At 36.1% G+C, this 58372-nt stretch overlaps 7 protein-coding genes and 1 non-coding gene across 12 annotated transcripts; 6 read left to right on the top strand and 2 right to left on the bottom strand.

Moving 5' to 3' along the window:
- The first annotated feature begins 6840 nt into the window (after positions 1–6840).
- On the top strand, positions 6841–6912 carry TRNAH-GUG (transfer RNA histidin (anticodon GUG)). Its single transcript has one exon. It is a non-coding gene; the product is annotated as a tRNA-His (tRNA).
- Positions 6913–6982: 70 nt separating this feature from the next.
- LOC114737561 (uncharacterized) lies at positions 6983–11322 on the top strand. 3 transcript variants are annotated; one of them, XR_003739443.1, is made up of 5 exons: positions 6983–7456; positions 8071–8152; positions 8357–9187; positions 9334–9476; positions 9997–10073. XR_003739443.1 is itself a non-coding variant. In XM_028925517.1 (5 exons), exons 1-5 carry the CDS (start codon positions 7057–7059, stop codon positions 11022–11024), a joined length of 1728 nt encoding a protein of 575 aa, XP_028781350.1. In that variant the 5' UTR covers positions 6988–7056; the 3' UTR covers positions 11025–11322. The 3 variants fall into 3 exon arrangements, 1 of the variants encoding a protein (XP_028781350.1); XR_003739445.1 differs by lacking the exon at positions 9997–10073 and adding an exon at positions 9562–9938; XM_028925517.1 differs by lacking the exon at positions 9334–9476 and adding an exon at positions 10865–11322 and having other exon boundaries at positions 6988–7456; positions 9997–10251.
- Positions 11323–12656: 1334 nt separating this feature from the next.
- On the top strand, positions 12657–18799 carry LOC114737579 (uncharacterized). 2 transcript variants are annotated; one of them, XM_028925528.1, is made up of 17 exons: positions 12657–12860; positions 12961–13052; positions 13241–13285; positions 13410–13463; positions 14125–14199; positions 14928–14993; positions 15234–15276; positions 15610–15655; positions 16317–16410; positions 16517–16569; positions 16723–16807; positions 16932–17034; positions 17120–17212; positions 17428–17494; positions 17647–17713; positions 17828–17881; positions 18450–18799. In XM_028925528.1, exons 1-17 carry the CDS (start codon positions 12824–12826, stop codon positions 18585–18587), a joined length of 1212 nt encoding a protein of 403 aa, XP_028781361.1. In that variant the 5' UTR covers positions 12657–12823; the 3' UTR covers positions 18588–18799. The 2 variants fall into 2 exon arrangements, with proteins under 2 accessions (XP_028781361.1, XP_028781364.1); XM_028925531.1 differs by lacking the exon at positions 18450–18799 and adding an exon at positions 18068–18271.
- A 3737-nt stretch (positions 18800–22536) lies between these two features.
- Positions 22537–24369, top strand: LOC114737605 (peroxidase 72-like). Its single transcript, XM_028925558.1, has 4 exons — positions 22537–22824; positions 22933–23124; positions 23224–23389; positions 23774–24369. The coding sequence occupies exons 1-4, from the start codon at positions 22600–22602 to the stop codon at positions 24187–24189; spliced, it is 999 nt and encodes a 332-aa protein (XP_028781391.1). The 5' UTR covers positions 22537–22599; the 3' UTR covers positions 24190–24369.
- A 1046-nt stretch (positions 24370–25415) lies between these two features.
- Positions 25416–30480, bottom strand: LOC114737592 (putative disease resistance RPP13-like protein 3). 2 transcript variants are annotated; one of them, XM_028925541.1, is made up of 4 exons: positions 30476–30480; positions 29543–29545; positions 25926–28685; positions 25416–25835 (listed from the first exon to the last, which is right to left on the bottom strand). In XM_028925541.1, exons 3-4 carry the CDS (start codon positions 28666–28668, stop codon positions 25804–25806), a joined length of 2775 nt encoding a protein of 924 aa, XP_028781374.1. In that variant the 5' UTR covers positions 28669–28685; positions 29543–29545; positions 30476–30480; the 3' UTR covers positions 25416–25803. The 2 variants fall into 2 exon arrangements, with proteins under 2 accessions (XP_028781374.1, XP_028781380.1); XM_028925547.1 differs by lacking the exons at positions 29543–29545; positions 30476–30480 and having other exon boundaries at positions 25926–28727.
- Positions 30481–31962: 1482 nt separating this feature from the next.
- LOC114737612 (glutaredoxin-C3) lies at positions 31963–34320 on the top strand. The gene is made up of 4 exons (XM_028925567.1): positions 31963–32248; positions 33364–33437; positions 33526–33624; positions 33750–34320. Exons 1-4 carry the CDS (start codon positions 32076–32078, stop codon positions 33803–33805), a joined length of 402 nt encoding a protein of 133 aa, XP_028781400.1. The 5' UTR covers positions 31963–32075; the 3' UTR covers positions 33806–34320.
- Positions 34321–35634: 1314 nt separating this feature from the next.
- On the bottom strand, positions 35635–39250 carry LOC114737632 (probable methyltransferase PMT27). The gene is made up of 7 exons (XM_028925586.1): positions 37975–39250; positions 37736–37885; positions 37346–37616; positions 37123–37233; positions 36586–37027; positions 36139–36333; positions 35635–36046 (listed from the first exon to the last, which is right to left on the bottom strand). Exons 1-7 carry the CDS (start codon positions 39193–39195, stop codon positions 35857–35859), a joined length of 2580 nt encoding a protein of 859 aa, XP_028781419.1. The 5' UTR covers positions 39196–39250; the 3' UTR covers positions 35635–35856.
- Positions 39251–55772: 16522 nt separating this feature from the next.
- Positions 55773–57001, top strand: LOC114737621 (protein SHI RELATED SEQUENCE 1-like; the record flags this gene model as incomplete). The annotated part of the gene is made up of 2 exons (XM_028925577.1): positions 55773–56213; positions 56663–57001. Coding segments are annotated over exons 1-2 (658 nt in total), but the record flags the coding sequence as incomplete, so codon positions are not given.
- Positions 57002–58372: the final 1371 nt, after the last annotated feature.

The following is a 58372-nucleotide window of genomic DNA, read 5'->3' on the forward strand; positions in this document are numbered from 1 at the left end:
GGAAAAAACAGAAATTCCAGATAAGCATGCTTTTGTGGCTTATAGCAACCTCACATCTGTCTCTTGCCTTGCTATTTGTTATCTGAAGCTGGAATAGAAACATTCATCAACATGGCTGATACTTACAAGCTCCACGAGAAATTCAACTACCAGCTTTTCACTGGTGTCATGGCCTTTGTTATGGGAATCCTGACCATGGTCAAAATGACACGAAACATGCCCAAGAAGATCAACGATGGCAACTTCTACTCCAATCCTACTTTCTCTGCTGACCCGACGTATACAGGGCAGGTCCCTGCTAACGACCCCTTGCCCACCATCTCTGCTGAAGAATTTATGACAGTTCTTAAACGCATGGCTGAGTTGGAAGAGAAAATGGTCACCATGAACATACCTGCTTACATGCCACCCGAGAAGGAGGAAATGCTGATCGCTGCTATGAACAGAGCTGATGTGTTGGAGAAAGAACTTATGGCTACCAAGAAGGTAAATGATATACTTCATTCCAGTACCATATGAGGCATCTTAAACCAAGCATCATGACGCTCTTCTTTGCATTATACATCGGTCCACTGCTATTTTGTAATAGTTTTGCTCCTTGATGCATTTAAGAGCAGGTTTTTTTTTTTTTTTTTTAATGTTCTTCAGGCCTTGGAGGATTCACTTGCGCAACAAGAGGAGCTTTAGCTTACATTGACAAGAAGAAGAAGAAGAAATGGGTACACCCACCAAAACCATAACGTTGCTCACAGTTTTTGTTTACTGAAGGATCTCTGGGTTTTTAATTTTTATCGTTCCCCTATAATGCAGTTTGGATGACGGAAATATCTGAAGACGTCTCTGACCTGCGATATGCCATAACTAGCGGTGGATTGATTTGTTCTTTGTGGAGTCGTCCGCGATGCCCTCTTTGTCCATCAATTTTCAGGAAATGTAAATTAGTTTTTGCTTAGTGGCGTATTATGTCTCTATCATCGATCATTATAGATATATGATGCAGATTTTTAGGATTTTTGTTATTTTCAATTTTTATTTTTATTATTCAGTTTATTCTAATTAATTATTTATTTTGTAGTTAGTGACTTAGTGGGCAATTATCTTAACCTCACTCTCCTGCTACTTTTTTTTTGATATTTTATTAATTTTTTTATTTATCATTAGTTTAGGTTATAAAACATTATTAGGATTTCATTTAGACAGTAGATTGTATTATACGATTGAATTTTACAGATTTTACTCTCTCAAGCTTATCTGCTTTCTCCTCTTTCCTCCTATTCTTTCCTAATTTCCTCCTCTCTTTTTTTTTCCCTTCTTGTTTTACATCAATTTTGACATCAGAGTTTGTTTTTGTGCTTCTCGAGTGTCTAAAATTCTCTTTTCTGACCTATCAAACACACCTTTAACCCTAAACATTCTATATCCGCGGAGTTTTCCCCTCTGTTCACCTAATTTCTAGCGTTTTTTCACCACTTTTTCACCATAATCAAATTCGCCATTAAATTCTTGACCAGACCCCTCAAGTTTCACTTCCATTGGCTCTCACACGTGCTGCCAATGTTCTCTTTGTCTAGTTCTTGCATCACCGTCACTTTCAAGGTCTATTCACAAAGATCCAGATGTTCGATCAATGTAAAACTACTCTCATTGCGTGTGCCTTCAAAAATGCTGTCTGCCTTCAAAATTTCACCGTCAAACAACACCAGACGTGCCGTCACATGCCAGTGGAATTCTGCGAGATGCCACGGCATAAGTTTTCACAAAAATTGCATATTGTACCCACATTGTTAGAAAGAATTACAATTATGACCCAAATTTTCCACAAAAATTTCACTATCTAGCCTAGATTTCACCATTCCATTTTTTTTCCCCCAATTACGGCCTCCTGAAATCCAAGGAGAATTATAAGAGCATTATTGAGGTAAATTTTCTTTCTGGGTCTAGTTATGTCAGTAAAGCCCAATTGATCCTCTATTTAGATTACAGCACTATTTGGCATACTCTGGATGTTATTGTTCTTAATTATTATTATTCTTGCTTTATTGTTGTTAATTATTGTTATTGTTACTTTATTGTTTGCTGCAATTTATTAGGGCAATTAGTTGGAAAAAAAAGAGGAAAAAAAAAGAAAAAATTTATAAAAGATTAGAAAAAGAAGTAGTGAGAGAGTGGGGTTAAGGTAACTGTCCACTAAGTCACTAACTACAAAATAAATAATTAATTAAGATAAACTGACTAATAAAAATGAAAATTAAAAATAACAAAAAGTCTTAAATATCTGCATAAATTCCCCCTCGATTGGAAGAACTCGCTACCGGAGATTTAGAAAGTTGGTAATAGTTAAAAAGGTGGGGTCCACATGATGAAACTCATCCTCGGTAATCCATGTAGCATCGGAGACAACACAACCTTTCCAATGAATTAGAAAGGAGAGGATAGGTCCTGCTGGAATCAAAAGTATCTACTTATCCATCACAATATCAATGGTCTCAATAATTAGTGAAACACCTGGCAGTGGTGGAGTCAGGACAAGGTGGAGCTGGGTACCTGCAAAGTTATCAGAACACAAAGAAGGAAGCTCAAAAGTACCTCGATAAGGAGCAAGATCCTCAATATTAAAAACTAGACAAATAGACATGTTTGGAGGTAACTCTAACAAATAGGCATTGTGCCTTAATTTTTCTTTTTTAATGCAAAATGGGCCAGAGCAAACTAGGGTTAAGCAAATAACCCATAACCCGTTACTCCCCTGCAATCCATTTATTTTTTTGCCCCCTTCAGCCCACCCAATTAGTCCAAATAAGAGCCCAAAAATGGATAGACTTAAATGGGTGGACTAGCCCATTAAATGGGACGAGTTATGGGCAAAGCATTATGCTGCCTGTACTTGCCTACTTAACTTCCCCCCCTAAATATTCCAGATTTTCTCCAATACACATTTTTCTTTTATTTTAATCATTTTTCATTTTTCCTCTCTAATTTCTGCAAATGAAAATCTAACGTACTAAAACTCAAATAGTTTTCTATAAAATGTTTCAGGTTTAAAAATGCGAAAATGGATGCAAGTTATTACGTAATCAGTAGTAAATTATGGAATATAAATCTAATATATAATAGGGAGAGCTATTCATGTACCTATATGTATTAATTAAGCATTTTTTTCCAAGTTTTTGAAATTTGATGGACTTTTGAATTAGTTGGCAAAAAATATATATACCCCTCCTAAATATTAAAAAATATCGTTTTGATTTTTTTTTTTTGGGTAAGAGAGAAGGCCTAAAGTCTAAAAAGAATTACATCAAAAGGAACTAAATCCCAAACAATCCTATTGAGAAATCTCCTTCAGTTCACTACTCGAATTGTTACTTTAGCTTGTAATTTTCAGCCTAACTACCAGTTAATTACCGGTGGATCAGGTTTTTGAGATTTTTGGAACATTTTTTTTTTCAAGAAATGGACTACATTTCACAATGTTGTGTACGTGTGCGTATAAAATTTTACAGTATGATTCTCTTTAAGTTTTCTTTTAATTATTATTACAATTAGCTTATTAGAGTCGCCTTTCTATTAAATTTTACCAGATGAGTTTTAGTTCATTAGATTTTTTTTACGCTTTTTTATCATTTGCAGAAATTATACTAAGGTAATGTTATTTCATATTTGGTGTCATTTAGTATGCAAAGGCAGCTTTGCTTCATATGATAGCATCACAAGACAACTATACTGAAAAAAAATAATAATAATAAATGGCTTATTCCGTAATGGTAAGCTCAAATGGGTTGTCTTGTAATCCGTCTAATACAGGCTTAAATGGGTTGGGACTACGTTACAGGCTACCCTTCAGGGTAGGCCATCTCACCCATTGCTCAACCCTAGAGCAAATGTGTGCAGCTCTTTATAAGGTCTTTTTAGGAAGCACTCCGGGTGTATGCATGCCATAACATAGCTGTCTACCTCGAACTTATAGTACACTAGGAATTACCTCCAAACTTGCCTTTGGCCCATTCCGTATTGAAAAAAAGTTAGTGTCTAATGCTTTTTTACTAGAATTACCTCCAGACATGTCTATCAATCCATTTTTTAATATTGAGGATCTTATTCCTTACCAGGGTACTTTTGAGCTGCCCTCTTTGTGTTTCGATAGCTCTGTAGGTACCTAGCTTCACCTTGCCCCAAGTCTACCACAGGTGCTCGCTTGATTATTGAGACCATTGACATTGTGATAGATGAGCAGACACTTTTGACTATAGTAGGTCCTATCCGCCCCTTTTTGGTTCGTTGGAAAAGTTGTGCTGACTCAAATGCTACATAGATTATAGAGAATGAGTTTCATCGTGTGGACCCTATCATTTTTAACTATTACCAACTTTCTAACTCTCTGATGATGAGTTCTTCTAACTGAGGGAAATTGATGCATATATTTAGGACTTTCTCTTATTTCTAATTTTTATTTTTATTATTTAATTTATCTTAATTAATTATTTATTTTGTAGTTAGTGACTTAGAAGGCAATTATCTTAACCCCACTCTTCCACTACTAATTTTCTAATCTTTTATTAATTTTTTTATTAATCTTTAGTTTAGGTTATAAAACATCATTGGGGTTTTATTTAGACGGTAAACTACATTATACGATTAAATTTTATAGACTTTTCTCTCTCAATTTTCTCTGCTATTTTTTTCTAATTTTTTTTCCCTCTTTTCTTCTTAATTTCTCGATTTTCCTTCTCGTTTCCCATCATCTTGTCTGCGTGTCTTTGATAGATTCTCCATCTTTTATTTCGAACAATTCATACTTCCCCACCGATTTGCTGAAGCCTGTTTTTCCTTTACTCCCTTGGATCCTTCCTTCATGTGCCAATTTCAAGATATTACACATCTCGTTGTCTATGTTGTCAATAATGTGTTTAGATGTGTCAAAAAAAGAATTCTATATTGCTTGGAATCATGGAGGTTTAAGTAATAAGTGATCTTAGATTACTAAATACGTTAGGAGGAGGAGTGGGCTTGCACGCATGGGCCATTGAAGGCAAACACATTTGAAATTTGACAATTTCCCCTCACCTCTTGTACACAAGTCAAACACGGTATTAGGCACTATTATAGAAAATATCCATATAATTATTAACAGACAGGTTAATTACTATTAAACATGCTTAAATGTTCCTAATGGTATTATGACCTGTGACCTATAAAAAAGGCATGAGACTAAACTTTATAGGACTTGAGCTTTGAGCTTTTCAGTAACTTCACTTCCCTCCTTTAATATTTTGTCTTGTTAAGTTCTTTTATTTTTTGTTATTCTGCTCATGCTATTCTTATAGGAAGAATTTGTTTAACACTCATAGAGTTGCATCTTGCTTTTCTGGTAGTTTCGAAATAACACTTAAGATAGTGTCCTTGGATGCGACTCAGATTAATTAGTTATTTTAAGATATTACCACCAATAGGATTTGCATAGCATTAGAGGGTAGTTGGAAGATCGACTAAATCTATTGAAAATTTAGGTGCTATTGCCAACATGCAATAGCATAGCATAGTTACAAGCTTTGGGATATTCTTCTTAGCTTAGTGTATTGGTGATCAGCAGTTGTGGTTGAGTCAAGCATTGCCTTCTTCTTTACCCTATCTCACTATCCATATGTAGGCACAATGAAGCCCACAGTTGTGTTGTTAGTCATGTTAAATTTTGTTTCATGTACTTCTCAATTAGGACTACCTTTCATTCTCAAATTATTTTGTCACATGTAAACGTCAGTTTTTCAAAATATGAACTGTATTTTGACATGATAGTTATTTGATATTAAAGAAAGAATTACATTGATATTTTTCTAACCCCGCAATTTCATTTTACCTAATAACAAAAAAAAACCACAAGATTTTTTCGACGCGAGAGAATTTCTTAATTAAAATTCAAGTGTGCCAACAGACAACAGCATTCTTAGGGGTTTGAACTTTCAATTTTACAGTGAAAAGCAGCACGCTATAATAAATAAAACATTAAGATGAAACAGAAACTACATATGGAAAGACAAAAATAACGGAAACAGTATCCCTCACAATGTAATATCTGAAGACTTTTATGCTGCATTTGATATGATGAAAGTATAGAAGCAGAAGTGAAAATGGGAATTCAATTTTTGCATGTTTGGCATATCTTGATTCACAATGACGCTTTCTTCACAAGTCCACTTCCACCCAAATGGCTAAGGGCCTGTTTGGGTGCTCCAAAACCATAGTTTCAGAAGCACTTTTCCGCAAAATGAGATAACCTCCTCCACATATTTACTTCGTAATCCGTAAAAGCACTTCTGAAACCATGGTTTGATTTCTATCCAAACACTCCCTAAAACTCGTTTCTAATGTTGCAAATGGGGATTCCATGTAATTGGGTGTGAAAATACTATATTTCTAATTTTGATTAAGAACGTTGGCTGAGAAATTTATCTGAGCTTCAAAATTTATATTTGTAAATTTAGCAGAGTTTATATTCTTGCTGAGACTCATACTGGTGCGCAATGAGATTGCTTCCAATTCCAAACTAGTTTGGGTCAATTTTTTTCTTTCTTTTTCCTTTTTTTTTTCACGGCTGAATAAAGTATGACTCAGTCCAACTAACATCATCTTTGTCATCTTCAACTATTTTTCCTTGCTCTTCATCTTTACTGTGATCTAATTTAGAGTTCATCGTAAAGCTTGAGAGCCTCAACCCTCTGAATGTCTATTAACAGTCCAATGCTGTCAGAAAATCCACCCGCGATCCTGATTGGGCTTGATCATGAATGATTTTATTCCATCGGCAAATGTTATATATATAAAAAACGGAAGCCCCGGATTCCAACAGTGGCTGTAGTTTAGTGGTAAGAATTCCACGTTGTGGCCGTGGAGACCTGGGCTCGAATCCCAGCAGCCACATTCTCTGTTTTATGCTTTATTGAAGTGAATTTTCCCTTTTGTCGTCAAACCGAAATCCCAATCCAACCCGACTATTTCTTTTGGGACGAAAGAAATTCGTTAAAACTGATAGGCGCGCAATCTCCCTATTGGAGCAGACGAAGAATGGCGGCCGGCGATGAGAAACATTGTAGAAAATGGCGTTATACTTGGGAATCACAGTCCCACATCCCAACGCTTCGTCTCTTGCTTTTCGCCAAAAATGCTAATCCTTCTCTGCAATGTCTCAATTTGAAGGTTCAACTTTTTCCTTCTCAGTCTCTGGTGGCGGTGAGCTGGTTTGAACCCGCCCAAGTCTCACTTAGGGTTCCGATTCCTAGGGTTTTGGTTGACTTTGAATCGCCTGTCAGTTTTCGAGCTTTGGATGATCACATTGAAGTGAAGCTCCTACTGCTTTTGCCTGTCGATCATCCAGTTGTTTCAAGCTTCGATTCTGTGATGAATCTATCTGATGATCCCGTAAATGCATTGCCTGATGTATCAGAGCCACTAGTAATGGGATCTGGTAATCTGAATGTATTGGCTAAACTGTTCGTTAATAATCAAATTCGGGATTTTAAAGTTATTTCTCGATTAAAATTGAATATTTTGTCGCATTCATTTATCCTTTTCATGTTCATTATCACAATACTAACGTGAAAACCCGAGGAACAGAGATGTTCTTGGTGTTGTGCTCTTATTTGAAAGCAAACTAGACACGTTTTTGGGTGGGTGGTACGTGGTGAACTTCATCACTTATGAATGATGGAACTTATATTTTATAGAGTCAAGCCCTTTCATGACTGTGGTTGTTTGTGTTCTATCTGTTTCCTTTCCGGTGCGGATAGATTGCAATTTTGAGTCCTGCGTCTAATATCTTCCTTTTGACGGATATCTTGGTGGACACCAAAGCTACTGTGGGCATGTTGAAAAAATAGATAATGAAAATTAGCTATATATTCAGACACAATAATGTTGCAAACCCTGCCGTTTATATTCTAACCAGGCATGGATTGAACATTAACCATTTCGATAAAGCTCGCTCTTGCATTTTGGGTTTAGCATGGCTTTGCGATTAGTTGTATATTATTTTACTTGCTTTATTTGTAATTTGGTGTTCTACTTCTTTATTTGGTTCAGATGTAAAAAATTTATCTTCCAGAGCAGCAGTTCATTTTTACTGTGGAAGTTGCTCTTTCAAGTTGACTAGAAATCCTCTCAGGTAGTGTGTGTGTGTGTGTGTGTGTGTGTGTGTGTGTGTGTTTTGGGGGTAACTGGTTGGGTTTATATTTAATAGCAAATTGTTTGATGATTGCATTTCTTCCTAAAGTAATAGAGCCTTACTGGCGTAATAATTTATAGTTTTCATTTTTCCTGTGAAGCTTTTTTATTTTCTCTTTTTTTTTTTTTGGCACAACTCCTCTAGGAGTTTCGTTGAAATGCCATCAGTCAATTGGCGAGAGGTAGCTGACAACTGGTTTGGGGCTTGTTGTTGTTCATTTGGAGGCATAAGTGAGAAGTTGGTGATCAAATATGCAAATTCTTATACTTGTGCACCAGGGGTATGCCTATTAAGCTCTACGTCTATTACTCTTTGCAAGGATGATCTGATAGAATATAACTTCCCTGAACGTGGTGGAGAAGAGTGTAATTCTAAATCAGATAAATTTGAAGAAGGAATTAACAAAGCTGCAATAAATTCGGAGATATCTATGGAAAGATCTTCGACTTGTAGTGAGATTGGTAAAACCATATATAATTCTGACGAGAGTTCAAGGTTTGCAGATTCTCAGAATGAAAAACTTAATGTGAACTTGGGACATGAAGTTGGTGAAGAAAAATCTAATCATGATGACTTCTCTCGTTCATACCTGGATTCCCATGTCCCTGCGGATGTGGCCATGGCTTCCAGTTGTTGTGCTCATATGACAAGCAGCGTTCACATTCTTGAGAATGAGGATTGGCAACACCAATGCTGTGAAAATGCTAGAAAAGAACATAAAGATACAACAGCCATGGAAATTCTTGCAAGTCAGAAATCTTTCCTCAATGGGTTTCTTGAAGATGTTTTCATGGCTAGATCTTCCAATCTTTCAGAAGATATTGATTGGTGTGAATTCACGTGCCCTCAGTGCAAGTCTGTTCTTGGAGCCTATCCAAGCTGTAAGGGCGAAGCCCCTGTAGATGGAGGAGTACGATTGTTTAAGTGCAATATTTCAACTTGTTTGCCAGTTAGAGGATCTGGAGACTTGTTCAGGTTAGCAAAGATCTGTTTTTGTTTAGTATTTTATTGATATTTTTTTGTTAGGAAAAGGTTTAAAAATAAAGTGCCAATTTTGTTTTCTTGCTGATTCTACGGAATAGCTTGTATAGAGTATGAATAATTCTTGAACTCCTGCACAGGTAATTTGATTTGATTAGTCTGCTTACTGTTAGAGCAAGTGGAGGAAGGAAATTTTACGGAGAAATGATACTTTTTTCCTTCTTTCTAACCATTTATATGGACAAAAATGCTGCTGCAGTGACCATGTTTGGGTCCTTTAAATGTGCGTCTTCCTGCCAATCTCTTCCGTATGCCGATTTATTATTTGTTCGATATGTGATCTCAAAGATTGCCTATTTATCATGCAGTTATGTTCATTATGCACGGCTAATATAGCCGTGTTAAAATACCTAAATGCATTGGCAGTTGGAGAATAAGTTCTCAGCATACTTGAAAGTTCGTAGTTTTCATATGTCATTAAATTATTTAGGATGAAAATTTACTGGGCTTTGAGCCTCATTTGTGCACCCCAAAGGAAAAAAAAAAGATCTTAATGAAAGGCGAGCGATACTCGTTAGAAGCAGTAAGTTTCTCGATCCTGTGCATGAGTTCCCCCACTCTGTAGCTCCTTGCCTTTACTTTCATTTTCCTTCTTATTGACATATGCCTTGGAGAATTAGCAGAATATGATTAAAAAGAACACAAGATGAATTTTTATTTTAAGTTTTCTGTTAAATACTATTTTTTCAGGTTAATTTGTTATATATTATATTAAACAAATTTTCAATACATTTTGATACCAGGCAATATACAATGGGAAAAATGTTTGCAAACAAGCTAGTAGAGTGTGCAAATGATGAATCATCATTTCGGTTTGCGGTCATAGATCTGAAAGCAAAGTCCCCTGCCCTGCAAATCATTCTTATAAATCCAGATACATGGTCAATTTCTGGTGATTGTTTTATCACTGAGGATTCTGAGGTGCCTAAACTACAACTACAGCCCGTCATCAAGTTGCTTTTCTCTGAATGCAGTACTGCTACAGAACTTCAGTTAAGGTTAGCTATCAATTTATCTCTCTTGTTACAATAACTAAGTCTGTTTCAGAATATGGAGCTGTTGTCTGTTTTAGTTTCTTTTGAGGCTTTCCATAATGGACTTTGTTTCGCTAGATGTTTCTTGCTCCAGTTCCTCAACCCTTGAGTTTGTTCCCCAACCAAGTGAGTTCATTACTCTGTACTGAGATAGAAGTCATGATTTGTGGCCTTAAAGTTTTTTTAACATTACGTTGTGTATATTTTACGGGGAGTATTGCATCATGATTACCGATGTTTGACAATTTGACATACAAACTCATTTGACAACCGATAAAACATTCAGAAGAGGGTAAAATAGAATCCTTCTCCAAATATCAACTCAAGTGAGCATGAGTGGTAAAGGCTCTTGTCACTTGAGCAATGGTTGGAGTTTTGAATCCCAACCTTTATGCATGTAGCAATTTAGTTGGGAGGAGCCTACTTTTTGTCTTTAGTCGACGGGAACAAAAAAATCTTCTCTGAATTATTAATGCACCGGATTGTATATCTCTAGTGAGTTTTGCTTTCTGTGATAAACTCAAATACAGGATGGTGGTTATCTTGTCCTAGCGAGTAATGGCTACAATTTGTGCAGGATGACGGAGGAATGGATAACAAATAACTCAGCCGAAAGTATTTTTATGCTGACTTATCAAATAAAAGAGCTGGTGGCGTCAATGATGTCAGGAAGGGATGCGTATCCACCTTCATATGCGTCCATTCAGGGATTATGTTTGTCATCTATGCAACGGTAGTAATCTGCTCAAACTCAGCATTGGTGATCTAAATCGACTTATATGCCTGGGCGAAGAACACTGGAGTGTCTGAAATTAGAGTAAACCAATGTTGTATCGCTGGAACTGTACACCAACGTCAGTTAATAGCCTGTGTACAGTTCAATTTTATAAATATATATTTCTCAATTTATCGGGGGGGAAATGTTTCGTATGAAATCTACTATAGGCATGGCATTTATTTATTTCAAGTTCATTGTGCGTAAACTTTTTTAGCCATTTATTCATGGAGAAAATTGGATGCATTGAACCAGTTCCATCAAAAGTGGGTTCCATATAGACATGTGCTATAATTTTGAGAATACCACCGAGTCCCATATCTTTTTCAACGTATTAATTCAATTGAATTTGTAAAATGTTAAAGATGAGCTGAAGCATGAAGATTGCGCTCTGATATTCTCTTGCAACTGTTCGTCGTGTATTTTGTTTTAAAAATGTTTCTACATCCTATTTTGAATATAAGAGTCAAATGGAGATTGAATTTGGTGAAGTATAAGATGTTAATTTTTCCCCCCTAAATTTCTAATTTTTTTCCCCAAAGTATGGGTTTTTATCAGGGTGAGCATTCGGTTTTTCGGTTCGGTTATCGGTAATAACCGAATTACCGAATAACCGAATAGAGTAAGTTTTAAACACCGAACCGAAACCGAATAACCAAACTAACCGAAACCGAATTAACCGAAAATTTCGATTCGGTTAACCGATTAACCGAAATATATAAATATGAAAATAATTTTAAATTAAAAATAATGAAACACAATTATAACCATTAATTAATAAATATTTCATCATTCAATGTGATTTATTATAATAATATTTATTATAATCATATTTATTGAATATAAATATATTTAAAAAGTTCACATATACCCACATATATATTTATTATAATAATATTTATTAAATATAAATATATAATATATTTATTTCGGTTATTCGGTTATAACCGAATTTTTTTTCTACTAACCGAACCGAACACCGAAACCGAATTATTTAAAAATAAAAACCGAATATATAACCGAAAACCGAAATAACCGAACTGAAAAACCGAAATTAAATTCGGTTCGGTTCGGTTATCGGTTACGGTTCGGTTTTGCTCACCCCTAGTTTTTATTAAGAAGTAGTTTCAATACATATAATTAAAGATAATAATTTAACAAAGTAAATCTTATTTAGTATAAATAACAAATTTAACTGATTTGGTTAATATTTTCAAATTAATTATTTGCCTGCCTCGATTTCTACTCAGTAACATTGTAATCTGTCTGAATTTTGTCCATGATGGAATGTTCACTCATTAATTATCTCACCATCAAACTGGATTAAAACAGTGGAGTCATCGAGTGAATATTATGAAAACTCTATCAAATCTCACTTGTTTTTTTCCCCTCAAGATATCAAATCTCACTTGAATCGTTACTAATTACCACTAACGATCATTTTCAGAAACACCCCCCCCCCAAAAAAAAAAAAAACCATTGCCTCCCACGATGATTCTCGATGAGGTTCTAGGAAAATTCGTGGAATTTTCGGAGACGACTGCGTTTAAGGTGCGCATTAAACGACATGAGTTCAAGTCCTGCATTTGAAACTCGTTACGACCGCCGTTTGTTTTGGTGCCTGAATGAATCCTGAGTGTTTCTGGTATCCTGGACTGGAAGATGCAGCAACAGCAATATCGGTTGGCCGTTGGCGCAGTTTTATCTCGAGCGTACGCTTCAAAAATCTAAAGCGACGCTGACACTGAACCACTCCAAAAAATGCATCCCTCAGAAATTTTAGTAGTTTTGGCCGTTGGTCGGTTTGCCATCTTACCCTCTCGTGTAGTCTGTTATCTTTTGATTTGAATTGCTATTGGAGTAATTGTTTACTCACAGTGATTTTTAATTCGTTTCAGCTGTTCTTTCTCAGACGCTCTGGGTTGCTTCAGTTGTGCACCCGAGTTCCAATTGCTATGCTTTTAATAATTCGAGTCACATTGTTGATTTCGTATCCTACATTCTTATACCTTCAAAGTTACGTACTTTGAGTACGCTTTTTAGCATGCAATTTACAGCTCGAAAATCTATTGGGTTTGTGGCATTTGCTGTTAATATGTACTTATGTTTATGACGCTTGAAGGAATCTATAGTTTGACAATTTTGGATGGAGTTGCTATCGCTTAACCCGGTAATCAGAGCAGCTGGATCGGGCAGACTTTTGAGTACGACGGGAAGGGGATGGTAATGCTCTCAATCTGTTTGTGATATGTCCAGAGGTGTCTTAACGCCTGTATATGAATAATTTTCTTCACACTTTCAACGTCATTCTAGTTCTAGGTAAGTTAGTCTCCTTGCCTTGCTGCAGGACTCTGACTTGGCGGTTCGATTTTGCAAAGATGTAGAGACTAGATCACAAACGGTAGTCCATGTTGCCATGCCTTCGAGTACTTTGTTGTTTTCTTGCTCTGATTTATTTCTTTTTCCTGCCTTGTGCATTTATAGTAGCATTTCGCTTATTTGATGCATGGTATGTTCAGTAGTTCATTGTTTACTTTTACAATCAGCTTCTCTAAAACCTTAGGCATCATCTCTATAATATAAACCGCAAACGTCCTGGAAAATTATAAGTTAAGAAAAACCAATCATTTGTTTTTCATTCCTTCGTTTAAGAATACAAGGGCAGAATAGGGTAGCTTTTTTTTTTTTTTTTAATATACACATTATATCAGGTGGTCCCTGATACTTCAGTTCTGTTTTAAATTCCCTTTCGAGCAAGTCCTCTTTCAGGGGAAAAGGGAAATAAACTATGGACTCATTTTCACTGTTGTTAATGCAATCACAAAGTGCCCCCTCACTATTGGTGGATTTCATATCTTACCAAGATTTATTATCCCAACCAGGTCTCAAATTAAGACACCGTAGTACGAGCGCACTGAATAGTTCTTGTTGGATACTTCATTGCTTGGGTTTTCTTGCTTCCAATTTTTTGCTACCGAGGCACAAACTTCATATATTATTGCATGCATTTCTTTTCCATTATACGTTTGTTCATTTCATTAGCTGACACCAAAACCATTTAGGGATATGTTGATTTTGGCCGATATGATAAATTGAACTACTTTGCTGCTGGTTCAGGCCAATCTGATTTCATCCAAGTAAGTTCCTTTAGTCCTTTCTATCTTGTGAAGCATGAACAACAAAAGTGAGGAATGTTACTATGTATTAGTTTTCCTCCGTCTTTGTTCATTTATGCTAGAGGTGACTATCGATAAAAAGAGTGAGACACACCAAATGAGTGGTAGTAATATGTTATGGAAAATATAAGTAAATAAAAGTTAGTAATCTGACTATTGCTGTTTTGTTGTTGATGCCTGAGTATATTCATTCTCATTTATCTCTGTTTCCCTCTCCGAATCGCTCTTCCCCTCTTCTCTTTCTTTTTTTTCTCGTTCCTTCTCTTGCCTTCCCGTAAATACCACAGCATAGTAACGAAAAGAGGATTGAAAGTAAAAACGTTGGAAGGCATATGATGATCATTTGTTATTTATTAATCACTTATTTTTTTAATAATATATTTCTTTTGGGTAAAATTGTTAATAATAATATATTTTGAAACTGGAGAAAGGATCAAAATGAGGACCTCTAAAGAATTTGTTATCTCTTTTGTGGCTAACGCAATACTGCATGCACAGCAGCAAGACTGAAGTAGATGATAGTTCTATGTGAACATCTAAAGTCTCATGGTCCCACTTCAATTACAGAATACTGTATTTGTTTCATACTTGAGAAAATTTCACTTCCAACTCATCTCGTTCCTGTTTCTCCGTCTATTGTGCACACGCCTACTTTTCCCAAGTCTAATGCATTTTCCCAATATGTGCAGCGGTTTTACAATGGTGACCTGTCAGGTTGTGAACAAAGTTATGATAAAATGGGTCGAACAGCCCAGGTTGATATACTTTGGAATGATCTCTCTCCTTCTTTCATTCCTTCTTGATTAGTCAGAATGCATGAATTGTCAGTCCAAGTTGATAATGCGAAAATGCTTGATTTGTTCTTCCCTTCTTTTGTGGGTTGTGTTACAAAATTATTTGGTTTTTCATCTTTAAATAGTCAGTCTTATCTTGGAAGATTTACATGTCTTTTTCTTCTGGATGAACTTCTCTCACGGTGAACTCATGTTTTTCAGGTGAATATCATATGTGGGACTTGTCCAAATGGACAATGTAAAGGTGTGTATAGTGTATGCTATTCATTGGTTTGTTTATCCTGCAAGCATTTGTCTGCTTGTCTGCTTGGCATTTCTGTGATGTCTTAACTCCTACCTCATTCTTGATTGCTCTTTTTTGTGGTCCGTTACTTTAGGTTGCTTAGAAGTGAATGGAAACCACCCAGTAGCATTTTAGGTTACTAGATAGCCGAATTCAGTGATGTATGTAATACAGATTGCCTTTATGTTGTTGCTTTCTGATTGCCATAATGCCAGTTTGAAATGGTCATTTCTTTTAACAACGATTTTTAAATGCAAAATATTTCAAATGCTTCATTGTGTTTTCCACTTGCAGGTCGACTTGGATGCATATGCAATGTCACATACGAATCAAATTGCAGGTCTTCTATAATTTATGTTGTTTTCATCTATCACTTTCTAGGTCAAAGTTCAGATGTCGAAAAACTTCAGTCACTAAGTTAGCACTTTGCAGCTTCTGTAAGTCAAAGTAATAGAGTCAATAAGACTGTTTATTTGAAGTTAGACTGCAATAAAATTATTCATGGTCTTGGTATTAAAGTAGTTCATGACACGGCATAAGAGCCTCTATGATCAAGTGGTTTAGAGTTCAATACTTGCCACCCTGCTGCATTTCCTTTGCTGGGATTAAATTTGAGCACAAGGTATCGTGGGGATGCCCTTATTAATACTCTAACAAGGGCTTTCATACACAAGGGGGCTCTAAGAGTGTAGTAAAGTTCTTAATGAGCTTTAATTTAACAGTTTCGTCTTTTGATCTGGAGCAGGTTAATGAGCTTTAATTTAACAGTTTAGTCTTTTGAGCTGGAGGAGGCATAAACAGTTTTATTGTTTCTTTTTCCCCAGCACTTTCACCCTTAGGAAAAGATAAGAGGATTTCTTAGGTTTTTCTTAGCTACTAAATGTCTCAAACAATCTACATTGATGAAACCTTATGTTGACAGAAGGCTTTTTGAAAAGACATATCTTGATGAGGCTTGTGTATCTCAAACATCTTATATGTGGTCTTTGCTGTGTGCTCAGAGTTTTGGTGGAACTGGCTATTCCATGTGAGAAACCTGGTCCACGAGTATTTCAAGGCTGCACTGTTGGCTTTCATCCGCGATCATGGGAACTGGTGAGCAGCTCTGTCATTTCCATGTATGCATAATTCCTCGAGAATATGCCTAATTCCAGGAATTAAAATATAGCACTTGATAAATCTTCCTCTTATGAAATTTCAGGTTTATAATGGCATGACTCAATTTGGTTTTGAGAAGTCTCACAAAGAATTTAGGTACAGAATCTTTTCTGCTCATCTAGTCAACTATTAAAATTTTAATATTTTCTGATTAGTGAATTAGTGATTTTATGTTGTTGTGCTTCACATACCAAAAACTTTGTTTACTTATGTTATGATTAATATATGTATCACTTTTTCTTGTTACAGCTTTCAGACTGAGCAGTCTCAAGTTGCCCTTTATGTGACTGCAGTTGCTTCTCTCTCTTCCTTGGTTCAAAAACCTAGTTTCAAGGTACTTTTTGTTTTGTATTCACTCTGTGGAGAATGGTTACTATCTCATTACAAGGTACTTCATACGTGGCATTTTTTTTTAATTTGATAAATGATCATGACATTTTAAAATTGCTACTAATTAGGTCTCCCCAAATAAGGGCTTGGAATTAAAACTGTCTGGATCTGCAGCCAATGGGGAACCTCCTACAACTTTGTCACCCGCTGTGCTGATTTTGGATTGGAGATGTATGACCGCACTTACTTATTGAAGGATTATCAATGTCACATAAAATGTTTCTTTTTCTAACTTTGACCTATCAACTTTTTCCAGGTGAGGTGGCCCGTGATGTTCCCTATGAAGTTCATATCTCAATCCCTGTTGAGGGCTATGAACCAGTTCAATTTGTTCTTACAAAAATGTGTGGTAAGCTGAAATTCTTAAGCACTCTCTCTTTGCCTTTATATGCATTTAATTATTACGAAGAGTATGCAATCTATAGGCCTATATTGAGGGTGTCACATGTAGTTTTTGAGTAAATTAAAGATTTGGTCCTTGAAACATCACTCTCCTCTTAGTTTGGTCCTTCAACTTTCTCAGATCTCAGTCAAGCGAATGAGTATCCCTGATTATTTTTGCAGAATATAAGCAGAATCAAGGGGGAGGTGCTGCAAGAGGATGGGCAACATTTGGAGTGCTCTCTTGCATGTATAGCAAATTCAATAATTGGAACCTATAATTAGGGTTTCCGTCCCATATTTAGTTCATAATTTTTATTTGGCTCTGCGTTGGCTTGTCACAGACATGCATAAGTTTTTCCCTAATGAGTTTACATCTCGTAACAACTTGTTATTGTACAGTTTCGTTGTCTCTTCAACACTGTTTTGCTGTGGAGGTTTCATTTATAAGACAAGAGTGGAAAACCAGGTGAGACCTTTTTCTCTGGTTCTTTCACTTGCAAGCATAAGATGGCCACTGGTTCTTGGTTACGTCTTGTCTTCAAATACAACAGTGTCTAACGTCTTTTTCCCCCCCTGGCAGCGTGGAATTGATGCATTGCCTGGCATGACTATACTGTCTGCCTTTTTAGAGACTGTGAGTTCAGATCTCCTACTGATATTTATCTGTCCGCTAGAATTGTTGGCAGGAAAATATTAAATTTTGATTTAGTCAATTCTGAATTCTTTTATAGTTCAGGTCATTGTCGGTAACCAATAACAATTAGTCATATTAGCCTACTAGGAGTAACATGAAGAGAACTGTGTTTCATTTTTGATTCAGTATTGGGTGTGGCACTTGTACACATAGATTAAGTGATCCTGAAGATCAATATGTTCAATTTGAGGGTAAAACTACCAAAATGTTCACATAAATACAAAATTGTTTATACGGTACGTCTGTAATCATTTAAGTTTCCATTAATGCTGTGGTACATAACCCACCGATGGCATTGCTATAAATGGCTCGGTTTTCATTCAGGTGCATCAGGACCATATTTCATAACTTCGTACTTCTCTTATTCTGTGATCGAAAAGAAAAACAAGAAAGGAGAAGGAAATGAACTGCGAAAGCAATAGAATTGAAAGTTTGTTCTGTAGGAAATACGAGTCAACTTATTTGCCAACTTTTCTGACATCTCTTCTTGTGTGTGGAACAAAAATAGGTGAGTCACGCGGGGCAAGGCTACTCGCGGCCTGAAGACCAAAATAGTGCCTTTGCCAGTGAAGCCTCTTGGGAGCGCCCTCCTGGTTCTTCCCAAGGAGCATGGAGACCAACAGAAAGAAAGTATGGCTCTATATAAATGTGTGCAACCGATTAGTTTTTTTTTTTTTGGGAGAAGATATCAATGTTTCTTTTTTGGGTATTCGTCCCGCCAAAATTTTTATTTAGATCGACTCGGATTATGGGGGGATTCTGTAGCTTCAGTCTGATGTATTCTTTGTGAACATGTTCAACGCAAGTTTAAAATCTTAATAAGAAAAGGTATAGTGATAGCAATGCATTAGCCTGAAATTTGCGCTATGTGCTTTGCCGTGGGTTATGCTGCAGTAACCAGTAGAAACTCTGAATTCATTCGAATTTGTCAGTTGCTATGTTAGTGAAAACAATGCAGATCGCATAACTTATGGATCGCGCAATGCAAGTGAAACGGCTATATGGTGTTTTTTACTTCTCCGCAATTGTTATAGCTAAAACAAGTCAAGGCACTTGCCCAATGCCCATTCGCTTGATTGATGTTATAATTGGACTCTGCAGGACTGACATTGGATCCTCCTGAGGTGGGGAAGGCTCCCACGCAGAGTCCAATTATATCCTAATCCTATTGCTAGTTTCTCATATGCCCTTTAGGCCTCTAATATGATATTTATGGGAACCCTATCATGTGGACAGCGCAGTGGGGGGTAAAAAAAATAAAGAGCAGGTTAAGTATGAATTCATGAGAAGTAATAGTGGTGATTGATCCCCGATTTTGATTAATATTCAAAAATTAATAAGTATAGACCGTACAAGTTATCATTAGGATTTTTTTCTTTTTGGGAGCAAATCATTAGGCTTTTTGAAGTTGGTATTCATATTTTTTGTGTAAAATATCATATAATCTTTTTGATGTTATAAAGTTTTGTCCACAGATGATAAAAGAAATTAAAAAATATCTTTTCGATGTCAACAAGCTTCAGAGAAATTTGGTTAAAAAAAAAAAAGATTAAGAGAAATTTATAGGCTGTAGCCAGTGCAAGTGATAATCAATATTCATGATTATTTGAAATGTCATAGTGACATCTGGAAAGGCAACAAGTCTGGCGTTTTTGGACTATATTTTCCCTTTAATTTAAGAGCCACGAGTTAATCCAAATTTTAATGATTGAAGGTTTTTTTTTCTTTTTTGACCTTGAATGATTGAAGGTTAATGTCAAGTAAAAATCAGCTTTTTTCATGTGACAAAAAGGATTTGGACTATACTGCATGTGAGGATGTACTATGGAAACAAGAGCTCCAAGGGACAAAAGCCATGGTTGAAATTGCGTCCGTTTTCATGTGAAAGCATTATGTTTTTGTTTAATAGCCCTCGTGGGGTAAATCATGTCTTGCAGGAACAGGAACCTTCTTCAAAGTAGAGCAGATGTTACATAACGCGAAAAGGTCGGTTCCATTCCATTGGGCAACGTGACTCTCATCGATATAATAATACATCATTAAAAAATTTAAAGCGCTGTACATCCTTATAAGCACCGATTAACTTTGACGTATTCAAATTTCCTGTAACATATAAAAAAATGTGCCTAATTTTGTATATGTTGGGTGATATATAGAGTAAATATACAATTTGAAAATATGTTCAATCATATTTTTTGTGTCGTTTTTCATTCCAATACCATATACAATTGTAAATATGTCAGTTTGATAATACTCACGAGAGATACTTGATTTACATCTTTATGTTTAACACGAACACTTGTTACGTTGTGATCATGGTTATTTGAGAAACTAAAGAATTTATAGGTAATCAAAAGAAGAAAAGAAGCAAAGTCATTCCACTTATCCAAATCCATCACGCAAAGCACAAGTTAGCCACATTTCTTATCAGTTAAAGTTATTATTAATCGATCAAAGATTTCTAGCTTTCCCCAACAATTAGAGCTCCACACACACACACATATTGTATTGTATTCCCCACCAAAAAAAAGGGCAAGAAAAGCTAAACATGTACTGCTGGACGCCTAGACGGTGATAAGATATATAATATGCTATGATTGAAGAAAAGCTCATGTAAACATATGTAGCTGATTGGATGGATTAGGTATCCAACTCTTACCATTCCTGCATCACGTTGCACCATCGACACTTAACCTAACATTCTCTGTAATACTTTGTTTTGGCACTCTGCTGCACTTTATGCTAAACCTGGACGCGCAGGAACACATGCCCCACCTCATAATTTTCATTAAGATTCTTACACTTTTTGAGGTCAAAGATGTCGTTCCCATTTAGAGATTATTTATTCACACATCATCAGAGCCACGCCTCAACTAAAATAATGAACACCAAAATCATCATTATCTACCTTGATTATGTTAATTAAAGAGAGGTGATAAGGTCAAAAAGATATTCCGTCCTCTTTATATATATTCCTTTACGAGAGATTAAACATTGACCTTGTAGCTGGCTTTCTTAGCTTGGAGAACAATAGCTGCAGGTTGACCACCATGCTTTCTGGAAGCTCAAATGGCCTCTTGTTTTTGAGTGAGTGATTTAGATTAGGTAGTGTTGATATAAAGACAGATTCAACGTGAATTAGTCTCTCGAACAACTTTGCCTCCATGATCTTGCGCTATGATTCTAAGTCCTCATCACTCAAAAAAAAAAAAAAGGTTTAATTAATTATTCAAGAATACAGTTACACCAATTTGTGATCTCAAAGTCTGGAATCAAAATTAATATAATTCCATGATTATACTTGTAATGCATTTAAAAAAAAATTCTTAATGTATTTATTTCTAAAAGTTTTTTGTCACTCTTCAACTCCCATCATTGTAATAGTCAGAAAAGTACTATTCTAACACATTTTTTATCTGTTCAAATTTTAAATGTAACAACAGAAAACTTTATCCTATTGAACGAGGTAAACTCTATGAATCACATAATGCTATTGTATTATATCTCAAGCTAACTCTTGTAATAAGCCATTAACCAAGAAATCTCGATTAATGATATCCACAAGTGTCATTTTCAGTTTCCCTCTATGATCAAATTTTGCCCTTTTTTCTGGCCTAAGATTGCCCGTTTTCATTAGCATCTCTAATAACTTTCTTTGCACAACCAAATCACCAAATCATAAATGATTTTCTACCAGTTTCGAAGTTTTGAATATTTCAATTTAAACTTATCTATTTAAGAACCAGTCCGTTGGCAATTTGGATGCTAAATAGTGGTTGACTTTATTTGTTGAGATGCAGGTATAATCAAAATCTAACGCAAGCTTTATTGAGTTCTTTTGTTTTCAAATTTCTTGCATAACTTGACAAAAATATGGAGAAAAATATGCGCAGGGCATATGTAGGACTTACTACAACAGTCAGAACTATAATATTTAGCTTCATATTCCATCTTCCTCTCTTTGATTTTTCTTTTTTTTTAAAACCTATGAAACTATGGAGGACCTATTCTGGGTTTAATCATTTTATGTCCAATGGAAAGCGAAACATGGCGATTAAGAAATGAAAAAGAAAGGAATTGATACGAGTCTTAAAGAAGAGGCCAGTAAAAGATGTCCTAATAATAATTCCAGTAGGCATGCAGTTGATCACAATTGATACGACTATTAAAGTAGAGACCAGTAAAATATTTTCGTATGTTCATTACTTCAAATCCAAGAATAGGATGATGATGCTGGGGTGACCTGTGACCATGTTTTTTAGCTGCTTATTCTATGTTAAGCCTATCTGCTTTATGCTAGACTTCGACTTTGCTGCTCTATGTGCAGCTTAAACTTACAGCTTTCATCTATATTTCCTTTGAACTGTTCTTTAACTTAATTAATTAAGCATATTAAGATGAAATCATCAATACCAACTCCGAATTTTTCTTTATTGCAAATGAATTTCCAAGGCCAGTTAGCTACCAACTCCAACTTTTTTTGTTTCCATTCACCTTTTCCATTGTCCTCCTCTATCATGCGATACTTTTCATGACAGTTCTCCTCTATAAATACCATTCCCTGACCACAGTGCACATCCAATCCGGTCTGAAAACATTACTTCAATCAATATTTAGCGAAGTGCTGTTCTTCAAGGCAGCCTTTGGAAGATACAAAAATGGCCAATTCTGTCAACTTTCTTCTGCTTGTTTCTCTATTAGCCTTTGCTCCCTTTTGCCTCTGCAGCCAAAAAGTAGGGGGTTACCTCTACCCTCAGTTTTATGACTATTCATGTCCAAGAGCTCAAGAGATTGTCAAATCAGTCGTTGCTAAAGCTGTTCAAAAGGATCCTCGTATGGCTGCTTCACTTCTGAGGCTCCATTTCCATGATTGTTTTGTCAAGGTCTTCATTCTTTCCTTCCAGCAACGGAGTTTTCGTAATTCATTGGTCATCTAAGTGTTCTATAGGATCACTACTGTTTAAGTAAGTGACTTTAAGTTGATATTGCAGGGCTGTGATGCATCAGTGTTGCTAGATAGCAGTGGAACTATCATCAGTGAGAAGAGATCAAATCCCAACCGTAATTCAGCCAGAGGATTCGAAGTTATCGATGAAATCAAATCAGCACTAGAGAAAGAATGCCCTCACACGGTATCTTGTGCTGATATTTTGGCTTTAGCTGCCAGAGATTCAACTGTTCTCGTAAGTTTTTCCTTCTGTTTTGTACCCTTTCTTACTCTTTCGCCATTAGTACTTCTGTTAGCAACCCTGGTTGATTTGCTATGAATGTTTTAAGTGCAGACTGGTGGACCAAGCTGGAAGGTACCTTTGGGGAGAAGGGACTCTATTGGTGCAAGCTTGAGTGGCTCCAACAACAACATTCCTGCTCCAAACAACACATTTCAGACCATCCTAACCAAATTCAAGCTTCAGGGTCTTGACATAGTTGACCTAGTTGCTCTGTCGGGTAAATTCCTGCGACTCGTCTGTCATACGAATATGTCCTTCGTTTCTGTTTTTTTTTTTTTTTCCCTCCTCGTTATCTGGATTATAATCCCTGACATCTACTCAAAGACTATACTCAATCAGCTTCTGTAATGTTCGCAATTGGTTTCGTGGTGAACATATGATCTATGGAGCTTTTTTTTTTTTGGGGGGGGGGGGGAATAAAAACAAAAAACGCCGGTTATATCATGAAGAGGTGTAAACAAATATGCAATCATGATGTTTTTTCACTGGAGAATACCAAACACAAGAATTGTATGTAAATTTTGTCTTCTGCTCAATTCCTGAAACTTTCATGGCTATGTATGCGTTTTGGGTGAGTAAATTATCTCTGAAACTGTCGCAGGGAGCCACACAATTGGAAACTCCAGGTGCACCAGCTTCAGGCAGAGACTATACAACCAAACTGGGAATGGAAAGGCAGACTTCACACTTAACCAGTACTATGCTGCTCAATTGCGGAGCAGGTGCCCAAGATCTGGTGGTGACCAGATTTTGTTTTTCTTGGACTTCGTAAGTCCAATAAAATTTGACAACAGCTACTTCAAGCTCTTGTTGGCTTACAAGGGTCTGTTAAATTCCGATGAAGTACTCTTCACAGAGAATCAAGTATCCGCACAGTTAGTGAAGAAATATGCCGAAAATAATGATATTTTCTTCGAGCAATTCGCTAAGTCCATGGTCAAGATGGGAAACATTTCTCCTTTGACAGGTTCAAGAGGAGAGGTAAGGAAGATCTGCAGGAGGGTTAACAAATATTAAGTTATGTCATTACTGTGCCAGAAGTTTTTTCATTATGTCCATTGGTTTCCGATAGCAAATAAGTTGTTTTTCTCAAGAGTTGACGAAGCCATTTCCTGTGTGTCTGTGTGTATGGCAATGAATTTTATGTACTAATTAATTTCGCATGAATTCATTCATAAACAAATTTGTGCTTTTCCATTCTGTCTTAGCTGCGCTCCACCAAATCAGAATCAATATGTAACTGATCCACTGGCTATCACTGTCACTGAATATCTGAGGCGGCGACAAGCCATATAACCAAATAAATAGAACACAGTAGGTCTTCCCTGCTTTATGGCTGTGCTTGAAATGAACGGGAAGAGTATTTTGTTTGTGAGAAGCAAAGAAGATCCTGTTCTTTTTTTTTTTTTTTTTTTTTGCTACAGTATAGGTATCTTCTTATTAAAGACAATTCTATTCGAGGCACTGTCAGGCACTAAATGTGGACACTTCTCTCAACAGGGATTCGAACCTTGATTCACCACGTTGTGGGAGATTAGCCCCTTCCGCTAGACCCAATTCCTGTCGGTAAGAAGATCCTATAATTCAAGAAGATCCTGTTCTTGAATTATAGGAAGTGCATAATAATGAATGACAACTAAGCCCATTAACTGAATTTCTTTAATTGTGACAATGTCTATAAAATAATAACAACTACAAAAATGGGGCTGAAATGTAATTGGTTCGTTGGACAATATTGTGTTTGTATGTGTGAAAATTAACTAAACAAACTGACGAGGACCTTTAAATGCGGTGTCCAAGGACAATTTGAAGGAGTTCTAACTGTGTTGGTCGAATACACTAACCTGGTCCAAGCCACTGCAAGTCACATGTTATATAGGAAAGGAACTTATGATTGCGAATCTAAGAGCTACTTTCAGTTTCTACCTTTAACATCAAGTGTGATGCCAGTGGGATTTTGTCCTGGCAAGTTACGCGCAACATAAATTTCAAATTCCGAAATTGTTTCATTATCAAATGTTGAACTTGAAGGTTCTCTATTTAAGATTTTAAAAAGCAATAACATAAAAGACATAGATACTCGAACTTTTAACCTTGGTAAACACATAAAAGCTTCCGCAAACTCCCGATTGCATCATGATGACAGAGAGTCATGTATCACGTTTACTCTCCGCTAATCTCGTGGGTGAACCCTTTGGTGTGGTGTTGGGGGCTGGAGTTCAAAATGCAGATATAACAAGAAGTAAACCAGAATATACAGAATTGCAGTTAAGTAAATAGAATCTTGTTCAGCTTCATGTTGTAATCTATTTTTTCAAGTCACAGCCTTTACAGTGTGTATAGATAGAAATTTTTGTGAATGTTACAATAAACTCTGAGCTTTCGCTGTAAGATATTTTTCTGGCCAACTCCCTGTACCTTTGTGTTCGAGTCATGCGACCGTTGCCGGAAGTACTAAAAATTGGATTCAAGAGTCCAAAAAAATAGAAGAGACGAGGAAAACTTGCCAGCGAAACGATCAATCTCAGCAATTATGCAAATGGTCAACAAGAAAAATGAAGCACATGCTGTTCAATGAAAGAGAAAAAACCACAACTAGGACATGCTTCCTCTACCAAGGTGAAAGGTTTCTCAACGACCAACATTGTGCCCGCCGTTGAAATCTGCAGCACAATATGCAGTTGTTTATAACCTCCCTTTCTTTTCTGGAGTCAGTCTGAAATAAAAAAATCAGTGATGAATATTTAGCTTACCATTTGCCAAAATGTCTGTAGTTGATTCAATTGAAGGGATATTTTGGAATTCCAGCAAGTCTTTAGTTCGTAGTCTCTGTTCAAATTCTACTGGCATTCCTATAATCTTTATTTCCTTGAGAGAAGAGAGAGCCTTCAGTCCTTCTGGGATCTTCTTCAGCTTCTCACAGCGATTAATAATGACATGCTCGAGTCTTGGTATTGCCCTTTCCTCAACTGTCCACTCCTCCAATTCTTTCAGAACATTAAGCCTTAGAATTCGCAATTGTGAAAATCCATCGGCAGAGAAGATCAATTCCCTCCTGTTGTACGCCGCTTTCCCTAAAACAAGCATTTTCAGTTTTGGCAGCCTCTCAAGTTTGGCAATGGATTCCATCTGTAAATGGGAGTTATGCAGAGTTAGTTTGATAAGATTTGGCGGGAATTCATGAGGGTCAGGTAGCTTCTTGATCCTCCCATTCAAAGAGAGCTTGCGGAGATGAGTGCACTGAGAAAGCTGCATCAAAATTGGAAATTCATCTTCTTCTGATTGAAGTGATAGAGACAGTGAGTGAAGGTGAGGTAATCCTTGTGCAATAGAAAGCACTGACCTCACCACTTTTCCGGATAATTCATATATTCCCAATTGCCTGAGACTTTTCATGTTTTCTAGACCCCCATCTTCTATCCAGTTTCCAGCCTCAATGTACGGCAGGCTTTGTAAATTGGTTAATGTATCCAATCTTAGATGACGGCTATCTGGAGAATCAAATGGAGTGTACAGAAGCAAATGCCTCAAACTAATCATCTTCCAAATCACATTTGGTATCTTCTTCAGAAAACAACAGTACCTTAAATCAAGCGTCTGTAGGTTCAGCAAGTTTCCAATGGAAGGTGGAAGTTCCTCTTCCAAATTAGTCTTCCTCAGTCCAAGATACCTTAATTGAATAAGGTCCCCTATTGTATTCGGCAGACGAACAGCCCGAACACCGTCTAACTCTAAAACCCTGAGAAGCTTGAATTTGCTAAAAATTAAATTCAGTTTCTTTTCTAGCAGGAAATTCATATTGTACTGCTGGTCATAGAACCTGATTTTCTTCACTATATCTGCATTATATTCTCTATTGAAGAAGAGGAGGGAACGTGAATGACAAGCATCGTGTTTCAAGAAGTCATAACGGTCATAGCAAGAATGTATGGCATGGCGGCGGGATCTATTTAGCTGAGATGCCGATAAACTTTCCAGGCTCCCAAGATATATGCGGAGAAAATATTCCTCTTCCCCTTTGGAGACGGAAATATCTCTGAGAAGATCATGGATGCGAATTGTCTTAACTTTGCCTAACGAACTTACTGAGCCCACTTGAACCATGCACCTACCAATCAACTCGTTTAGGCAGTTCTCAGCAACATCTTCTGCTGTTTCTGCCCCTTCTTGCGGTAAAAAACCTTCTGCGACCCACAGGCGAATCAACCTTTTCGTCTGAATGTTCATGCCGACTGGGAAAAGACCTAGGTAGAGAAAGCATGATTTCAAGTGAGAAGGCAAGTCATTGTAGCTCAGGGCCAAAATATATCGGATTCTGTCTTGCTCATTTAGCAGATGCCAACTGATATTTTTGGCCACTCGCATCCATTCCTCGTTTGATTGAAGTTTTCTTGATAATAAACCGCCAACCACCACCACAGCCAGAGGCAAACCACCACATTTCACTACGACATCCCTTGCAAGATTCTCCAACTCCGGGGGGATGCTATTCATTCCGGGGAATGCTTTGTGGCACAGCAATCTCAAACTCTCATCTTCAGTCAGCGTTCGTAGTTTATGAGGGTTACCGCCGCCACCGGCGTGCTTACCTATTCTCATGTCTCTAGTTGTGAGCAAAATTTTACTACCCATCTTCCCTCTGGGAAATGCAGATTCTAGGCTATCCCAAACCTCCGTGCTCCAAATATCATCAAGAACTACCAAATACCTTTTCTCGTCCAAGATAGTATGCAGGCGGGTCACCATGTCTTCCTCCCGCCATCTCTCCCGTCCGTCAACCTCATTTCTACCGCGAGCATCTGCATCCTTGAGAATTCCTAGCAAAATGTCTCTTCTTCTGTATTCTTTGGACACATAAACCCAAGCTCTGCAATCAAAATGGTTATGAATTTTGCTGTGATTATACAGTTTCTTAGCTAAGGTGGTTTTGCCCAAACCCCCCATACCAACTATAGAAACCACCCGCCCAGCGTCCACTGTAAGCAGTTGATTGACCAGCAATTCCATGTCATCTTCAAGCTCAATTACACACTCCTCTTCAGTATAGGGCCATGGCTGTCTCCAGTACCTCAACCGGTCATTGGTAATAATTTTCCCCTGTGTTTCTCTGACAACGCCGTAGGTTTCCCGCTTTGTAGATACATCATGTATCCTAGTTCGAATTTTCTCGATTTTTCTGGAGACCTCGTAGAGATGTAAGGATCTGAAGACTCTGTACCATCTGCCTTGACACGCTACCTTCGAAACATAAATCTCTATTAGCTCCTCAGCTTCAAAAGCAATATCTCTAATATCGGAAACCCACAAGCGGACCAGCTGGTTTTCTTCTTGTTTAGCATCGGCATCCCTCAGAAAGCATTGCATCCATCGTAACTCATTCTTCAGCCTCTCTACGTCGTTGCGCAAACCATCAAGTACAGAAACTGCGCCCACTGCTTGTTCGACTAGAAGTTCTGAAAGCTTTTCAACAACTATTGATACAGCAACCTCAGCCATCTCGGCCGTCCCTCCTCCTGAGAGTACCGGCGGCTGAGGACAGCTGTTTCGAAAACGGAGGAGATTGATCTGATGATGTGAGCAGGGACCTTCCAGACTGGAAGCAAGAAGCTTCCTCCCTTCTCTTGTGGTCTTGCAATGCAATTGATCAGATTTCTTGTCCTCGTTGGTGTTTGACCAAATAAACAGCTTCAAGTAAACTGGCGTTTTGCGGAGAAAAACAAAAACAAAAGCCAGCTCTACCCACCTCCAAGCACAAGCCAGCCACCTCCGCGTGGGTCAATATGTACAGGGAAAATGGGAAATGAAGACTTTGAAAAATATAAAATTACAAATTGACTTTTTGAATTCAAAAAATTATTATTAGAAACTGGACAAGGTCCATTTTTATTTTAAAAAATTGTCACTAAAAAGTTGTGAGTAATTAGAAGTTTTATTTGGAATAATGTTGTCTTGGATTCTAAACATAACTCACCCAAAGTTAACTTTTAGTGTTAAAACTACGTGGCACTCCCCCCTGATACTCAGTATGCTACCTCATTGTCATCTCACAATCACACTCCATCATCTTCCCCTTCCTCTCCCCTCCTCACTCCCACGTTTGTCGTCGGCCTTCAAAATTCCGCCCACCATTGACAGACTCTTTTGAAGCTGCAACCAAGCACCCAGACACTCCAATCCCACCATCTCATCCATCCTCTCACTCTCCCAATCATTCTATTTTCACCCCATCACTCTCCCTTCTCCCTCGACATGGCATTAGCTCCATCATCGTCTTCCTTTCCTTCAGAAGTGTCAATGGTTATTGTCCCTTAACATCATCATTGTCAAGATCGTGGAGTTTCAAATCTGTCAGAGTATCACTAGCAGTGACCGTCTTCTTTAAACTCACTGCCAGCAGTGACGACCATCTCCTTCAAACTTACCACCAGCAGCAACGACGATCTCCTTCGAGCTTAACACTAGCGGCCAAGGCCATCCTGTTCGATCTCAAATCTTCTTCTCTAGATCGTCAAGTTTTCATCCATTTTTTTTAAGATTGGGTTAGCGTATTTTTCTTATCTTTCAAGGAACATGAAAGATTCTAAAAAAGGTTCGTCAAAATCAAAGAAAAGACATGGCAAGATCAAGATCGATCGGTCCTTATCTTCTCCACTCCTGCCAGTGACAACCTTCTTCTCCTCTCTCGCCGGTGAACCGGATTTGAGTCGAAATCCGTGGTTGAAATTATTGTTTGAAAGTCATACCTGGGTTGCGATTTGATCTGATTTTTTTGGTTATTTTTTGAACATGTTGAACTCAATTCATTAATCTCCATCTGAGTTAAATTTATTTGACCTGTTTTGTTGCTAGTGATGAATGATTTGAGAGGGGGAAGGGAAATCTTTCCTCAATGGATGTTGCCTTGCAAGAATGGAGAACAAAGAATGGCAAGCACGATGGAGTTTGGAATGCAAGTATAATGATGGACTTGGGGTTAAGAAGTTTGAGAGAAAATCAAGCCTCTCTTCCTTCCATCTCTCCCCTATTTTGTTAGCATGTTTTGCTTTGTTTCCTTTCTTTGTTCTTCAATAAAAATGGCGGAGGAAGATGGCCAAATAAAGAAGAAAGATGAGGTAGACAGAACCCAAGCATGAGTTGGACGGTGAGGCGGCATATTGAGTGCCATGTGGGAGTGCCACGTGACTTTATCAGTGAAAGTTAACTTTGAGTAACGGTGAGGAGAGTATCACTATGCTTTGATAACTTTTGGATCAATATTATTCCAAATAAAACTTTTAAATACTCACAACCCAGTAATGATAACTTCCGAAACAAAAATGAACCTTGTCTTTGTAAAAGGTCAAATTGCCCTCTCCATTTCCCTTCTGAGAAAACAAGCCCAGAAGTGGCAATAAAGAAGAGGGGAATTGATGACCTGAATTTCTTATCGTTAGGTGCTTTACCGTGCTGCCTCCTCCCGTTTTACTCGAATTCGGCGGTAATCTTTTAAACAGATACTTACAGGTAAATTTCTTTTCATTATTATACTTCCAGCTGTTTACAAAACATAAATCTCCAAAAAGTAATAAATAAAATGGTTTGTTGTCTAATATTCTCCAATCCTAAATATAATATCTTTATATTAGTGTGTATAAAAATTTTATATTTAGGATCGGAAAAGTATTTACTATTGACACTAATTTATGCGTTGATTATAAAACTTGGCTCCATTTTTGCTCTCATGTTTATAAATTTTTTTTTCCAAACCCTCTTCTTAATTGCATGTATTATGGGATTTTCATTAAGAATATTTTTAATATAAATAATTAAAAAATATTTTAGGAAGTTTAACCAATTACAAGCAAAGTGTATTATATATAGGGAGAGTTGATTGAATGAAAAAGCCCGAGCAACAGGGGCTCGCACTATCTAGTGTCCTTTGTTGATTGGATGCAAATTCTCTCATTGTCATTAAAAATTATATATTACAATAAATAAAAATTATTGCTAAATATGATGAATTGATAAAAAAAAATTATTTGTTTAGTTCCAAAAGAATTATTTGTTTAGTTTCCCTATTTCGTCTAATAATCATTTATTCTTAGCACTTATCACAATAATAAGCATGAAGTGATCATCGAAATTTAGAGCATTCAGATCAATTTTAGATGATTCAGATTTAATTTCAATTTTTTATATATTTTAATCAACTTTTTATTTTAATAGATAAAGGATTTAAAATCAATATAATATTATAACTAGCATATCTTTAAAAAAATAAATTTGTCATTAAAAAAATTGCATATTAAAATTTCTAAACCTAAACCATCCATATGAGTTTTGGATAGTTTAAATTGTATTACCAGCACTTTGCCCTTTACGTTAACACTATTAGGCCATGTCATTAGGAAGAAGACTGAAACAATTAAATTTTTACAACTTATCGACGTCAATATACTATTGAGATTGATTTGAAAAAATTTTTAAGTATGATAACCTATTAAAAATTAAAAGAATGTAAAGCATAGAAATAAATTGTTTTTCTCTGGAAAATATAAAGAAAAATTAGGGGGGGAAAGTTCCTATAAAAAAGGTTATGCTAAAATAGATAAAATCCTTATGAGTAAATATTTACAAAATGCCTGTGTTTTTTGTGTATAAATATTTGTTAGGTTGTTTTCATCAATAAAATATTTATTGGGGTTTTTTTTTCCTCATTCTTCCACATAATAATTAGTTTTTCCATATGACAATTAGGCTAAAATCCTACATAGAACCCTCCACAGTGCACAATTCATCATAGTGGCTGAGTACATTGTTCAGTTAGGCCTGATTGTTTAGCTCATAAGGGGCGAAGACCGGAAAGGTGGAAATCGGGGTTGTGGCTTCGCTTCGAGGGTTGGCATCCCTGATTGTAAGAAAGTATGGGGGGGACGATGACGATGAGGCTAGGGCTTCCCTTTGTGATAGTGGTGATTTTGTCGCTGTTGGTTGCCCAGCAACCTGTGGTAGTCGAATCCTCTAATTCTGTTCCTGCCTTCGTTCATAATGTCATCTACTCCAGCAAAATCGCCATCTTCTCCAAATCCTACTGTCCGTATGTCTATTTCCCTCTCTCTTCTTCTCAATTTCTGTTTTTTTGGTGTATGTGTAGGAAGAACGGGATTTTCCCTTTGGATTTTTCATTATCTGACATTCAATTTCAAAGTTGAAAGAGGAGGGCTTATGGTTTATGTGCACGATTAAGGTTGTTCTGGCATACTACACAAGTGCCCATGTAATTATACTTTGCTTGTTATAATGTTATGTGATCCTCTTTGGCTGTTTAGCACGGTGGCTCTTCGATTTGCCCATGAGTTGTGTTCATCTCGACAATCACCGTCATAATCATGTATCCAGTTAAGGAAATCTTTTGTATCAATTTTGACTTTTACCCTTGACCGCTTTTGTATCCTTTAGCCATATAGAGGCTGCATGTACTCCAATTCTAATCATTGCGATGAACATCGAGTGGCTTAGTTTGAATTACGGCGATTTTCTGCTCCCAAACCCAGGATTGGGAAGTTTGAGGACGCCGAGCAAATCCACAGTATGTAATGCTGGCTATTTATCTACAGGGAATTGATCATATTGTAAGTTTTGTTCTGTGTTGCGTATAATTTACTCTCAAGAGTATCTGTGGTTGACATCGAGGCACATACTTCCAGCCTTCTACTATCTTAGTTACGAAACTTATGCAGTTACGCTGTCGCTAAACCTGCTGCCTCCATGACTGTGTTTTATCGTGTTCTTTAGGTTGGTGGAGTACTCTATAGGTTCTTGTTTGTAGTCCTTCGATCCTTGGTTGTTGGACAAATTTATTTTTGATCTAGTCTGTAGGCGAGAGCATTATGAAATTCCGAAGGTGGTAGTTCTGTCAGTCATAATACCTTGTCTGTCTGCAAATCGTTCTATGTCCTACCACCCTTGCAAGGGGAAAAAAGAAGGCATGGAACGAGGGAACTATCAACTATTAATAAGATATGAAAGCTTCTAGTGCTGACTGATGACTTTTTATTTTCTTGCCACGAGTGCTTCTAGTTTCCAAGTTAATCGCCAAAGTTCATCGAACTTGGTGTTGATATTCCATCTCTCTGTCTCACTGAGGCGCCCATAGTTGGCATTCCTGAACACATTGTTGCAGAATGATTGACCATATTTCCATTGGACCAGGTATTGTTTGCGTGCCAAACGCATATTTAAAGAACTAAATGAGCAACCTTTTGTCGTGGAGCTTGATCTGCGAGGTATATATAGTATTTACCACTGGCCATGGCATCTACATTGAATGTCATCATGATTTCACTTTTGTAAAGTGTTACCTTTGATTGGTAGATGATGGGTATCGAATTCAGAATGTTCTTCTGGATCTCGTAGGCCGGCGCACTGTCCCACAAATATTTGTGAATGGCAAGCATATTGGTGGATCTGACGGTTAGTTCTCGGCGTTGTGCTTTCTATGATTATATGTTGTATCTCTAATTGCCAATGAATTCTGCGACCATCTTCCCATGAGTTTTGTTCTTTTTCCTACTCTCACTGGCCACTTTTTAATTCAGATCTCAAAGCTGCAGTCGAGAGTGGCGAATTGCAGAAACTCTTGAGTACAAGTTGATGGCATCTGGACCCTGATGAACACAAACAGGTGCAATGCGTCTGCACGTGAGAGTTGGGATGCATCGTGTGAAGGATCAAGTTTCTAACAGCAAATTGAAGCTTTTAGCTTTCGATTTCATGATCCGCGCTGAATTGAGATCTCTTTAATGCATTTTGAATTTAGTGGGGATTTGCTTGTAATTAGATCATTTGCTCCTTCTGAAAATCCATAGAGTAGTTCATAATTTTCTTTGGCTCTCTTGCTACGTGCCATGGGAAGCCGTGATACTGCTTGCCTGGTTGTTTCTAATCCTGAAGTAATTTTGGAGGGGAGGGAGGGGAGAGGATTGCTCCCTTCCCTTGTTAATGATTTGTTGAAAATGGATTGGAGGGTAGCGGAGGGAAGCCCCTTGTTTGGTTTAAACTTTAAAGTCGGAAAGGTCTCTTTTTGTAATATTCCTCCCTTTTCACTTTGGGTTTTTGGGCCAATAAAAGTTGGCCCAATTATAAGCAATTGGCTCATGACACAAATCATACTGGTGGTGGGTACTATATAACTATCTTTGTAAGTGTCTTTTTGGGTTGGGTCCTGGTGAGCTTGTAAATGTAACTTACTTAGATGTTTTTGTAACCAAAAAAATCGGGATTTTTTTTTTGAAAAAAAGTAGAGGGAGAAGATAATTTTTTATTCTGTCATCCTTATTTTAAAAATTTGTAATTCCTCTTTTATAAAATAAAAAGTTATCTTTTCTCCCTCCCCCTCTCGTAATAAAATAAATTTAGGTGATATTATATTTTGTTTTTTAATTTTGCACAATTTTATTTTGGTCTATTAATTTTATAAAATGTTTCTTCAATCTTATAATCTTAATGCTATTAACGGTCTCCATACTAATATATTAAATTTGATTTCTAAAGATAATAATAATTAGTATAAAAATTAGCATGAGACTTGATTTTTAAGAATAATAATGATTAGTACAAAAAACTATCTTGTGAGAGTAATAGTGTTAGAATTAAAAGAATGAAAGGTATTTATTAAATTAAATGATCAAATTAGAATATTGTATAAAATTAAAAGGGTTTTTTTTTTGCCAAATAAAATTAAAAGGGTTAGTGTAATTTTTAGTTCTTTAGGTTTATTTTTAGTTTGGCTTAAGTTTATCAATTTTCAAATCTCAAATTTTTTTCATTCAAAACATTGCTCCCATACTTCAATAAAGATATTCACCATTTTATCCTTTTAAGAACCACAATTTATGATTTGAAATGTAAGGGACTAAAATTATAATAAAAGCAAACTTGAAGGATCAAGGATTATATTAACTCAAATTAAAAACCAAAAGATACTTTTTCCTACAGTTTACTATCCAATAAATATAAAATTTAATTCATAATTCTTTTCAATTTTTTTTAAATTTTTTGGCCAGAGTTCAATTATTTTATTAAGTGCACATTGATAAATATTGATATTAATATATTGGTTTCTTCAAAACAAATATATTAATGAAAGGTCAAAGTATTGACAATCATAATATAAACACTGATTTTAATAATAAATCAAAAAAATAGAAAACAACTCAGATTTGATAAAGCTAAATTCGTCAACTTATCATTAGTTCTATCACATTCTTCTCCCCTCCTGAACCAAACAAGAGCTTACCGAAAATTTTCCCCTTCAATCCACTCAAACAAGATATCATTAACTTTCCTCCTTTTCCTTTATCTGAACCATACACGCAGCTTCAAGGTTGAAATAATTTCTTATGTTGATTGTGATATAAGGCTCTCAGATCGTTCCATTTGATTACTGCTTTAAATAATGAAAATCTGAAGCAAATTACTAATGCTAAATATAAGGATCACAAAGCAAGAGCGCACAAAACGCAAAAAGCTAGAATTTTATATCTGCCGTAGGGGTTATCCAATTCGCTAATTCTCTGTAATTCTATGGGATTTGTACGGATCAATTATAATTGACTAGTGCGAGATGCAAGAGCAAGAAAAATGGGTAAAATCCTCTATGCCCCTTCCAGTGCGCAACATGCCTGAAAACCGAAGAGTAGAAGACTAAGGTCGCCAATTGCTTTTCTTGGCGCAGAGTATTCCCTCTTGCTTCTTGGATAAGGTTATTTCCCAATGCAGAGATTCCAACAGGTTTTCCACTTCCTCAATTGTTTTGGGTTCATCACGAACTATCAATTTACCTTCCGGCCTAAGTATTCTATCAACCTCCGCTAATACTGCAACAAGACTGCACCTGAGGAGCCAACAGCCAAGAAGAGGATCAGTGTGAGAGTAATTTTCTGGGTGAAAGCTAAAAGGGTGAAATAATTTTACTTTCATCTGTACCTCTTCTTGACGTTTGAGAAAAGATTATCTGCATGAAGTAGATCATAAGTTCGTGGGTACGTACTGAAGGATTCGCACCAGTCATGGTACATTCCAAACAGACCACGCTCATAGATGATGGGAAGTGTGTCTGGAGCATTTACATTCACCACATTGAATACCCAAACTGGAAGATCCCTTAGAGCAGCTGCAAATCTGCACAATTGCCCCCCATAAGTATTGATTTCATGTGAATCTCAACGTCTAGCTATATATCATAGCATTTAAATTTCTATTAGCATGTTTGATGGGAAGATGCCATCCAACGAAAAGATACTCTGTTAAAAAAAATGGCCAAAAAAAAAAAAGAAAAGAAAACAATTGAAACTTCATAGGATGAAATTGAGACAAAGGATGTAATTCAAGCACAATTGATCTATGTACATATAAAGATGTAGTCATACGTACCCTCCATAGACAGCTCGCATGTCCATGACATTTCTGACATTAGACCAAGTTATACCGAAGTTGCTCAACTCATCCACAACATTTCTCCAACGTTCATCGTCAGCTACAAAATCTTGAGGTAGTGGTTTTCCATAGATCCCAGTCTGGGAGGTGTTTAACCAGTAAGGAGCTTTGTGAAGTCGACGAGGCCAAGGGTATGGCCATTTTGTCCCTCTCTCTGAAGGATCCTCAGGCACCCTGTGCATGCAAGCCACCAAAGGTACATACCATGCTGCATTTGGATCATCATCTTCCTTGCACATTGGTGGAAAGTTTTTCTCCCTCTGCTCGTAGCATTTATTCGTAGTGGGTTTCCTATAAATGGCCGCACCAATCTGATTCAGCTTGTCCCTCTTTATAGTCACAAGCTCCCAGCACATCGCCTTCGTTAGTGACGACATTTCTAATGCAAAAATCGCCCAACATTCAGTCTAATTAAAAGCATGCGTGAGTGTGTGTGTAATGTTGTTATCATACGAGGCATATGTGTCGTCCTACCCTTCCATATTTTGACGTCTTCTTCAAGCTTCTGGTATACAGGAGTGGCAGACCAAACAAAATAACCCCCAGGTCGTAATAAACGATTAAGCTCCAAAAGCAGCAACCCACCTAGGGTCCACAAGTGTCATAGTTTAATGAAGCATGGTTAACAACGGCAAATTGGAATAATATTAATAGGAATGAATGAAAAGTTTGAAAGGAAAGATGAGTGAGTGATAACCATCTGCATGCCAAGGTACTCGACAACGTGCACAGTGTATAAGATCAAAGACCCTGCTGGGGAATTGCAACCTTTGAGACCCCATGACAGCAGAAATAGCTGGTATTCCTCTCTCAAGGGCAAACTGTACTTGTGCTTCGTGTTCATCTTTTGGTGCAAATGACATTGTAATGACATCTCTCTCAAATAGGAAACCGCCGAAACTCCCAACCCCACATCCAACATCCAAAATCACTCGAGTGTGCTTTCCCCATGCTACTTTAGGTTCTGCCTGCGACCATCAAGATTTTTTTTTTTTTGGGGCCATTCATAAGTACGAGTCAATTGATATATTAATCTGCAAGAGTTTCGTGAGGAGTTTTGGATTCACATTCTGGTGAACATAATTACCTCTTGAATGAAATCAATGTAGTGAAGAGCTCCATGAATGAATTGGGTTCCTCCACCAGGGAATGTCAAGAACTCACCAGACACCTTCACCCAATTCTGATGACCCTTTACCTCTGCCAGCAGTGTGTGTGGTACGTTGTGATACCATATCTGTTGAAACATAGCATCAATATTTTCATTCTTACAAGGCTGGAAAAAATAAATTCCCATTTCCTCTGATATCAATTTCTCATAGTCACCTTATCTCTGCTATCCGGCCATTCGATGGACCGTCTGTAACCTGACGGAAGCGGAACCAAACAAGTAGGTGCTTCCTCAGGGCAATGCCTCTCCCTGTGTTCGAAGTGTTTTCTACTATGTAACTTGCTTATCACTGCTTCGTTGTCCAAGCATGGTATGTAGTCAGTTCCTGCCGTGACATTGCAGAGTTTCCACGTTCGAGCTTGAGTTTGTCCCTCTTTCTCCTTCTTCGAATCATCTGCTTGTGTTGACCAAGATTTTGTCGGCTCCTTCGGCAATGACTTCGACTCATCCCTGTTTCCGTCCTTGCGCTTCTTCTTCTTCTTTTCTGTTTTTGGCTTCTGGGTTTCTTCACTTTCGCCTTCAATTTTCTGGGTTTTCTTTTTCTTTGGGTCGTCCAGGGAAAGCTCCGAGCTTTGGTCGGTTTGAGCTAACTGGGGTTCTTGTTGCGAAGTCCCTGTCGTAGAATCTGGATTTTCGTCTTGTTTGGGTTGCTGCTCTTCACGAATCTCTTGCGGTTGTTGCGTTATCTGATCTTTCTCGACGGTCTCTCCTTTGTCTTCTCTTAACTGCTTAAGTCGTTCCTCTATGATGTCTTTCTTAGGTTCTTGAGAATCAAAACTTTGAACGTCCTCTTGCGGTCGCCCGGTGATGCTCTGTTGTTGGTTCTCTGTAGCACTCACAGTCTCAAGTTCGTCGTGGATTTCTTCAGGTTTTTTGTCACTAATGGTTTCAGAGGCTTGTTGTGATTGAGTTAACGAGCTTTCCTCTGAAATCTGAGTCTCAGCAGTGGAAATATGGTCATTCTGTGGCTCATTATTGACGTTGAGATTGGGATTTTTATCATCAGACTTGATAGCATCTTCTGGGAGCTGACCAGGGTTGTCTCCAAAGGCTTGAGTTTCTTTGGGGTCTGAGATTTTCGTTGTGCTGTCAACTGACTCGTCGGAGATTTTGCTTGTGGTATCAACGGGCTCTTCGATGACTTTGGAGGTGGTTTCAGCCGAGTCTTCGACGGCGGCAGATAAGTCATTGTTGGTTAGTTCAGAGTTATCAACGGCGACACGGGTGTCTGTGCCTTGATCAGGGGAGACTACAGAGTTGGAACTCAACATCCATATTGCCAAAGCACACAATGCGAGAAAAACTAATGTTGTCAAGGTTGATGTGTAAGACGAGGAAGACGATCTCCTGCTAGTCTTGGATTTAAACAGAGCCATTAGAGTGAGTTCATAGGCGATTGAGTAGAAGGGGTTTGATTGATAGATTGGTTTAACTGGGGGAGAGAAGGGAGGAGAGGATGGCTTTGATTTTAGAGAGAGGTTCGAGTAATTTTTTGATGGAGGAAGATGGAAAAGTCAGGAAGAGAGTCCTTAAATTGGACGTTGGAATGCATCAAAGATCCAAAAGAGTCGGATTAGGGAAAGTTGTTGGGACAACTTGGTCGTTATGTCTGAGACCAGACAGGAGATAGAGACCCCACTACGAGCAGCGCTTCCTTTTGCTTCAACAACGGCCCACTCCAACGTTTCTTTGCCTCAATTTGAGTTCTTTCATGCACTCACAAATTAATTAATTAATTAATTAATCAGTGTGTCTCTGTGTGTAATTTTCTACTGTTATTAATCGGTGTGTCTCTGTGTGTAATTTTCTACGGTTTTTCTTGCAAATAGCATCTGATGCGTAGCCATAATCATTCGTAAGCAGATCCTTTGATGATAGAGAGCACAGAGAAAATTTGGACACTTAATTTGTTTATTTCTAAATTGGAAATAAGTGAATTTTAAATTTAAAATTAAATTATAAGACTATTTTTAATATACAAAACATTTTGTCATTTCATAATCTCGTTTGACAACGTAGGGCATTTCATTTCCTTGCATGTAAATGTAAGTATTCGAAATTCGTACACTCAATTTGTTCTTGTGCTGGTAATGGGCGTGCTAGATGTTTTTGAGTCTATTAATGTCATTAGCATATTATAGAGCATAAATAGCATATCATAAGTTTACAACATGCACATCACTGATTTCACATACAAGTGCACTTAATTTATTAATTTGCACCCAAGAAAATCTTCATGAATATTTTACTACCTCCTGTTATTAATATAAGAGCTCGTTTAAATTTTATTTTGGTTCTAAATATAAGACTCTAATCCATATTGTCTCTCATATTTATTTATTATTTTAAAGTAGTCTTTGTAATAATAGTAGCTTTAACCAATACACTTTATTAGTAAGAATATTTTAGAAAAAATAACACTTATTTATTACAAATAACTAACTTAACTAGTTTTCTTAATCTACTCAAATTAGTGAACTAGCTCTTATATTAAGAACCCAAGATAATACTTAATATAAGAGCTAGTTTGAATTTTAATTTTAAATATAAGATTTTAATTCACTTTGTCTCTCATATTTATCTTTTTTTTCAAAATAGTCATTGTAATAATTGTACATGTTAAAAGTTCTATTAAATGATAGTTTTAACTAATACACATAATTAGTAACATTATTTTAGGAAAAATAATACCTATTTATTATAAATAACTAATTTAATAAATTTTTTATTTATTTAAATTAATCAACTAACTATTATATTGAAAATTAGAAGTACTAGAAGTAGTATTTGGGAGTTTTTAATATCCGAAAAGATCCTCGGAGCCCAACTTGAAGTTGGCCCAGATGAGGTCAAAACGGGTCATATCCTCATTTGCAATGGCCCCTTAGACAAATGGAATTTAAGTGTCCATTGAGCCCACGTTCTTTTAGGTGTGGGCCAATTTTTAATCTCATTAATAAAAGGAAAATTCCTCCAATGAGAAATCAAACTTAAATTACTAAATAAACTCTCACAACCAACAGAGTCGGGTCTAACAAAAGAAATTAATTTCTGATAACATGAAGAATCAAGATTTAAATTCTTACTAAGAGATATGTTTACTTTTAATTTCTGACAGTGCTACAAATAAAAATTATCTCTAGTAGAGTGATACATATAGGGCCCGTTTGGAACAGTTTATAAGTAACTTATAAACTGTTTTTTAATAGTAATTTATAGAATACGAGATAAGTATATAAAAAGAGTTTTGTCTCAGTTTACGTGAAATATATTTCTGGAGGATTTTCACCGCTCTACCAGGGCCATAGTTGGCTATAAAAGAAGCTCTCTTACCACTTCATGAGAAAGAAGCTTTGACCAGAGAAATTTGTATGTTTGGGTAAATCCAAGAAAAGAAACAGAGAGAGAGAGAGAGAGAGGAGGAGTTAGAGACGGTGGGAAGGTTGGTTATGTTGGAAATGTGTGGGGGCATAATTAGCTGATCAACTCATAAAAACAACAGAATATAGTGAATCTTTGAATTAGGATATGCACGAAAGCACACCGAGACTATTCTGATTTGTTTTTCTCATCCTTTTTCCCTTCCTCTGCTTGTTCTCACATCTTTAAATAAGGATATGTGCGCGCATACACACACACGTTTATATCTCTCTGTCTGTGTATGAGATTTACTAATTTACTTTTACAATTTTTTTCCAAAATACTATACATATCTATGTTTGTTGGGTTTTATAATACATTATTTCTTTCTATTTTTGAATTAGAATGATAAACACTCACACATTAATTAACGACCTGAGATTATAAGTGAGATTAAGGATGTGTTTGACAACCCTTAAAAGTCCTTCTAAAAAGCACTTTTCAGCAAAACGAGATAAACTCATCCACATATTTACTTCGAAAACAGTTAAAACACTTTTGAAACCACAGTTTGATTTTCATCCAAATACCCCCTAAAATCATGTCCTCCTGTATACAAGAAATTATTTTTGTCATCATATTATAAGGTCGTTGGTTTTCTTTTAAATGAGAATTGTAATTAATACCTTAAAGTCCACTGACAACTAAAGAGCATATAATAACAAGTTTTAGTGTAAAAAATAACAAATGGTTTATGCTACTCAGTTGTCATTAAAACTTTTTGATAATTAAATTCTCTTCTTAAAAAATCTTATAGTAATTCTCCCTTCTTTAATACCTACTTCACACTTTTAATACGCTTAATAGATAGATATTAGTACTAATGAAATTGAATACAAATAGAAATTAGTTAAATTTACTTGAATTAGTGGATTAGTTTTTATCAAGTAGTGAATTAATTTTTACATTAAAGACTAAAAAGTTATATAATTTAAAAAAATGATGATGAGATGCTTTTATATCTTCGCATGCAGAGGCTACTGTGGCCACGTGATTGATTGTCCATTTTGATTTTCATGAGGAATTCGTTGGATATGAATTGAGGACACGCCAAAATGGTTAGTGACATGCATTTATGCCTTTTTTCCCACCAAAAGAATTAATCAATGCCTGAAATCACGTCTTTATCGTCACTAACTTCACAACCGGCTCCCATATGATCAGATCGTACGGTCCCCCAAAATTTTCTTCTTTTCCATCATTTTTATTCTTATATGCTTCTTCCATTACATTTTATTCAAAAAAATTACCACATGGGATAAGGTCCCCTAACGTATCATTATTTTTTCGCAAAACATCTCATATTATGGAAAATAAAACCACTTAAAGAAATCATATGGAGGGAATAAATATTTAACTCGATGCACCACCATTTTTTTTCAGGCGTTTCTTCTCACTGTGTATACTCCTCGCTTCATTCTTTACTTGGGAAATTTTAATATTGTTATTTGGAAATGGTTTTATAAAATATATGCATGGTATAATTAATATTTATTTTGTTATATTTTTCAAGTGTGATGAGCAAATGGTTTTTGCTAATGCGAGAAACCCTCATAATGTGAAGCTTGAAGATGATTGGAGGGTTGAGATGAATGTATGGGCAGGGACACATATGGCAGATTGTGATTATAAAATAGAGAGAGAAACGTAAAAATGTTGTGAAGAGATAATCATTCATTCAGAGATTTAATTGATAACAAAAATGATGGTGCTATTATATGCCGCTTGCTTTTGGAACAGTGTGTATATGCCTCCAAAAGCATACCTATATATACTCAACCGCAAATTGTTTTAATTGCAATCAATTTTAAAATGCTGCTGTTAATTACTCTGCAGATTCGTCTTCAATGGTCCCAAACCCAAACATATTGTTGATCAACTATTGTGATCCTTTACACACGCCTTTCATTCAGATCACATTTTGGGATGCTAGCTGTTTTATGATTTTATACATATTATGTATCCTTTTTTCAGCGTTAGAACTGACAATACAATATTACTACTGCCTCCGGTACTTAATATAATAGATTATTTAATTTTTATTTTGATCATAAATATAAGATCACAATCTCTTTTGTCTCTCATATTTATCTATATTTTTAAGATAATCCTTGTAATAATAGTAGCTCTAGCTAATATACTTGATTAATAAAGATATTTTTAGAAAGACAATACCTAATTATTACAAATAATTAACTAAATTAATTTTCTTAATCTACTCAAATTAGTCAATTAGTTCTTATTATATCAAGAACAATACTTTTTTTTTAGTATTGGCCAGGAGATAATCCACTGCTCGCGCTGCTAAACATTTATTTAATGTTATTTTCTCTTTGCAGAATGATTGGCACCTCATCAGCGTTTCAAACTCCAAAAAAAAATGCACTATCAAGATTAAGTGCCGGCCGTTATTCATCCCCCTCCCCGGGCCTCTTTGATTTCTTCTTTCTTTTTTCTTCTTTTCGAGTCAACATCTCCCCTCCTTTCGTACTCGCATGACTTTTGCTCTTCGATGAGGAGCTTTTATTTTAGGGAAAATTTCACTGTAGGACCACAAAAGACAATTAATATCAAAGAGCTCCCAAAACTTTCTGAAATCTCACTACAGGACCAAGGGACCAATCTGATATTAATTTTTAGAGCGAGATTACAATAATACCCCTCCCTTTTTATTTTATTAAAAAATAAATATTTACCGGAGTTACTGTTCCGGCCACCGGAGGTCGGAGGTCCAGCCACCGGCGCTCAGGTGGCCGCTGTCGGGGTCCGGTCACCGGTGGCCGGAACAGTAACTCCGGCGGGACCTCCGGTGGCCGGAATTTTTTTGTTTAAAAGAAAGTGGCCAAGGGAGGGTTTGAACCCAGGACCCCTTGGCACACCAAAAGACTTGTAACCACCAAGCCAAGCAACCCATTCAATCATAAAATGCAAATAAAACTACATATAACAAAATAAACGCAACAGTCCAAATGTAAGTGAACAAGTGAAATTAGACGATTTACAAGTGGAATTCAGAAATTTGCAACAAAAATTAGGCAATTTACAAATAACATAATAAAAGTCATAACCCAAAATGCAAGTATTTAAGTGCAAATGAGCAAGTAAAATTTGAAGATTTACAATAAAAGTTTATGGATTTACAACCCAAATTTGGCAAACACAAGAGAATTCACAACCCAAAATGTAAGTGTTTGAATGTAAGTGAACAAGTGAAATTAGACGATTTACAAGTGTAATTCAGCAATTTACAAATAACATAATAGAAGTCATAACCTCAAATGCAAGTGTTTAAGTGCAAATAAGCAAGTGAAATTTGAAGATTTACAATAAAATTTTATGGATTTACAACCCAAATTTGTCAAATACAAGAGAATTCACAACCCAAAATGTAAGTGTTTGAGTGTAAGTAAACAAGTGAAATTAGACGATTTACAAGTGTAATTCAGCAATTTACAACAAAAATTAGACAATTTACAAATAACATAATAGAAGTCATAACCCCAAATGCAAGTGTTTAAGTGCAAATGAGCAAGTGAAATTTGAAGATTTACAATAAAATTTTATGGATTTACAACCCAAATTTGGTAAACACGAGAATTCACAACCCAAAATGTAAGTGTTTGAGTGTAAGTGAACAAGTGAAATTAGACGATTTACAAGTGGAATTCAGAAATTTACAACAAAAATCAGACAATTTACAAATAACATAATAGAAGTCATAACCCCAAATGCAAGTGTTTAAGTGCAAATGAGCAAGTGAAATTGTCTAATTTCACTTGCAAATCTATAAACTTTTGTTGTAAATCTTCAAATTTTATTTGCTCATTTACACTTAAACACTTGTATTTGAGATTATGAGTTCCATTATGTTATTTGTAAATTGCCTAATTTTTGTTGTAAATTGCTGAATTCCACTTGTAAATCGTCTAATTTCACTTGTTCACTTACACTCAAACACTTACATTTTGGGTTGTGAATTCTCTTGTGTTTACCGAATTTGGGTTGTAAATCCATAAACTTTTATTGTAAATCTTCAAATTTTACTTGCTCATTTACACTTAAATACTTGCATTTTGGGTTATAACTTCTATTATGTTATTTGTAAATTGCCTAATTTTTGTTGCAAATTTCTGAATTCCACTTGTAAATCGTCTAATTTCACTTGTTCACTTACATTTGGACTGTTGCGTTTATTTTGTTATATGTAGTTTTATTTGCATCTTATGATTGAATGGGTTGCTTGGCTTGGTGGTTACAAGTCTTTTGGTGTGCCAAGGGGTCCTGGGTTCAAACCCTCCCTTGGCCACTTTCTTTTAAACAAAAAAATTCCGGCCACCGGAGGTCCTGCCGGAGTTACTGTTCCGGCCACCGGTGACCGGACCCCGACAGCGGCCACCTGAGCGCCGGTGGCTGGACCTCCGACCTCCGGTGGCCGGAACAGTAACTCCGGTAAATATTTATTTTTTAATAAAATAAAAAGGGAGGGGTATTATTGTAATCTCACTCTAAAAATTAATATCAGATTGGTCCCTTGGTCCTGCAGTGAGATTTCAGAAAGTTTTGGGAGCTCTTTGATATTAATTGTCTTCTGCGGTCCTACAGTGAAATTTTCCCTTTATTTTATAATACTGTAGAGCCAGAGAGAGAGAGAGCAGTAGGCGAAGCAATGGCAATTCATAAAGTAGGTCTGCCAAAAGGAGATGAATCTGAATTCGAGAGAGAGAGCGGAAGAAAAAGAATCAGAGTCCACAAAAGCATAATGAGTCCATGAAATTCAATTAGGCACAAAATGACTGTCAAAAGTCAAATGATCTAAACAAATGAAAGCTCTTGGAGGTGGGTTTGTGTAGTGTGGGCATTGACAAATGACAGAGCCACCACCCCCTATCAATAATTGACCGTAACAAGTCACGCATCGCTGTAATTCTCAAACCAACCATTAAAGTTTCCGTGAGATTTCGGGAAAAAGCTTGCATAATTGATTCCCCTTCAACCAAAGCGCCAGCTACGAGCTAGTCTACTACTGCCCGCTGCAAATAAAATCTTGCACATAGGTTTGATTTTCGGAATATATATTATATAATACTATAATTTTCCCTTCCTAGTTTGGGATTAGCCTTGCTTCATCATCTGCATATTGATACAAAGTCAAGCTGTATATATGTGTGCGTGGAGCATATAAATAAATAAATCTAAAAGCAAGTGCTGATGCACATACACTTGCCTATTGGTAGAGAAATACATAGCTAGGCACATAAAACAAGGGTCCCATCTCCCATCTTTATGGTTGGCAAAGCAAACAGCGAGCGAACGTACGAAGGGAACAATTGGCTGACCGGTCAATTCTTGAGAAAGTATTGATTGAAGAGGCGGTTGTGACGAACCTAAAGTATGGATGCATGTAGGGGCCGGGGGAGTGATGCTCTGGTGTCTCCTACATCTATCAGGTGGAACTCCAGTTCTTGTCTTGTCCGCATGTTTGTGGCTGGGTCACTGAGATATGCAAGAAAATGAAGATCATATATGCATGCATCCCCAACTTCTTCTTCTTCTTCTTCTTCTTCTTCTTCTCTCTCTCTCTCTCTCTCTCTCTCTTAATTTCCCCCTACGCTTTCAATTTGAACTGAAATTTCGCGTCATTTCTTTCATTGATAGGTAGTATTCTTTAACGAAAGTCTGAATAAACTTTCCATTTCACAAGCATATTCTTAAAGGACAAGGCTACAGTTAATTTTTAATGTTCTTTAATCAAATTAATTATCAAATTAAAGCACATGGAGTAGTTTATCTTTTCTCTAATAAAGATATTCAATTATATATGAGGATTCAGAAAGTAAATGATAACGTACGCCTTCATATTTTGTCTTATTCACGCTATAAGCCTTGCTAGCAGCTAGGTATGAGTAGTAGGAAAGTATTTAATTCCTTTCTCTGATGCATAAAAATCAATGCCTGAATTGTTTTGACATTATTATCACTCAGTATTGTTGTAACTATTGTTTTCACTTTTGGTCAAAAAAAATTATCGTATTCACTCATAGCTAATGGGCATGAGTATCAGTTTTTATTCATGAAATGTTCTTTTTTACCTCGTATTTGATCAATTCTTCTGATCGATGGATCAATTGAGTGATAAAATCGCAAAAGAGAAGCTAGTCATTCTGACATGTATAAACATGCCGATTTGTTTTTGAGCAACAAAAGAACTAGAAAATAAGTGTAGTAATAGAGGGGCCCAAGAATATGGGAACAAGGGCGACAGTGGGACGAAGAAGTTCATGGAGAATGAGATGAGGGTTGAGAGAGAGCTTTGCAAGTTGATGGGTGAACAGTGATAGCTTTTGATGCTGATCGATGCAGTTTATTACTTTATTTATACTTTTAAACTTAAGATCCATTTAAAATGGGTCTTATACATTGTCAGAGTGCGGTTGAATTGATGGTAATATGGTAGAAGGGGTGGGTGATTCGATTGCGGCACGCACCAGTTAAAAGAGTACTCTTAATATATATATGCACATAGTATATATTCATATGTATGCATGTGAAATTAATTATGCAGATGCTGGCTAATTATATATGTTGACGCTGAATGCTACCATTTACTTTGTGTACGTAACAGTTCATGTTTATCTCACCAGTGAAATGATGCGGACAGTGGATCTTTTCACGTATGAACAAGACAAGCAACATCATTCAGATTCATATTTACAATGAAACCTGCATCTAATAATTACTAATAGAGGTTCTAATTATAAGATATTATTTATATTTGATAAATGAAATATTATAATTAGAACTGGAATTAATCTCATTTAAATCCAGTTTCCATGACTATACAATATAAAATTCATTCATTTTCTTATGTGGCTAGCAATGCAAATGACGTCGTATCCATTCAGATGTCCAAGTTCAGATGTCGTATGTACGTATTTTTCATAGAATAATTACGGGGCTCATAAGATATGTATATGTACGAGACTTCAATGTATAGAAAGCTTTTCGGAAGCCCATCATTTCTCAACCTGCAGATTTGCTTGATTGATCCCCATGTTGAGCTCAAAATTCTGGGTTTAGAGGTACTTAGTACGTCTCCGGTTCTTCACATAGAACCTAATTGTTGAGTTGATTTTAGTCTTAAATATAAGACTCATTTATCATATTTATCAATTTTCTTTAAATTAGCTATATGGATACTCCCTCAATCATAATCAAGTAGAAGAGGAAGATGGGGTATTAAGAAATATAATTATGATATTTTAGGAAAAACATGTCATATTTCTTATAATTAACAAACTTACCTAACTTTCTTAATCTAATCAAATTAGTTAAATTAGTCTTATATTAAGGACCGGAGAAATAGTTTTTTACGGTTGATTATATATAGGTAGTATCTTCTCAAAAAACAAATTATTGTCCTCGGCATTTAATTGGAAAATCTATTAGTTGGGGTTACTAATTAACCGTCACTTCCCTATGAATAAGTTTTCTTCTAATGACTCGTATCCTAACTATAAGACTTTATTTATAATTTATAAATAAAGTCTTATTATTAGAACTGGAAATGGTCTTTCATTTTTGTAGGCATCATCATTAAATTTTATCTCAACTTTTTTTTTTTTTAATTTAACCTTATAAACTCAAACGTCACCTCATTTTCACGCCAATTTTCTGTGGTCATTTATGAATAGATATAACCTCAGGTTGGCATGTTACGCTGCGATCACTCACTTTGCCGCTAGGTTTAGCTTTACCAGTAAGCTCTGATGTGGTTGCGTCAATTGTACGGCGATTCGCATAATGATCAGCTCATCTGGGTCATGCAAACTGAGAAGGATGCAGAAATCCACGGGTCAAAAAACCGACAAAAGTTAATTGGTTGAATGGATAGATGTTGTTATTAATTATTATCACTTAATTTAATAACTATTGAGTAATTTGAATAGACCAAACAAATTTGTTAAGCATAGTATTTGTAATACACACATATTGTTTTTTTAAAAATATTTTTACTAATCATGTGTATTAGCTATAATTATTATACCTCTAAGACAGGTGCAACTACATGACTACCTTAAAATAATAAGGGATAATTAATCTGCAAGTCCTTATAGTTTCAACCAATTTTGAATTAGGTCCCTATAATTTTTTTTTTTTTATCAGATCCTTATACTTTCACCTGTTTTTAATTAGGTCCTTGTATTTATTTTTCTTTTTATCAAGTCCTTATAAGATCACCTTATTTTTAAGTAAGTCCCTGAATTTTTTATTCTTTATTTTATAAATTCTAATAGTACTATTTTATAAACATAAAATAGTATATATTATGTAATATTAGTTTATAAACAATAATATTCTAAAAATAATGAATTATTATAATAATTTTATTTTTTTAGCAAAAAAAAATTAATTTTTTTAAAAAAATTTCCTTAATTAATTAATTATATTACTTATCTTTTATTATATAATTATTAATATTTTATATTTCAATACTAATTTATTTAATTAAGTTCATATTTAATTAATAAATAAAAATTAAAACTAGATGGACCTAATTAAAATTTTAGTGAAATTATAAGGACTTAATAAAAGAAAAATAAATGCGAGGACCTAATTAAAAATAGATGAAAGTATAAGGACCTGATAAAAAGAAAAAAAACTATAAGGACCTAATTTAAAATTGGTTAAAACTATAAGGACTTCCAGATTAATTAACCCAATAAATAAATAAATATAAATAACAAAACATATTAAAATATTATATTTAAAAATAAATTGAATATTAAACTAACTCTTATATTATATAGATTAAGTATTGGTAGTTTTTATGCCAATTGAGAAGTTTTTATCTAGAAAGTAAAAAAATAGCAAAGATAGAGGTTTTTTTTTTTTTTTTTAACCAGCCCAAAGGGTAGAGTTGGATATAAGCTGTAATGCACTATGATATGCTTTTTTTGGCTGCCACTGCAGCTTCATGATTTGCGTTTTTTTCACTGAGGCTAACCATGAAGCTGTAATTAGTACAGCATGTGAACTTGATGCCCAGTCATACACTTTTACGAGTGAACTCAATTGACCGTTAACCGTTCCGCATCTACACAAATGGGTTAAGTAGACAGCCAAATGGGAAAGGGTAGCGTAGTGAATGGATGGAGGAGGAAGGTAAAGAAAGAGGGATGGGGATATATATGGAATAGGAACAGTGAAAAGGGAGGGCTAGGAAGCTAAACGAGAGCTAGATGGGATGGTCCTGCTCCACAGACAGCTCTACGTTGATGAGATTAAGAATACCAAACATAATGAAAAGATTTAAAACACACACCACCCAATTTAATGGTGGGACCTCACACTCTCTCCATATCTGACTCGATCTCCTTCTCCTCACTCTGTTACTGCTCTATCCTTCCCACACTGCTTTTACCATCCAACCAAACCAGCTCACATACCTTCCTGAATTCTCTTCCTATACTTACTCTCATCAGGTTTATGGGTTTAACAGTACTCTACTAATCTATAAAAGAGAGAAAGTGAGAAAGGAGAGGAAGAGGAAAAAACAATCCGGCTAGGAGGAAAATATTTTATATTAGACATATTCTTTTTCTGTGAGTTTCTGCTTATATAGTCCTCGACTCACATGCCTGACGGGGCTGTTCCCTCATTTATGGCTCTGACACGGCCCTCTCGCGTCTCTTTCTTTGCTTCTTCCGAAGCCCAGCAAGCATCCTCTTTTGTTTGGATCCCATTCCATTTATGATTCATGCTCAGTTCACCCCTTGGCTAGCTAGCTTCCACAATATTAGGGCACCACTTTTCTAGCTTGTGCTCTCTCTCCTTGTTTCTGATGAGTCCATGAAGCCATCCATGCACGCAGCAGGAGCATGGCTGTTCCATGACGCCAGGATTTACTTGAATAAGATAAGAGGAGGGTTCGTTAACTTTGGGATTTGAAGCATCATCTTTTACCATCTCCGCTCTCACAAAGTTCTACGTCGCAACCACACCAGTAGAAAAGAAGGGAGCGCACAGGCCAAAAAGGAGAGGCCAATCTGGGTTTAGAGGCCAAAATAACGCCAGTGTACTATTGTTTTTGATTCATAAGGCTCGCATAGAATGTTGGTTTAGACGCCAAAAGTAGAAAAGAAAAGAGGATAGTGTCTGGGTTTTGGTTGCAGCGTAGTCAACTATGGGAACAAACACACGGCTCGAGGATCACGCACCCTCGCACAATTATTTCAAGTCGCCACTCTCCCTCCTCATTTACTTTTCACCCTCTCTTGTTGTTCTCTACCCTATGGATTCCTTATCCCATGTCCTAATCATTTTTTTCTCTTATCTGAAAAATAAATAATAATAATAAGTCACATAGATTCTATGGTTTCGTTGAGGGGGAAAAAAATACCGTAGCCTTAAACAAAACACTGCTGTTTAAGTTGTGCGCATAGATCAGATTAGGGAGTCTTTAATTAGTGCAAAATATGCTCTTCGATTCTTAACATAAAATCTATTTTGTACATAAATCTATTTTGTATACAATTTATATTACAAAATAAATTTTATATAAGACTAAAGAATTTTATACATCAAATAATTAATAAAACACCCTCACTCGAGTAAAACGAAAAAAATTACATAAAAAGATAGAGAGAGAAAGATTATAGGTGAAATTAAACAAAATGTCATGAGAAAGATATAGTTATATTATTAAATGGCAATATATAAATGTCGCATTAGCAAGGGGAAAAGTTACTCGGCTTTGTGCTTTCAAACGATGTATGTTTTGAAACAAAACAAAAGGTCTAAAAGACAGCAACAGATATAGAATGGAAGAATTAGCTCGGAAAATCAAGATTGAACGAAGCATACACTTTTAACCCTAATTATAAGTTACTTTTAATATTTTTTTACACAAATTAAAAAAAAATCTTAAATTTTATTAAGTCTTTTTTAAATTCAACAATTTTTTAATTTTATTCTTATTTAATGTAGATCATACCTCATATAAATAAAGCAATATAATAATAAATAAATGATAAAATTATACATTTATATAAAAAATTTCTCTCTCTGCTTTATAAATAAAACTAAAAAATTTCTTTTTTTTCTACCTTATAAATAAAACTAGAGAAGTATATTAATTAATTCAATAATTCTTTTCCTGCCAAACCAAATGTTTTTCTAGCGGGATCTAATTATGAAATCTTATAAAATAACTTCAATATGAGATGGAGGACATAAAAATCATAAGTTAACTGCAATATGATTACTAATCCCTAAAAAAATGAAATAGAAGAATCAATAATTATGATAATAACCTGAAAATGAGATTAAAATTAATACCTTTGTCTACGTGATAATTAATTAGAGATAAAATGTACATTCAAAAAAAAAAAATAATAATATTTCTTATAAATAAGACCTTTAATCTCGCTTATAAAGGAAACGAAGGGGCCAACTGAGATAATGTGCATTCATATAATGATGTTTACAAGACCCAATAGCAACTGAGAATGAAGTTGGATATAGCCACTTTTTTATTTTTCAACATGATATGGCTTCTCATTTGGGAGTTCTTAAATCTGTAACTTGAAATAAAATAAAACTATCTTGTAAACAAAAAAAATAATAATAATAAAACTCTCTCTCATCAACCTTTTCATTTCCTTTCATCTAATCTAACCCAAACATTTAGACGATGTTTGATTCATAAGTGGAAATGAACAATAAATTTATTCACGCAACCTCTATTTTTTTGTTATTGATCATATAAATATTATGTTTCCATATTTCCATGGATTCTGTATCCAAGAGTTCTGAGAAAGTTCTAAAAAGTAGAACTAGTTTCGTCAAGCATAAACAGAATCGAATTGAAACAAAACAAATTGAAATCGAGTAAATTTAATAATAGGATAAGACTTAATAACCAATAAATATAGACATCGTACGTACGATCGAAATCCAACGAAAAGGTAAGGGGGCCAAGCGCCGATGCTACAAGGCCACCATCTCCATTATATTGCCATAATAATAATAATTTAATAATCATAAGCGTCTCCCACTTCTTGAGTCCCTTTGATAAATATATTACATTTATATTCCTCGAAATTTAATTCAGCCATACGAGAACCACAAATCCAAGTATTCATACATTTTAGTTGACTAGTATATAATTATGGCGACAACTTTTTATGCCTTCCATTTGTAGAGTGTACAAAAACTCGATAGTCGGTATACTCTACTTCAACCATAATGGTCTAGTCCTATCCAATTCAGTCTAAATAAATTATATAATAAAATTAGACCAGGCTGAACAGACTAGTTGGTTAGGTTGGATTGGGTTTTGGACCGAGTGATCAAATCATCTGGGCTGGTCTGGTCCAGTTTAAGTGAATTTTTTTTATTTTTTTAATAATTTCTAATTTACATGTTACTTTTATTTTTTTTAATATTTTTAGAAATTTTTATGTATTTTCACTTTGGGTCACCACTAGACTGGACCAAACTACAAATTGTCAAACCCAGTCTAAAAATCAGACTAAACTTCGGGTTAAGTTTTAGTCTGATCTAATGTGTCGATTGTGCAGCCCTGTATAGGAGTACATTCTATTATTAAGCATAATTAACCATATTTTTTCAGGCCTTTCCGTTCTCCTCTCAATCCTTAATTGCCTAAATTTCATTTGAAATCTTTCCGCTAAACCAAAAGGGTCGTAGCTTGATATAGTTTTCCCCTTTTTTGTTTTTTTTGTTTTTTGAAACAGTGTTACTCATTAAAGTTGACCATAGACAGTGCCGCTCTCTTAAAACTTTTTGCTGATGATGTACGCGCAATCAAAATTACACAGCAACATCCATATTTTATCGTATTTTAGTTTTATTTATTGAGCATGATATTTTAGTTATGGGAATAAAACATAAACATGTTAAATTTTAAAATTAAAATTACTAATTTACTATTAATTATTCATATTTTTAGAATTATTACTAGGAATCTATTTGGTATTGCTGAATAAATGAAATAAAGAAATTATTTGATTCAAGCATGGCTTCAATGCCTCTATTTGATTGAGAATAAGCCGTTGATTTGTTGATTTGTTGAGATGATAAGTAGTCTTATTTTTATAGAAAAAAGAATGTAAATTTAAATTTTGATAAACATACTGATAGAGAGAAATTTAATCTTAATGCTTTTGATCTGATAAAAATTAATTAAGCACCCAAAATGACTCAAAATACTCTGAATTATATAAAAAAAATATAGAAATTGCTTGATTATGACATTCATTATCTACGGTTTTTCATTATTGGCATTATTAAATGGAAAGCGCAAAGGAGAATAAACTAAGAAAAAGAACATATTACATAGCTTTTATTTTGCAAATTTCAGATAAACAATTTTTATTGACATAAAAAGATTCGAGTTTTAAGCTTCTATTATGCCACATCCCCTCTGACTAACGAAACATTTTTACTAGTTAAACTAGATTCTTTATAGCCAAGTTTTTATACTTTTTTCAAAAATATAGCTAATATATTTTAATATTTGAATGTTTTAATTTTTGTGAGGGGAAGGAATATAAATTTAAAGAAAAATGGGGAAAAAAGGAAGGGGCAATATGTCACGAAAAGCAGCGGGTTTTCCGGTGGAAAGGACGAGGACGCAGAAAGCTGTTCCTTTGACACGTAGGATTGTTGTGCACCGTAGGATGAGAGAATTGAGATGAGATAAAGGGTCCAGAATGGATTACTAATGGGGGAGAAAAGTTTTTGTCATGGAGTTAACAAGAAACAAGGCAGAGAGGGTTACAGATACAAAGGAAACGGCTCAGAAACTAGACACATCCAAAAGGAAAAAAAAAAAAACAAAACAAAACAAAGGAAAAGAAAAAGGAAAAGCTCAGAAACTGTGTGTGGCTGAGGAATCAGAAAGAGAAAGAGAATGGGAGGGTTTGATTTCGGGACTTAAATTAAGTTGAAGGAGCTGCAGCAGAGTTTGCAGAGAGGAACAGAAGGGTATGGCGGCGTCGCAGTCGCAGTCGCAGTTGCAGTTGCAGCTACACCTGTTTCCCTCTTTGTAATTTTCTTCTGTTTCTTCTTTTATTCTTTCTTTCTTTCAAGGCCCCATCATCATCAACGCTTCCCAACACCCGCCTCCTTAATTCCCTCTTCAATTCTATTCCTTGTCCTCCAACAAAATAATCAGGACCCTGTGGGGGGAGGAAGGGGGAAGAGAGAGAGCGCGCAAGGACGGTGCAACCAAAAAAAGTATGCTGGAGTTTCAACAGCATTTACAATAGGTTGTCCTTTTCTCACACCCCCGATTCGATCCAACCAATTGTTTTCGATTTGGGTTTTTTCCGCTCGTATATTTCATTCATCTAACCACAGAGTTCGAGCTCTCTGATATGGATTGTCACTCACAATTGAGTGGCGGGTCAGGCTTAGAGGTGGCAAATCAATGGCGGGTTTATTCTCACTAGGCGGTGGAGATAGAGGTAGAGGTAGAGGAACCAACCAACAACAAAACAAGAAGAAGCACAAGGGCATCATAACCCAACCACGGAATTCCCTCCGCCCGAGACCCTATACTGGTACAAGAACGAGGATGTGTCGTCGTACAGAGGGTTGGAGCTATGGAACCAGCAACAGGAGCAGTTCATGCCGGGAACAAGGCCATCGGAACAAGATGTGTACGGGGCGAGCAGGAGCTACGATGATCCGCCGTCCTCGTCGAGATCCTCAGGGATGATGACGACTATGAGAGGTCGAGGAGGAATAAGCTGCCAAGATTGCGGGAACAAAGCCAAGAAGGATTGCCCCCACATGAGGTGCAGGACTTGCTGTAAAAGCAGAGGCTTCCATTGCCAAACACACATCAAAAGCACTTGGGTTCCTGCTCCTAAGCGTCGCGAGCGCCAACAGCAACACCAACTCCAACTTCACCCGGACACTCTTCCCAGAAGACACCGCGAAACAGGTACATATCTTAGCATGCCCTTGTTTCTTTTTTGACTCCTGCGGAAAAGATGGTTGAGAGTGAGATGATGAGAAAGGTTTGGATGTATTATCCGCTTATTCTCCCCTACCATATCGGTTGCGTGTGAAACCAAATCTCATCTCAATCCACCCTATTCTTCATCTTTTTCTTTTTCCCTTTTCCCCAGCAGACACTGTTATTTAGTAGCCCTGACGAGTTGATTCACAGGGAAACTGTTGCTCCACTTTCTTCGATCATTCTCTCTGTCTCTCTCTCTCACTCTTTCTCATCCCTTTCTCAACCTGTGTTGTTGTGTTTTTTTTTCTTTCAATTTGTTGTCATTTAATAATCTTTCATATTCTGCTAACTAATCAACGGCTTTTACCTTTTGGTGGTTTTCTATGCAACAAAATTCTAAAAATGGCTTAGAGCACCGGGATTTTCTGCAGTGGTAAGCTCGCCTGCGGATTTCCGATGTGTGCGGGTGAACTCCATTGACGATGCGGACGAACAATTTGCATACCAAACGGCAGTGAACATAGGAGGGCATGTGTTCAAAGGAATTCTGTACGACCAGGGTCCTGAATATAACTACACAGCTGGAGATGTGAGCGCCCCCGCTGGCGTAGGTGGAGTTCAACCATTGAACCTCATTGCCGGTGCCGCCAGCGGTGCGTCTGTTTTACCCGCGAGCTCAATGGGTGGTGGGTGCCATGGTTCCGCCGGGGGGGCGCTTGGGGATCCTTCTTCTTTGTATCCAGCTCCACTTAACACCATCATGGCTGAAGGTATTGGTACGCAATTCTTCCCTCGAGATCTTCATAAATAGGAACATGAAAAAGGTTAATAGTGCATCCAGCTTCTTCTCGCTGTTGGATATTACTGTCGTTGTAAAATTTGACACCCGTATAAGTAGCAGGAGAGATAAAAAGAAAAAAGAGAATCAGGTCAAAATTAAGTAGAGAAAGTATTGTAGACCATTTTTTCAATGCAAATTTCAATGCTTGGTTCAGTTATATAATCCATCTACTTGTAATATGTGTGGTGAGTGTAAGTGCGTCACTCGTCTTTAGTTTTCTTCACGCCTTCTCGACTTGGAAGCTGCATTTTCCCCGTTATCCCTATGTGGAAGAAACCCACAGAGAAGTTTCCTCTTTTCATACTTGGTTATGGCCTCTCAACGATGTAGGAGCAGCTTTCAAGTTTAAAGGTGAAAATCTCTCCCCCTATTCCCATGTGAAATACTGTGGTTCCATTATTACTCAATAAAACTATGCAGACATAGATGTTACGTTCACTAAGAAACGGGAAAGATTGGTGATCAATTTGCTCAGTGCTAGCTATCTCATATTTAATTCACATGCAGCCAAGTATGCGTATATAGGGCAACACTGCATTATACCTGAGTAAAGTGTACAGCATATATATGGTATACACATTATCTCACACATACACACCCGCACTTCTGTGAGATTTTCTTGAACCTAGTCCAAGAAAAACTCCAGGTCAGAAAGAAAAGTCCAAGAAAACTATGCAGAAGTGGGAGGGGAAAGGCTTTTGCTACTTGTAAGATACCAGAAATTTCCCAAGCAAGTTGGCGCGGCTTGCATTCTCATCCTCATGTATAGTTCAGTACTTTATTCTCTGCGAGCAGTAATTTTTATGATACATATATGCGTGCGAAAATAAATTAATTGGCTTGGCACCCTTTCTTTTAACTTTTATAGACGTACAGAATCTGGTGATAACTTGCTAGCATAAAAGTGAAAGCTATGATATTGTGAACCACACAATATTTTGTGATAACTTGCTTTCATGTGTTTTTATTTATTTTTATTTTGGCTAAACTAATCAAATCATATATTCTGAAAACTACTTTAGAAATGAAAATGACCAGATATAATAGCACCATATGGGTCTGTGTGTGCGCGCGCCCTTTTCTTTGAACGCAGCTATTTATGCTACGGGGATAATGCTCTTGAATGTGGAGAGCATCATGGTACCTGCACTTGTATATGATATGACGGATGGCCAGCATGAATTTCTGACAGGAAAATGTTAAAAATTTCTTTTAGACATCCTTCTTGGTTTAGGGTGTGTTACCTTCCACTTGGTGCAAATCATTGGGGTTAGGTTTTATCTTCTGAGAAACATTCTAA

This window comes from Neltuma alba, unplaced genomic scaffold (assembly GCF_004799145.2).
Source record: "Neltuma alba isolate B1F8T4 unplaced genomic scaffold, ASM479914v2 tig00002790_pilon, whole genome shotgun sequence".
Taxonomy (NCBI): domain Eukaryota; kingdom Viridiplantae; phylum Streptophyta; class Magnoliopsida; order Fabales; family Fabaceae; genus Neltuma; species Neltuma alba.

Excerpts from the sequence above, each read along its gene's own strand:
- LOC114737561 (XM_028925517.1), top strand. The coding sequence starts at position 7,057 with ATGGCGGCCGGCGATGAGAAACATTGTAGAAAATGGCGTTATACTTGG. Across the intron at positions 8,153-8,356 it reads TTGACTAGAAATCCTCTCAG|GAGTTTCGTTGAAATGCCAT; the intron begins GTAGTGTGTGTG and ends CAACTCCTCTAG. Across the intron at positions 9,188-9,996 it reads GGATCTGGAGACTTGTTCAG|GCAATATACAATGGGAAAAA; the intron begins GTTAGCAAAGAT and ends TTTTGATACCAG.
- LOC114737579 (XM_028925528.1), top strand. The coding sequence starts at position 12,824 with ATGCATCCCTCAGAAATTTTAGTAGTTTTGGCCGTTG. Across the intron at positions 17,495-17,646 it reads TTTGGAGTGCTCTCTTGCAT|TTTCGTTGTCTCTTCAACAC; the intron begins GTATAGCAAATT and ends GTTATTGTACAG. Across the intron at positions 17,714-17,827 it reads AGACAAGAGTGGAAAACCAG|CGTGGAATTGATGCATTGCC; the intron begins GTGAGACCTTTT and ends CCCCCCTGGCAG.
- LOC114737605 (XM_028925558.1), top strand. The coding sequence starts at position 22,600 with ATGGCCAATTCTGTCAACTTTCTTCTGCTTGTTTCTCTATTAGCCTTT. Across the intron at positions 23,125-23,223 it reads CCAGAGATTCAACTGTTCTC|ACTGGTGGACCAAGCTGGAA; the intron begins GTAAGTTTTTCC and ends TTTTAAGTGCAG. Across the intron at positions 23,390-23,773 it reads TGACCTAGTTGCTCTGTCGG|GGAGCCACACAATTGGAAAC; the intron begins GTAAATTCCTGC and ends AAACTGTCGCAG.
- LOC114737592 (XM_028925541.1), bottom strand. The coding sequence starts at position 28,668 with ATGGCTGAGGTTGCTGTATCAATAGTTGTTGAAAAGCTTTCAGAACTT. Across the intron at positions 25,836-25,925 it reads TACAGACATTTTGGCAAATG|ATTTCAACGGCGGGCACAAT; the intron begins GTAAGCTAAATA and ends ATTGTGCTGCAG.
- LOC114737612 (XM_028925567.1), top strand. The coding sequence starts at position 32,076 with ATGGGGGGGACGATGACGATGAGGCTAGGGCTTCCCTTTGTGATAGTG. Across the intron at positions 33,438-33,525 it reads CGTGGAGCTTGATCTGCGAG|ATGATGGGTATCGAATTCAG; the intron begins GTATATATAGTA and ends TTTGATTGGTAG. Across the intron at positions 33,625-33,749 it reads GCATATTGGTGGATCTGACG|ATCTCAAAGCTGCAGTCGAG; the intron begins GTTAGTTCTCGG and ends TTTTTAATTCAG.
- LOC114737632 (XM_028925586.1), bottom strand. The coding sequence starts at position 39,195 with ATGGCTCTGTTTAAATCCAAGACTAGCAGGAGATCGTCTTCCTCGTCT. Across the intron at positions 37,028-37,122 it reads AGACGTCAAAATATGGAAGG|AAATGTCGTCACTAACGAAG; the intron begins GTAGGACGACAC and ends TTTTTGCATTAG. Across the intron at positions 36,047-36,138 it reads TTCTCAAACGTCAAGAAGAG|GTGCAGTCTTGTTGCAGTAT; the intron begins GTACAGATGAAA and ends TTGGCTCCTCAG.